General features: G+C 41.6%; 1 protein-coding gene across 1 annotated transcript; it reads right to left on the reverse strand.

The window, feature by feature from the left end:
• Positions 1 to 9,399: 9,399 nt before the first annotated feature.
• tut1 (terminal uridylyl transferase 1, U6 snRNA-specific) lies at positions 9,400 to 39,065 on the reverse strand. Its single transcript, XM_068013310.1, has 10 exons — positions 38,909 to 39,065; positions 31,580 to 31,770; positions 29,081 to 29,290; positions 26,615 to 26,729; positions 25,677 to 25,807; positions 23,606 to 23,844; positions 20,903 to 21,012; positions 18,796 to 18,918; positions 13,003 to 13,095; positions 9,400 to 12,428 (listed from the first exon to the last, which is right to left on the reverse strand). Exons 1-10 carry the CDS (start codon positions 38,982 to 38,984, stop codon positions 11,347 to 11,349), a joined length of 2,370 nt encoding a protein of 789 aa, XP_067869411.1. The 5' UTR covers positions 38,985 to 39,065; the 3' UTR covers positions 9,400 to 11,346.
• Between the last annotated feature and the right edge of the window lie 33,024 nt (positions 39,066 to 72,089).

Here is a 72,089-nt window from a genome sequence, read left to right on the forward strand (position 1 = left end):
CAAAGTGACTATTACTTTGTCCCAATATTGTGTGTTAGCCATGGTTTAGTGGGTAGCACTCCTGCCTCTGAGTCACCTAGTTCCAGATTCAATTCCCATTCCAGGGCTTGAGCACAAAAATCAAGAATAACACTCCAGTGCAATACTAAGAGAGTACTGCACTGTCGGGGGTCCTACCTTTTGCATGAGGTGTTAAACTGAGGTCACATCTGCCTGTTTGGGTGGTTGTAAAAGATCCCATGGCATTATTTGATGAAGAGCAGGGGAGTTATCCGTGGTGTCCTGGCCAATATTTATCCCTCAATCAACATCACAAAAACAGATTATCTGGTCATTGTCACATTGCTGTAGGTGGATGTTTGCTGTGTGCAAATTGTCTGTTTCCTACATTACATCAGCGACAACACTTCAGAAGTACTGCATTGGCTGTAAAGTGCTTTGAGTCGTCTGGTGATTGTGAAAAGCACTATATAAATGTAAGTCTTTCTTTCTTTTCATTCAGTTTGTGCAGTATTTATTGGATGTTAAAGCTCGACCTGACTCCAAAGCAAAGTGGAGGAAGTGCCCCATCCGAGCAACATAGGAATCTGTGGAATTCCTCCTGGGAATCTCACTCAGATTCACTCTGGTTTTAGGTTAGACCCTGACTCCAGATTAAGGCTGCATTTTTGCTATTGCTGCAGAGTTGGTGCCAAAAGAAACCAATTTACACTGACATACGATTGTAAATAAACCCTTACCTGCCACCATTGTATGTAATTGTCTTTTGAATAACCCTGATGTTTTTGACTTTACTGCTTGGGATCAGTTTCGTTACTGTTTTCTGTAATTTAAGTTTTTATTATTTGTTCAAAATCTGGCTGAATGTATTGCCCATTCCTAGAGATAGAAGTCATTCAAGTGTATTCTTTGTGGCATGGTAGCCAAAACTGAACAGTGTTTTCTAACAAACAGCATGACCTCTGCAAAATAAGGGTAAATTTTCAGAGACTCCACGGTCAACACAAAGACACGCTAGGAAGAAGTATCAAGCAGAAAATCTGATGATCAGTGCTTCAAATATGCAACCCTTTCAATTGTCCAGTTGCTGAAACTAATGACCTGAAATCAGACATGCTATAAATTGGATATGCTTACCTGCATTCAATTTGCACTCACATCGAGTCAGACTCTGCACCTGGAATGGAGTCTCCAAATCTTTAATCTCAATATGTAAAAGCTTTTTCACATCATCCATTCATTGAAAAGAGTATTTTCACTATGGCCTCTTTCTAAGTTGGTCTATACTAACACAATTCCATTCATTGCATAAATATTTAGAATACTTTTTCAACCCATTGAGATTCACAGTCACCACTTATGCTTACGCCATCCACTTTTATCGTGGACAGCCGCCTATATTAGGCTAAAGTCACTAACCATTTGCCATAACCATGGGCACCAATTACAAAGGTGCCCATTAAAACATATTAAACACACCAGCTATTTTGTGCAGTTCAGTGCTTGCGGTCGTCAAGCAGCTTCAGGCATCTGTCACACTGTTAACAACTAAGGGAGGCAATTGGAAAGCGGAGACTTTGGCATCTTCAATCAAATGGTTTTACCATTCACTACTTATAGTGGCAAATTGTCTTAGCACAAACGTAATGATGCTATTCAAATGAGAGCTTAGTCACAACATTATTTGACTAAACTATACATGTACAAGTTTAAATAAAAGTTTTAAAGCATTACTTTTGCCAGCATTTTCTTTTTCTCCCTGTATTCTCGATGATTTTACATCATTTCTAATACCCTGTTCTCAAATTAGTTTAAAATACCTTACTTCACTCTTTCCTTTGGTTCCATATTCCATTCTGGAGCTGGGAGCCACACAATCAAGTATTGGCCTATGATTGGCTGGAAAATGGCTCGCGATTCCACCTTTTCAGCCTGTTGAGGATCAGGATATTGTAGCTACTACATTTTAAGCTGGCAAAAAAAAATCAAAACCCAGCCTCTTTCTGTATGTATCTGACATAATACTAATAGCTCTAATCTCCAAATTAACTTAAAAAATTTCCTCTACATGTTTTAACAACATAGCTGCAACCACTTTCTCAATCATTTCATAATAAAAGAGATGGTATTAATTAGAAAATAAAGTTTTAACAGGCAGCTATGGAGCTTTATGTTTAATGTGTCAATAAAACTGATCTATATTGCCACCTATGGAACAAAATCAATGATGACATTGTTGCTCAGGAGTAATTCTTGTACTTTTGTATTTTGTGTACTGGTTTAAATGTTTTTTATTCATTCATGGGATGTGAGCATCACTGACAAGGCCAGCATTTATTGCCCATCCCTAAATGCCCTTCAGAAAGTGATAGTGATCCCCTTTCTTAAACCGCTACCGTCCATGTGACATAGGTATACTCACAGCACTGTTAGGAAGGGAGTTCCAGGATTGTGATCCACCGACAGTGAAGGAATAGCGATATAGGCTGGAATTTTATGCCTCCCACCCCTGGTTGCAGGCTGGGAGGTGGGGGGAGGGGGCTGTAACATCGTGTGGGAGGTGGGGGTGTGCCCATCACCTGCCTGCCCCCATTGCTATTTTACCAGCGGTAGGAGAGGAGGCAAACAGCCACCCACCCCAAGCCACTTAAAGGCCTCCTTCTGCCACCGCTGGTACTTTATCAGTGGCGGACAGGCAACCTGCCAGAAATACCTGGCAGCCTCTTGCAGGCTGGGGGTGGGGAGCCCTCCTGAGCAGGCACCCTGAGCCCCAGGAGGGCTCCTCCAGCAGGAATGGTTGCCCCTGCTAAAACTACCCTCCCTGCCCTGCTCTCTGACCCACCCCCCACCACCCTTGCTGGGGCCTGGTCAATTGGCCCCAATGAGCCCCGACCCCACTTACCTGTTTTAGGCTGGCATCTATCATGGCTCCTCTCGCTGGGTGCAGTCCCAGCGGTGGCCACTGCTCCCAGTAGCGCTGCTGGGATGGAAGAGCTGCCAGCCCGGAGAGCGAAGGAAGTCCCGACCGAGGACAATTAAGGGCCTGGGCTATGCAAAATACTGGTGTGGCTTCCTGGCTCGGCGGAGGCGAGCTTGCCCCCCACTTTTCAGCCAGTGGTCGGTGCCACTGCCTTAGCATTAAATTCCAGCCATAGCTCCGAGTCAGGATGGTATGTGGCTTGGAAGGCAACTTACAGGTGGTGGCTTTCCTGTGCACCTGCTTCCCTTATCCTCTGGTTAGTAGAGGACGGGGGTTTGGAAGGTGCTGTCAAAGGAGTCTTGGCAAGTTGCTGCAGTGCATCTTACAGATGGTCCACACTGCTGCCATTAAATGCCGGTGCTGGAGGGAGTGTATGTTGAAGATGGTGGAGGGGATGCCGATCAAGCAAGCTGCTTTGTCCTGGATTGTGTTGAGCTTCTTGAGTGTTGTCGGAGCTGCACTCATCCAGGCAAGTGGAGAGTATCCCATCACACTCCTAACTTGTGTCTTGCAGATGGTGGACAGGCTTTGAGGAGTCAGGTGAGTTGCTCACTGCAGAATTCCCAGTCTCTGACCTGCTCCTGTAGCTACAGTACTTATATGGCTATCTAGTTAAGTTTCTGGTTAATGGTAACCCCCAAGGTGTTGATGGCGAGGGAATTCAGTGATGGTAATGTGTTAAAGGTCAAAGGGAGATGGTTAGATTTCTCTCGTGTTGGAGATGGTCATTGTCTGGCATGAATGTTATTTGCCACTTTCCCAAGCCTGAATGTTGCCCAGGACTTGCTGACTGCAGAGATCTGTTCACTGATGTGGTTCTAAATTTTTATCACATCTAACACTAAATTGAAATGTTGAAAAATTGTTGCTTCAAATAATATAGCTTTCTACAGGCACATTGCAAATGCATGTTGTGACTTAAAAAACAAAGAGTAGCAGTTAATGGATGTTTTTCAAGCTGGAGGAAGGTTTGTAGTGGAGTTTCTACAAACAATGAACAAATGCAACTTAATTAAGGAAAGACAGCATGGATTTCTTAAAGGAAAATCATGTTTAACTAACTTGCTGGAGTTTTTTGAGGAGGTAACAGAAAGGGTTGATGAGGGCAATGCTGTTGATGTAGTGTACATGGATTTTCAAAAAGCATTTGATACAGAACACAACAGACTTGTGAGCAAACTTGTAGCTCAAGGAATAAAAGGGATGGCAGCAACATGGATATGAAATTGGCTGGGTGACAGGGAACAAAGAGTGGTGGTTAATGGATGTTTTCCGGGCTAGAGGAAGGTTTGGAGTGGAGTTCCTCAAAGATCAGTGCTTTTTCTGAAATATATTAATGGCCTAGACCTTGGTATACAAGGCACGATTTCAAAGTTTGCAGATGATATGAAACTTGGAAGCATTGTGAACTGTGAGGAGGATTGTGTAGAACTTCAAAAGGACATAGACAATTTGGTGGAATGGGCAGACAGGTGGCAGATGAAGTTCAATGCAGAGACATGTGAAGTGATTCATTTTGGTAGGAAGAACATGGAGAGACAATATAGAATAAAGGGTACAATTCTGAAGGGGGTGCAGGAGCAGAGGGACCTGGGTGTATATGTACCTAAGTCATTGAAGATGGCAGGACAGGTTGAGAGAGCCGTTAATAAAGCATACAGTACCCTGGCCGTTATTAATAGGGGCATAGAGTACAAGAGTAAAATACTGATTGATAGAGATTATTGGTAGGTGAGTGGTAGAGGTGTACTGAATTGAGCAGCCAATGAGTTTAGTAGTGCAGTTGGTAGGATATGGCATTTGAAGAAAGACACCCCTACCTTGACAACTTCTTCCTGCACTGCATCCGTGTTCTTGGAGCAACATTCCCAGCATTGACATCTTCCACTACTCATTTCCACTGTCTCCTGAGCACTTATCCAGAGGACCTCCTGCCCCCCAGGGATATGCCTATACTTCTGTTCACCTCTTGCTTCAAGACCTCCAGTGCAGTGTCTGAAAACCTTGTATGCTCTCTTGCATATTCAGTCATTTCTCAAAGAATCAAAGCAGATTCAGTTTTCAAATGACACCCACCACTTCTTGCAGCCACAGTGTACCTGCCCTTTAAGAGGTGCAGGCTGCCTTTAATTAGTGCTAGCCACTCACAATATCTGACTCCCTGCTGATGCATACAGCAATGAATGGCACAAGTAGCAATCATGTAAAGCAGCAGGTGCCTGCAGCGCAACAAATGGGTGTGGGTTAGCATTTCAATTCCATGACCTTCAACTTTAGCTAACTCTCTCTTATGAGGCACTTTATCAAATGCTTTCTGGAAGTCCATACAAATAACATTCATAGACATTCCCGTCCACTATTTCAATCAAGTTCATTCAGCATGGCTTACCTTTTACAAATTCATGCTGGCTCTCTAATCAGCTGACAATTTTCAAGGTGTCTTTAATTCAACCTATCTTTAATTATAGACTATAGTAATTTCCTAACAACAGATGTTAGACTAACTAGTCTATAATTCCAGGCATTTCCTCTCTGACCTTTCTTTAATAGCAGAGTGACTTGCACAATTTTCAAATCTAAAGGAACAGTTCCAGAATCAAGAAAACTGTGGAAGGTTATAGTTAGGGCATCTGCAATGTTCTCAACTACTTCCTTTTAAAACCCTGGGTTAGAAACCATCTGCTCCTGGGAATTTGTCACCCTTCAGTGCCATTATCTTCAATACTATTGTTTTGCTTATGTTAATTTTGGTTAGTCCCTGGCCCTATTCATTATTAGTTTCCTTGGGATTTCCAGCATTATGACCTCTTCCTCTACTGTAAATACTGACACAAAGTAATTATTCAGCATGACCTGGTTAGGAAATTGGCTGAGAGTCAGGAAACAGATAGTAGAGATAATGGGAAGGTACTCTAATTGGCCAGATGTGACTAGTGGTGTCCCGTAAGGTCTGTGTCGGGGCCTCAACTATTCACTGTATTTATGAACAAAATAGATGATGGGATAGAAAGCCACATATCCAAATTTGCCGATGACACAAAGATAGTCAGTATTAAAGCAGAGTAGCTGGAAGCATAAAATTATTGAGATATTGATAGATTAAGTGAATGGGCAAAACTGTGGCAAATGGATTTTAATGTAGGCAAATGTGAAGTCATCCACTTTAGACTGAAAAAGAACAGGGTACTTTCAAAATGGGGAAAAGCTACAAACAGTGGTGGTCCGAGGAGACTTGGGGTCCAAGTACATAGATCAGTAAATTGTCATGAACAGGGACAAAAAGTAATCCAAAAAAAAGCTAAGGGAATGATGGCCTTGATATCCAGAGGAGGAGAATAGAAGTAGGTGGGAGTCATGGTACAACTTTACAAAGCCCTGGTTGTGCCATAGCTAGAACACTGTGAGCAGTTCTAGGCACCACACCTTCAGGAGGATATATTGGCCTTGCAGGGGATGCAGAGAAGATTTACCAGAATGATACCTGGTTCTCAAGGGTTAAATTAGGACAGGTTACACAAACTAGGGTTGTATTCCCTGGAATTTAGAAGTTAAAGGGATGATTTGATCAGTTTTCAAGATATTATGGTGAACAGATAGGGTAGATAGAAAGTATTTCTGGTGATTGGGAGTCCAGGACTAGGGGCCATTGCCTAAGACTTTTCAGAAGTGAAATTAGGAAATACATTTACAATGAGACTAGAGAATACAATGAGTGGTAGAAGTTTGGAAATCTCTTCCCCAAAAGCAATTGATGCTAGATCAATTGTTAATTTTAATCTGAAATTTATAGATTGTTGTTATTCACAGGTATTAAGGGATATAGGGTAAAGAGGTTAGGTTACAGAACAGTCATGATCTCAATGAATGGCAGATAAGGCTCAAGGGGCTAAATGATCTATTTCTATTCCTATGTCTAAGTTACTTCACATAGGAAGGATAATGGTCAACACACATAAACCATAAACAGTGTCGAAATAGCTAACGATGAGGCTGAAAGACACTCCTGAACTGTTTTAGTAGATTTAATGCTGAACATGTCCAACCAATGCAAAGCAGCAATTAGAAAAGTCAATAGAACGTTAAACTACATAGTTGAAACAGTAGGGTATAAGCTAGAGAAGGCCATAACTAAATGGTACAGTGTTTTAGTCAGTCAGCAGCTTGGGTTTTGGTCACCAAGAAACAAGGGAGAGGATCAAGCACTGAAAACAGTGGTGAGAAAAGCCACAAGGCTGATCCCTAATACCAGAGATCTGAGTTATGAAGAAAGACTAGAAAACTTGGGCTTTACAGCCTACAAAGGAGGCATCTGAAAGGTAGTAAGAATACAGGGTATATAAGAGCATGGAAATGGTAAATTCAGAACATTAAACTCGATTATTGTGAGGTCACGGGAACACAGATTCAAACAAGTAATATACATTCAAGACTGATAACAGGAAGTCTTCCTTTCACTCAGACATGAAATATATTTCTAGATATACTGGAGGCAAATAGCCTGGACTAATTTAACAATTAGATGTGGTTATGGAGAGGAAAATGCAGGGTACTTCTGGATGGATGAACTAAGAAGGGCTGAATGATCTTCATCTCTAAATTGCAATCTCTCTTGTAAATACACAGTAATTGTTTCAGGGAATAGGACTGCTTTAATGCATGGCTCATATGGCATCTAAGATTCAGTCATGTTAATCTATAATTGCCATTTTTTTCCCAGAAGTATTGGATATTTTAATGCATTTTTCCAAAAAGGTTTAGGTTGCACTTGAGGTGTCTCAATGAATTCCTGTTTTATGGTTTTCAGCAACTATGGTTATTGAAGTAAAAAAAATCATCAGAAGGGTTGTGCATGAAACAAATTTAGCTATTTCTCCCTTGTCTCTCGGCAGTGAAATATTCTAATTAATATATCTAGTACCACTTCCTGGTATGATTTATTCCTGTCATGCCAAGTAGTTCAGTGCAGTGAATTACAATTCTGCTTCTCTTAACTGGCAACCAATCTCATCTTCACTCATCGCCTCTAAGTCTCCGCTTAAGTTGTTAAACACAACTTCACAGAAAGGACATATCAACTGCAGGCTTTCACTTCTGCTACTGTGATCCTCTAAGTCCATTGCCAAAGTTATATTTCAAATGTACATAAATCCACCCTCTTTGTACCTTGATGGTTTCAGTTACCAGTTCTCGAAGAGATAATAGCAATTTTGGCTCACATTCTCTTCCAACTCAAAACAACAGATGTTAATTCTTTGTTCCTATGGCCTCCCTCTGTTTCATAATCAGTACTTGTTTTATTCATTATCCAATGCTATACACTCTTCTATTGATTCCATCCCACATTTGCTAACTCCCTTCAAACCAGGCAGCCTTGTTAATTGGTTGAATCACATGTTGATTTCTCTACCATTTGATGAGGCATCGCAAACCTTATTTTTCAATTCTTCACAAAGTTCCTTCAATCGCGTATTCAAATTCTGCACCAGTTTTCATGCAGACTATAGTGCTGTGTTGTGTTCTTAAGTCTTCATTAAATGACAATCACAGGCTTTATATTCGGATTCAACACAAACACTATTTATTGTCTTAATTATCTACATTGTATGATCTCAGGTCCAGGTCTTTTCCTCACTGGTGTGTATGTGTGCTTTCTCCTCCTTATACATGTCTGATGATGTCATCAATTGCATCAGTGGTCTGGTCTCTTAAAGGTAAGGTTTTTTAAAGGTGAAGTCATCACTACACTACATGAACGATTATGCAAAGAGGTTGGCTCCACAAATGAAGGTATTCAAGAAGGCAAGTTCATTATTGATTTTGAAGTAGCTTGCTTGTGCACTGATACTGTAACATGATGTGCAAAACATGAGCCAAGAGCTATGATTGGCCACGAATCAAATTGCTTATCTCAGCAGACCATAGGGAAGCAATTTCAGAGAGGGTAGCTTATAGGGTAGGAGGATGTTTGCAGAGATAGGGAGGAGCAAGGCCAAAAGGGACTTCCATCATTCACTGGCCTTTTCAGTTTAGGGAAAATCATATGTATGAGCAGTAGCATCTTTTCAAGACAAACAAGCTGAAGGCAATTATTTCTCAATACTTAGCTGTATACTATGACAAGCAGCATTCTGTGATATCAGGATAAGAGCAATATTGTGAACAGCCAGGCAGAAGCTAAATGATTTAATCAGTGCAGCCTTGTTTCGCAACATTCAGTGGCTGGGTAGAGAGTATAAGTAAGTAAAATATCAGTGCCAGAAAATATCTAGCATGAGCTGCAAATAGTGGCTTGTCTCAGAATAAACTTCATTAAATACCATTAGCATTATGCAATTCAACATCACGATGGGAATAAAATACGAGTATTACAAACAATAAACTAAAAAAAAACTTTATTTTTAGAATTAACAGTTAAGCAATTTAAAACAAACTTTGTAGCACTCCAATACAAATTCAAACTACAAAAATACACTTTTGTATAAAATTTTCAAGAGCATTTGCCAGATTTCAAATGTCACATTTACAAGTGTCAAAAATATGAGAATGCGACATTGAGATGTTCATGTTGTTTTATTCTGACATGGTGCTGGAAATATACAACCTCCTTCTGATCTGCAGACGTAACTTATCAAACTGCAATGAGATTTTATGCCTTTAAAGGGAATGGTATCTTAAACATTTCTCCATTTTAACAGCAGAATTTTGCATTGCAAGGTAGATGGTATAACCATCTTTCATCACCAAACAGCTTGTCAAACTCAACAGGAGCAATACCACAGGATTTTTATGAGGAAGGATATGTAATTATAAAACCAATAATTTCATTTTTAAAACGTGCATACGATGGGGCCTAGAATGCTAAACAGAAAGTGATTACACATTCATCAGATTTACAATGTAGTTCTGCAGATGGGAAATTTCAAAATTAAGTCTCCTGCAGAATTCCAGGAAACACATGATTACAGATTTGCATTGAATTTGTGTTTCACGCACTACATTTCAAAAGGTGTTAATTAAGTTTGTTCCAAATGTTTTCCTAATCACTTGTGCAATTGCCAACTATGAAAAATGGTGATAATTGCAACTTTCAAGAACATTTAAAGTTAAAAAAAAATGGAGTAATGATCCTCAGTAAGATCCCTCTTCTCTCCTTCCAATATTCGCCACCTGTGTCCAACCCACCACCTACCCATCAGAAAGGGATCCCCCTCCCTGCTCTGACACTCACTCACAATAACTGCCATCGAACCCTTCAAACTAGATTACAGCCACAAAACCATCAAGTTTATGAAGCAGTTTATTGCCCATTCCATGCTGACAGCATTTTTAATAAGAATGACTACCTCCACACTCAATGTTTTTGATAAAGGATATTCACATTGAAGAATTAATGATAGTACTATTATTAATCCAAGTTTGTGAAATAGTTAGGAAGAGGGAAGGAAGGAAGGCCACACATCACTTCCTTATCCCTAAGAGTTTGGTATGCATCACAAGAGTAGTTTTTCCTGCATTGTTGTATTTATGCACCAATATAAAATGTTCATATAGTGAATATCAGCCAAATGCCTGCCGATGGGCAAAGCCCCACATCCAATTTTCTCATGGTAATGTTTGAAAACTTAACTTTGATATATATGCCTAGAATCTTTTTTTATTGATGCAAAAGGACAAGAGTCAGAAAAAAACCTTCTGTGCCAGATCAGTATAAAGATAAAAACCAACAGAAAGCAGATAACTACAGTGGAACAAAAATGGAAGGCTAGTCATGAAAAGAGCATTTACAGTGTCCAAAGACAGAACTTCACAAGGAGAAAAATCACTATCAATTAATCCCTGACTGCAGTGCCACAAGCACACGTCCATAAACTAGAGAAGATTCCGTTCGCATTTTGAAATTTAGTCTGATAAATAGCTTGAGAGCTCTGTTAAGCTCAAACTTGCCACCTCAATATAATAAGCAGGTCAATGTAGAAATATTTTTCTCTCTGATGTTTCTCTCCATTAGAGGAAACATGTCTACTCGGTTTATTCCCAGTTAACCCCAGCTCACATTAGCTCGCTATGCAAACAGAAGAAGCCACATATCATTCTTTGCTGCAGAAATTGGTGTAATAATGAGCTTCAACATCAGGATCACTCACTACATTTTTACATAATACTTATTTTGAACCCTGATTGAATAGTTATATTATTTATATGATGGATCTATTCCTGGTCAGATTTACTCAATGCTTTTCAAAGAAACACACAACTCAAAAGCTTTCAGTAATAATTTTAGAAACCAATTCACTGTTTTATGAAAAAAGTTTTTAAGGATGCAAACATATCAAATTAAACCACATCAATGCCACGTCCATAATGTGTCAGTCAAATTTCTCAAAGCATTTTTCAGTCATCTTAGGAACAAACGATTCTAGAAAATGAAAGAATTCCAAGAATAAAGCTGTGTGTTGAATGGGGGTGACTCTGATCATAGTCCTTGTGTCTTCATTACCTCCAACCAGAAAGGCACCGAGTGTAAACATTATTAACGGGCTGGATTTATCCTCATTCTCTTCCTGCTCCAATATTGCTTCAGTAACTTTTTCTTCAGTTTCTAAGGAACTGATGATTAAACTACTGCCTGCATCAGATTCACTTGCTCTATAATGCAGCTGACGTCTCATTTTTCTTCGTCCAACCCATACTCTGTTCCAAACAGTACAATGCCATGTCACTTCTCTCTGGTGCTGTAGGGCTTCAATCCTTGTTTTTTTGGTGCTTGATGTTTCGGGTATCTCTTCTACAGGATATGATCTCTTCAATCCAAAGTTGTCCTTCTCTTCCTCTTTGCTCCTAGTTCCATCAAAGCTACTGATATTTACAACATCAATTTGTACACTATTTCCCTCAGTACATGAACAACTACATTTAAGGACAGTCTCCATCACATATAGGACAGCATGACACACCTTATTAAACCAGATTTCTCTGAAATCTGGAGATCCATGCAGTCTTTTCCTTGTTTGCTCTGAAAGGCATGACAGTTTGAAGGGAATAGTTAACATATTCCCACCATGGCTCAATTCTTTGCCTGGACTATAATCCACTGCTGGAGAATGTGCAGGGGAACAATCAGTGCTACTTAGAGGTTGAAACAACCTGACTATGCCCCAGATCTTCCCTTTGTTTGATTTTCTCTGATACTGCAGGCTACGACAGTACTTGAAGGCTTCATCCAATTGTCGCTTAAACTTTTGTCCTGTCCTTTCATTAACATTTCCAGAAACATTGTGACTCAGCTCAAACGGATCCTGGATATTAATTGGCCCAAGTCTGAGATTTTTGTCAGATTCAGGACCAATAAAGTCAGTTACAAGATGAACTTTACCTTCACTCAGTGAAATGACAGTTCCAGCAAAGTCAAACTGTGAATAAAATTTATAGAACTCTGCGAGAAGTACACCTGCCATTAAAAAAAAATTGTTAGGCTTCCAGGGACAGATTTACAAATTTAGTGCAAAATTTTAACTGCTTTAAAAAAATGTTTTTATGTAGTTTTAGGTGCTAGTGAATAAAAACTTTCCATGTCATGCACCCACTATCAACGATGAGTACAAGTCAGGTGACGCAGTTAGTTGCAGAGTGAAGTTGCCTCTAATCTGCTCCATCTTCAGGTGATCATTCATCCACTTTTCATACCAATTATTCTTTGGTTATTGAGTCAGATTGCCAATTAGTTCAAAATTAGCAGTTTTGTCCTGGGGGCTGGATGAAGATTGCCTAAACACATTTCATGCATGGCCCAAACAGCCAGCAGACAGAGCACGATTTCATCCTATCAGTCTGGATTGTAGTAAAATCCGAGTCACAGAACTGAATGGGGAATATTTAATTCACTGCACCACCCAGGACGCCTAATTTTCAAGTTTTGAAAAACAAACATGTGACACTTTTCATTATGTATGCACATAATTATATAACTAATGTAACTACTGTATTAAACTAAAAATAAAAACCAGTAACAATTAAATACTTACATAATCTTTCAGAATTTGCACTGGGTTCAATTTTAGAATGATCACTTGGAAAAGTGCAGTTCCAGCCATCAATTATACACTGGTCATCCTCATCTTAATAAAAAGATCAAGTTAAATTTCACTTCACTAAAAGGTTGTACATGACAAATACAGGCATGAAAAATATAATGATTAAAATTAAAACTTGAATTACATAGAAGGTAAGACAAGTTTATAAGGAATAATATATATTTCTCCAAGTGGTTAGCACCGCAGCCTCCAACGACTCGGGTTTCATTCTGGGTACTGCCTGTGTGGAGTTTACAAGTTCTCCCTGTGACCGCATGGGTTTTCGCCGGGTGCTCCGGTTTCCTCCCACAGCCAAAGACTTGCAGGTTGTTAGGTAAATTGGCCATTATAAATTGCCCCTAGTATAGGTAGGGGAAGGTGAGGATGTGAGAGGGTAATGGGATTAATGTAGGATTAGTATAAATGGGTGGTTAATGGTCGGCACAGACTCAGTGGGCCGAAGGGCCTATTTCAGTGCTGTATCAAGAAATAAATAAATTCTCCTGACTCCGCTTGTAATGGACTCACATTTGGTTTGGGCAGCACAGTAGCGCAGTGGTTAGCACCGCAGCCACACAGCTCCAGCGACCCGGGTTCAATTCCAGGTACTGCCTGCGCGGAGTTTGCAAGTTCTCCCTGTGACCGTGTGGGTTTTCGCCGGGTGCTCCGGTTTCCTCCCACAGTCAAAGACTTGCAGGTTGATAGGTAAATTGGCCATTATAAATTGTCCCTAGTATAGGTGGAAGGTGGGGATGTGGTAGGAATATGGGATTAGTATAAATGGGTGGTTGATGGTCGGCACAGACTCGGTGGGCCGACGGGCCTGTTTCAGTGCTGTATCTCTAAAAGAAAATATATAGTTGCTCTGGTTTGGTTTATTTCAATAATGAACTTGGAAAATCACTTCCATTTTAACATCCACAAATGTCTGATGGAGAATCTATGTAATTCATCAAGGCAATCATAAGACAGGTTTTTTAATGAGTTACAAGCTGTTACATTATCCTGACAGGTCAAAATGCTCTACATACTTTATGGAGTAAGGAGTACTTTGAGGCTATGCATCCTCCTCTGCTGACAACATTGTCTTTTACCCACTCATCATCTCCCCTTTCAAACAATGCCCTAGCAATGCACTTCCTATGGATAAGAGGGCAATCTAAGGCTGTCAGTCCACTCTCAGCGAATGCCATTCTTAGCTTTACAGCCTGTCGTGAAGCAACAACACATTTAACTTAAAGCAAATCAACACGAAGGGTTAAGCAACTGCACTGCAAAAGCAGTTTTGTAAATAAAATCATTAAAAAAACTGACCAAGCTTCGTATTCCAGCAGGCCTTGAGGAACCAATGGGACTTTTAAAACAAGCTATGAGCTGAAAGCAAATTATTCATACAGAGACACAGACACAATGGACTGACTTCATGAATATGTTAACCAAGAAAGTATTTGGAGTAATCAGACCACACATTGGCATGTGCTTGTTTAAACTTAAGTGACTGTCCTAACCATTGGACTCCTGTGGCCAAGCTGTTAACAGGATTTAAAAAGTAATGAGCATGGTTCCACCACATCTGGGTCGGTTCCCACATCCTTTGGAAATGCTAATATCAAAATTGTTGCTGGAGTTAACTCATTCACAACCCGTGAAACTGTTGATAAGCCTAGAATTTTTCCCCATCAAAATACCTCTGTCTGATAATGGCTAATTATCAAATAGAATGAGGACATTTCCTTGTGTGATAATGGACTATTCACTGACCCAGGATGGGTAGGTGATCAAATCAAGCAAACAAGAAAGAAATAAAAGCAAAATACTGCAGATGCTGGAAATCTGAAATAAAAACAAGAAATGCTGGAACCACTCAGCAGGTCTAGCAGCATCTGTGGAGAGAGAAGCAGAGTTAATGTTTCGGGTCAGTGACCCTTCTTCGGAACTAACTCCGAAGAACTAGTTCCGAAGAAGGGTCACTGACCCGAAACGTTAACTCTGCTTCTCTTTCCACAGATGCTGCCAGACCTGCTGAGTGGTTCCAGCATTTCTTGTTTTTATAACAAGAAAGAAAGATGGCACAATCAAAGGGAGGGAAGTTGCATCAATCATTGTCACAGGTGTCATCTTTGTATTATAAGTGTGTGTTTAGGAACAAACTTTGATGCAAGGAAACTGCGGGTGGACTTGATTATCCACACAAATGGGAACATATTGCTCTGAGTGATCGCCTGGGTGAGGAGTGTTTGATATTAAGGAGAGTTAAAAAGGAACAGTGTATGTGGGTATTGTTTGAAATTAAACAGGAGTTAAAAGGGAATGGTGTTTGTGGGTACTGTTTGAAATTAAAGAGAGTTAAAAGGGGACATTAATTTAAAACAGTACCCAGATACAAAAAGAGTTAAATAGAACCGTGTCTGTGAGTACTGTTTGAAATTATATGGGACAATGTATTCATGTTTGTATATTATCCATGGTACAATAAACAGTTAGAAGAATATGCAGTTGTGAGCCTCGACAATTTTACCCCACCGAGACGGGTTCAGGTCGGACTCTGGAATTAGACTATAAGAGGGAGGTATGGGTTCACCTACCCTACAGCTTATGTCTAGAATGTCTTCTTCTTTGGCCTCCTTGTCTCGAGAGACAATGGGTAAGCGCCTGGAGGTGGCTATAAAGGCCAATTCTAGAGTGACAGACTCTTCCACAGGTGCTGCAGATAAAATTGGTTGTTGGGGCTGTTACACAGTTGGCTCTCTCCTTGCGCTTGTCTTTTTTCCTGCCAACTGCTAAGTCTCTTCGACTCGCCACGCTTTAGCCCCGCCTTTATGGTTGCCCGCCAGCTCTGGCAATCGCTGGCAACTGACTCCCACAACTTGTGATCAATGTCACAGGACTTCATGTCGCGTTTGCAGACATCTTTAAAGCGGAGCCATGGATGGCCAGTGGGTCTGGTACCTGTGACGAGCTCGTTTCCAAAATCTGTCCTTGGAGATCCTGCCATCTTCCATGCGGCTCACATGGCCAAGCCATCTCAGGCGCTGCTGGCTTAGTAGGGTGTATATGCTGGGGATGTTGGCTGCCTCGAGGACTTCTCTGTTGGAGATACGGTCTAACCACCTGATGCCAAGGATTCTCCAGAGGTAGCGAAGATGGAATAAATTGAGACGTCGCTCTTGGCTGATGTACATTGTCCAGGCCTCGCTGCTGTAGAGCAAGGTACTGAGGACACAGACTTGATACACTCTGACTTTTGTGTTCTGTGTCAGTGCGCCATTTTCCCACAATCTCTTGGCCAGTCTGGACAGTGCAGAGGAAGCCTTTCCCATGCGCTTGTTTAATTCTGCATCTAGAGACAGGTTACTGGTGATAGTTGAGCCTAGGTAGGTGAACTCTTGAACCACTTCCAGAGTGTGGTCGCCGATATTGATGGATGGAGCATTTCTGATGTCCTGTCCCATGATGTACGTTTTCTTGAGGCTGATGGTTAGGCCAAATTCATTGCAGGCAGCCGCAAACCTGTCGATGAGTCTCTGCAGACACTCTTCAGTGTGAGATGTTAATGCAGCATCATCAGCAAAGAGGAGATCCCTGATGAGGACTTTCCATACTTTGGTCTTCGCTTTTTGACGGGCAAGGTTGATCAACCTGCCACCTGATCTTGTGTGGAGGAAAATTCCTTCTTCTGAGGACTTGAATGCATGTGAGAGCAGCAGGGAGAAGAAGATCCCAAACAGTGTAGGTGCGAGAACACAGCCCTGTTTCATGCCATTCAGGATTGGAAAGGGGTCTGATGAGGTGCTGCTATGTTGAATTGTGCCTTTCATATTGTCATGGAATGAGGTGATGATACTTAGTAGCTTTGGTGGGCATCCAATCTTTTCTAGTAGTCTGAAGAGACTACTTCTGCTGACGAGGTCAAAGGCTTTGGTGAGATCAATGAAAGCAACGTAGAGGGGCATCTGTTGTTCACGGCATTTCTCCTGTAGCTGGTGAAGGGAGAACTGCATGTCAATGGTGGATCTCTCTGCTCGAAAGCCACACTGTGCCTCAGGATAGACATGCTCAGCCAGCTTCTGGAGCCTGTTTAAAGCGACACGAGCAAAGACTTTCCCCACTATGCTGAGCAGGGAGATTCCACGGTAGTTGTTGCAGTCACCGCGGTCACCCTTGTTCTTATAGAGGGTGATGATATTGGCATCGCGCATGTCCTGTGGTACTGCTCCCTCATCCCAGCACAGGCAAAGCTGTTCGTGCAGAGCTGAAAGTATAGCAGGCTTGGCACTCTTGATGATTTCAGGGGTAATGCCATCCTTCCCAGGGGCTTTTCCGCTGGCTAGAGAATCAATGGCATCACTGAGTTCTGATTTTGTTGGCTGTACGTCCAGCTCATCCATGACTGGCAGAGGCTGGGCTGCATTGAGGACGGCCTCAGTGACAACATTTTCCCTGGAGTACAGTTCCAGGTTGTGTTCCACCCAGCGGTCCATTTGCTTGCGTTGGTCAGTGGTTGTGTCCCCTGATTTAGATTTGAGGGGGGCAATCTTCTTGACGGTTGGCCCAAAAGCTCTCTTAATGCCATCATACATCCCTCTGATATTTCCTGTGTCAGAGGCCAGCTAAATACGACTGCATAGGTGTTGCCAGTCGTCATTTGCGCAGCGCCTGGCTATTCTTTGTGCAGCGCTTCTAGCAGCTTTAAGTGCTACGGATGTTAACTCGCTGTCTAGAACGTACAAGTCAGCTATCCAGTGGCGGGTTTCCATAAAAGTTTCCAGTCAGCATCTTTCCCCCATGCAGCACAACAGGGAACGGCATTTCTGGAAAGTGGAACATCAAGCTTGTGCCTTTCCACCCCATGTCACTAAACAAGTGCTACCTTACATTTTAAGGACCACAATGTGAATGAACAAAGTAAGAGTTCTGATGAAAGGTCATCAACCTGAAACGTGAACTGTTTCTCTCTCCCCAGATGCTGCCTGACCTGCTGAGAGCTTCCAGTTCAGATCTCCATCAACTCCAGTTTTTGCTTTTGTTGCCTTTTGTTTTTAGCATTTTTTCAGATGTTAAATTTTGTGCTCGAGGTTTGGAATGTTAGGAAATGCAAACTATTGCCTACTTTCTACACCTACCGATGGTAACAAGCACTGTCAAGGTTAGGGAAAGCTCCCCTACATGCCCCAACAAAATGTATTATCCCCAATCTCAGAAAACTCCCCATTGCTTCAGTGTGACACATCCACTTCCGTTATAACCACTCTAAATAAGATTGCCCAATTAGTATTGTTTAATGTGCAATTTTGTGCTGGATTGAAACTGCTCAACCTCATTTCATGCAGGACTTTTGCAGCCCATCCAGTCTAGGCTGAATTCAAATCCATCCCAGATTTGAAAAGACAGTGCTCAAACACAAATTTGTTGTTCTTGTAGTACTATACTTCTACCAGAAAATGGCACTGTTGTACTTTATAAAAATGACTGTAATTCACCAAAACTACCAAAGTGCAAGTTGAAAGTGCATTTGAAGAAGTGGTACTGTTTTCATGTAAGTATTGAACAAAACATGAAAAGCAAGAAATTAAATTCACTTTCCTCTAGAATCAACTGAACTAGCTTCCCATAGTTGGGAAATTTTTAAATTTGGTTAACCCCCATTGAAAAATCTTTTGGTGATCTGTTGCAAAGTTTACAATGTGTCTTAACTGTATTTTAGTAGAAGTTTTGAACAGAAGTTCTGCTTTTTTACATCCATACCTGCAAGCTCTTTTAAATGGTTCACAGTAGGGAGAACTGGAGGTGTCCTGTTCTGAAGGAAGAACACAACCAAGAGAGTCACTGCATAATTATTCATCAATGGCCCCCCTCCAAAAGGATTTCCTGAGATAAAAGTGAAAAATCATATATAGTCAACGAGGTGTAAATATTTTTGTCTAACTACGATTTCAAAAGTTAAATAGCAGCTGCAATGTTATTAGTTCAATAACAATTAAAAAAATCTGATTTTACAATAAAAATTGAACCTGCAATTTTCTAGTATTCAATTGCAGATTTTGTGAATGTTCCAATGCCACAAACACTGTTTCTTCAATTCCCTTTCATAGACTGTAGTCAATTTCACATTAGTAGATGCATCCTTGGTACATACTAACTAAAGCTAAACCTGAAGTTAGCAAGCTGGTCCTGCAGCTTTGAAGTAGTGCCTCTGTGCAGATGTGATTTCTGGTTTACGTCCCAGTAATGGTAGTTGCATCTGCCTGACATATGATGTTGATTGGACATTCTCAAGCAAGCCAGTGAGTGCAAACTTCATTAATATACGATGGAGCAGAATGGAATCAATAAAACCATGTAATGATAATAGAAAACCAGCAAAAATGTAACAAATGTTACAAAGAATTGTATCTAAATATAAACATGTGCACAATTTACAAGTATATAATATAATTTCCCAGCAGTGATATTCCTTACCTTGAAAGACATAAAGATTCACCCAAAAATGTGAACAATAGATAGTGCTGGGAATGCACCACAGGTCTGTTAGTGTTTAAGAGTCAGAAGAATATTGCACTTGGGGGGGTGCGTGGGTGCTCGTCACATGGGTTTGGGATTACAGCAGAGACTCGGCCTTCCCTTCTCCATAGACATGCAGACTTTCCAGCAGAAATTACTGAAGCAGGAGTGAGAACCTCAATGCATCACCATACAATTTTTTTTTTAACCTCAAGCTTAAAAAAAATTCACAGGCTCCTTAAACATTCAACTATTTGTTAAGGCATATTTTGAACACCTCTCTCAAATCTCCTGTGAACCTTCTCTACTCTATGAAAAACTCCAGCTTCTCTAGTCTCTCCACATAAATGAAGTCCCTCATCCCTGATACCTGTCTAGTAAAACACACCCTCTCCAAGGCCTTGACGTTCTGCCTAAAGTGCAGTGCCCAGAACAGAACACAATATTCTAGCTGAAGCCTAACCAGTGTTTTATGAAGATTTAACATAACTTCCTTGTTTTTTTTAAAACTCTATTCCTATATTTAAAAAGCCAAGGATCCCATATGCTTTTTAACAACCTTCTCAACTTGTCCTGTCACTTTCAAAGATTTGTGTATATACACCACCAGATCGCTCTGTCCCTGCACCCCTTTATAATTGTACCATTTAGTTCATATTGCTCCCAAAATGTATCACTTCACACTTCTCTGCGTTCAATTTCATCTGCCACGTGTCTGCCCATTTTACCATTCTGTTTATGTCCTCCTGAAGTCTGTTACAACCCTCTTCATTGTTTAGTAGGTTTCCAGGTTTCATGTCATCTGCAGATTTTGAAGTTATACCCTGTACAATGTCCTGGTCATTAATATATATCAAAGAGCAATGGCTCAAATACTAACCCCTGGGGAATACCATTGTAATACTTAGCACCAGTCTGAAAACAACTGTTCATCACTACTCTCTGCTTTCTGTTCCTTAGTCAATTTTGCATCAATGCTGCCTCTGCCTCTATAATTCCATGATCTTTAATTTTGCTAACAAGTTATTACATATTTACTAAAATATATATCTTTGGGACAAGTCATATTAGATTTGATTTTATTGATCAAAATTATTTTAAAATAAATTAATGTCAGACTAAAACACAAGGAGGCTTGAATGTTTCAATTTGGGGAAAAATTTGCCCCGTCACATTTTAATATTGTTGGATATATTGTGGGTAGTAAATTTAGATGGTCTTCCAATTAGGTTAAAACTTTTCATTCAATCTGAAATCTTCACCGTCAATTAACTCTGGGTAGATGATTATTCCATACGGATAGTCTTTAAGGCTGCACACAGTGAAGTACAGCTACGAGAACTTCTCTTACCAGCTAGTTGCTTTTGTTTTGCCCAGTAGCGAACAGCATAAACCAAAGGCCTCACTCTTTGATCCATTGAAGCAGATAATTGAAGAAACATTGTGTTACGTACAGCCAACCTATAAAAAAAAAATTCTATTATTCTTGCAGCAATTTCAAGAAAGGCATCAAATCATTTGTTTTAGCTTGTTGTACATCGAAAATTCAAAGGTAACTAATCATATAGATAGCTAAAATTGCCACAAATTGTACTGAAGATCATTGATTTAGAAAGGTCCAACACAGTGATAATATACTGAGTACGCTAGCAATATTGCATCAAGATACACACCATAAAGTACAAGTTAGATGCATGTTTGTGAAAGATTTAAAAAAAAGGACAGGAAGAGAGAAGTAGTCAGGGGCACTAATGCCAAATGTACAACCACACTGCTGCTCTTTAATTAGGAAAGTAATCCCAGACACTTCAGAGGATGCCAAGCCAAAGAAGATATTAAAAGTGACCAAAAGCTTGGTCAAAGATATGAGGCTGGATTTTCAAATGCCCATGGGAGCAAGGGCAGGTGCGCTTTGAAAATACTACTCCTGGATGGTGTGTCAGTCTTCTGAATGCTCCAGAACACGCTACAATTTTCAAAGCGAGGGCAGAGGAGCCGACAACCCGCTTGCCTCCAATTAACTGCCCATTAAGCTCATTGAAGAGCCTGTTACCGGCTGGAGATGGCCAGAAGGAAATTTTCAAAGTGGGGATCGGGAAGAGCGAATGATCTGTGGCACGTTAGTGCACACCTGTCGGAAGCATTGCGTGAAGCCATAACATGATATTGCTGCTGAATTAAAATGCTGAAAAACAAAGGTTATTCAAACTGAGGTGCTCAGGCAGTGACGCAAAGTTGTCAACGCTTCAGAAGAATGGGTGAAGTACCTCATGATTAACCGTATGGTTACTAGTGGGCAGCGTGAGGCTGCTGGCCCTCTGCTTTCCTGCTTGCTCCAATCTGCAAAACAATGGCAAGCCCAGTGATGGCTGCCATCTGCCTTTGAGCACTACATTCCAGAGCCAGTTTTCATCTCCAGGCAGCACCCGGCGCCACTAATTAGGTAGCGAGCTCACCTCCAGTCCAATTAGGGGCATTGCATATTAAAATAGTGAGTCAGTGCCACAGATGCAGCACAGGGCCACGAGCCGGGCATGCTCTGGGCACGGGTTCCCAACACTGGATTTAAAATCCAGTCCATGGCGTCTAAGGAAAGTCTTAAAGAACGAGAAGAAGGTAGAGATGCAGTGTGCTTTAGGGAGTGAAATTCAAAGCAGAAGTCTAAGTGGCTAAAGACACACCCACCAAGAGGGCAGAGTAAAAGGAACGTAGAGTACCAGGCTGGAAAAGATTACAAAGATAGGGAGGGGCAAGGCCATCATAGGATTTAAAACACAGGAAGAATTTTAAATTTCAGTTGTTTTTGACTGGGCAGCAAGTAGGTTGCGAGGATGGGTGACAGGTATCAGGACTTAGTACGGAATAGAAATGGGCAGCAGAGTTTTGGATAAACAGCATTACTGGTGAGAGGTGGGCCAAGAGAGCACCGGAGGCAATGAAGGGCTTCAGCTGCAAGTCAGTTAAGTAGGGACTGAAATTGGCCATGTTATGAAAATGCAAATAGTCTTTTTGATGATTAAACAGGATGCCAAAGTAGCTAACATTCTGATTCCGTCTGAGATAGCGGCGAGGGACAGGGAAGGGTGCAGATTTTGTTATGAAGGTCAAAGACGATGGAGGAAACTGCAGCTCATCCCAAGACTGGATTTTGGATCTGCAGTCTGACAACACAGGCAGTGAAGGAGTCAAGAGAGAGGTAAAACTGGATATTGTCAGCATACATCACAAAACTGAGCCCATGAACGCGGATGCTGCCACTGGCGGTCTTTAGACGATGAAAGGGAGGAAGCCAAAGATGGATCTTTGGGGGAGTCCAGAGATAACGGTGTAGGGATGGAAAGAGAAGCCATTGCTGGAGATGCTCTGTCTACAACAGGATAGGTAACAACAGAAACAAGCAAGGGCAGTCCCATTGTGAAAAACAAGAGGAGTAGCAATGGAGAATGGTATGATTAACACCATATGAAAGGCTGCAGAGGAATCAGGAGAGATAAAGCACCATGGTTAGAGTAACAGAAAACAGTAAACAGTAACTTGCAACTTTGGCAAGTGCTAATTCAGATGGTTACTGATTTGGGAGGCGATAACATATTCAAGGACTTCAGAGAGCAAAGGGAGGTTGGAGGTGGGGCAATAGTTTGCAAGGCAAGCAGAACAGGGGTTTTTGAGAATAGTAGCTGAGGAGAGGGAACCAATAACAACAGAAGCTGGACTGAAGGTGAGGAATAGAGGTCAGAAGTTTAGTGGTAATGTACTGCAGGAAGCAGGAGATGGTGCTCATAGTCAAAATAAGCTCAAACAGGGTATCAGGGAGATGGGAGAAAAACTAGAGAGAGACTTGGGTTCAGGATCACGGCACTGGGGAAGCAGCAAAGCCAGCTGAATGAATGGTCTCAATCTTGGGGATAAACAAGTCCATGAGAGTCTCGCACCTGTTGAAGGGTAGAGGTCAGAGAAAAGAGGTTCACAGAAACTGCTGGTAGCGGAAGTTATCTTTTCTCTCCAAGATAGTCCTAATATATACAATTTATAAATATAAATACTATTTTAGTACCTATTATTAATTGAGATGTCTCCTTGCAAGCCTGATTCCTTATGGATAAATTTCACCACAGGTAACCTGGCACTGGTGACAGCTTGAACTTTGTGAACACCTGGAACACACTTCTGTAACACAGTCGCCACAAGTTCAAGCACCTCAGCTGTTGTTGCAGTTTCTAGGTCTATGTCAGACAAAATCGAGTCCTCAGATTGAGTTTCAGACTGAGTATCCTGTTTAGTTCCATTAACCTCCTGTAATCATACAAAGTATGTTATTTGGATCCATTGTATTACTGTTCTTAACTTTCACCTTTTATCTCAACCCTTCAGCAGGCTTCTCAATTTTTAAAAACCTTTTTATGGCTGAGATTTAAGGTGCATTTACTACAACTTTAACAAAGCTACAAAGCAGACATTAAAGTTATGGTGGAAATCCAGAGTCAGTAAAGTGGAGCGAGACTCTGTCCTCTCAGAAATTACTTCACACCAATACTAAAGTTACTCTAAGATTTCCTAACAGAAGACATACGGGCTACAGATAACAGTGGTGTACCACAGGGATCAGTGCTGGGACCCTTGCTGTTTGTAGTGTACATTAATGATTTAGACGTGAATTTAGGAGGTATGATAAGTAAGTTCGCAGATGACACGAAAATTGGTGGTGTCGTAAATAGTGAGGAGGAAAGCCTTAGATTACAGGACAATATAGATGGGCTGGTAAGATGGGCTGAGCTGTGACAAATGGAATTTAATCCTGAGAAGTGTGAGGTGATGCATTTTGGGAGGACTAACAAGGCAAGGGAATATACAATTGATGGTAGGACCCTAGGAAGTACAGAAGGCCAGAGGGACCTTGGTGTACTTGTCCATAGATCACTGAAGGCAGCAGCACAGGTAGATAAGGTGGTTAGGAAGGCATATGGGATACTTGCCTTTATTAGCTGAGGAATAGAATATAACAGCAGGGAGGTTATGATAGAGCTGTATAAAATGCTGGTTAGGCCACAGCTGGAGTACTGTGTACAGTTCTGGGCACCACACTATAGGAAGGAAGTGATTGCACTGGAGAGGGTGCAGAGGAGATTCACCAGGATGTTGCCTGGGCTGAAGCATTTCAGCTATGAAGAGAGACTGAAAAGGCTAGGGTTCTTTTCCTTAGAGCAGAGAAGGCTGAGGGGGGGACATGATTGAGGTATACAAAATTATAAGGGGCATGGACAGGTTAGATAGGAAGACACTTTTTCCCTTAGCTGAGGGATCAATAACCAGGGGGCACAGATTTAAGGCAAGGGGCAGGAAGTTTACAGGGGATTTGAGGAAAATTTTTTTCACCCAGGGAGTGGTTGGAATCTGGAATACACTGCCTGAAGAGGTGGTAGAGGCAGGAACCCTCACAACATTTAAGAAGTATTTTGATGAGCACTTGAAACGCCATAGCATACAAAGCTACGGGCCAAGTGCTGGAAAATGGGACTAGAATAGTTAGGTGCTTGATGGCTGGCACAGACATGATGGGCTGAAGGGCCTGTTTCTGTGCTGTATAACTCTATGACTCTAACATTATACAGGCTACGCTAAGGAAATTTGTTGCTCAACAACAATGACAAAACCTATTAATAAAATGGATACATTTGTCTCTTTTCATCATTCAAAGGTTGTTATAGAACTTTTCTAGCAAAGCAAGATAGCTTTCTATGTCTGAAAAATAATAGTGCTTCATTTCAAACCATCTTCACTCATCCAGTTCTAATTCAGCAAAACAGTGCCAGAATGGGAGGTCAGGCATGGTCAATTCCAATGTCTTTACCCCAATGGAACAGCTAGAAACTGGCCATACCCCATCTAAAGCAAATTTATGGCAGATGCTTGAGCGTGTCTAGATTCTAAACATCTTTCAGTGCGTTCCTTTAATGCAAGCTTAAATTGAAATGTTTAATACGCTTTTGGGAATGCCCAGCTCTTTAAAACATGATTCAGTATGTAAATACAGACATATACACAAAGGCTGGAGAAATTATAATCTTCTGATATTTTTGAATATTGTGTGGATACTACGAGATTCCTAAAAGAAATGTAAAACATACTTCGGTTTCAGCTGTGCCTCTGGCATTAGCCTGAAAAGTCTTTGTGTTTTCAAGATCCAGAAACAAATCCATGTCACAGCCATGGATATCAAATGCATTCACCGATGATCCAAAGGGCAGGATTCTACAACCTTAAAACAAAAACACATTAAGCCACTCGCCACTACGGCCTTGTATTCCAACTGTCAGTAAAAAAATCCAAATATTTTCAAAAAATCTAAAGAGAAATCATTTCCCTTCTGAAATAAGTTCTATCAACATATAATTGAAATAATGTCATTGAGAAGAATTCCGTGCTGCAGGGGGTTAATTACCAGCCTTTCAACTCTGAAACCTGGGTTTGTATCCACCCCAGACTAATGGGGGCGAAAGTCTTCTCTGCCTGTTTGTTATAAGGGTCCAATGAGAAATTAACTTGCCAGTGAGCCCATGGTGTAATAACTACCCTTAATTAGGCACAATATTGGGACTCCTAGAGTGGGAAATTCTGTGCAGTATCAGGTGGTCATCTAAGATTGGTGCTGTACCACATTGTTAGCACAGAGTAGACAGAACCTTGGACTTCAGCACCCTATGCAGTGAGTGATGCTGATATCAGGTGCCCAATGTCAGAATAATATTTTCTCAGCACTGGTATCTAACATGATGAGCACAGAACTCAAAAATAGAAAATCTACTGAGCAGAATTTTACTACAATCCTTAGTTTAAGTGGAAGTTGGCCCAAACGCCTTAAAGGCTGATTTTGTCTACTGGAAAAATGATATTGTGCAATATCTTTTTTGCAACAAGGACATTAAGAGATTCTTTTTGTTGATCTTAAAATATACATTTTGAACAGCAGACCCCACTGTTAATGTTGATCAATTTCATATCTGTAGTGTAACACAATTGTTAAAAATCAAGCAATATATTACCTTAATAAATTAAGATCACTTACTTGGGAAGAATTCTAAGAAGACCTCCTGTATCAGCGACACAATCAGCTTCCTAAGCACTTTCTCACTATCTGTAAGTTCAAACAACTGCAACAACTGCTTCAGTTGTTCATCAACCTGTCACCCAAGAAAGTATTGCTATTTAATAAGAGAGGCAATCAAAAATTTTACATAACCAAATGCTATGATCCTTTGTGATGACTGAGCAGTAGGCTTTGCATTAGCAGTTGTAAGTAGGAATAGAATACCCGTTGGGGATAGTTTTCGCACAACCCTTGTCACGGCTCTGTAGGTAAATTCAAGTGGATCCAAACATGTAGTGTGGGCTGTTGCCAGACAGAGGTGAGCTCTTACTGATGTGAGGCAGCTATAATGTCAGCTAATGAGGGATTTAGATGAAGAGGGAACTACAATAAGGTGCTCAACTTCCTTTGCATCATTTCTCTCCAATGGTCATTTTTTTACAAAAACAATTTTAATTATAGGACATCCATGGATCTCAATATTAAACTATTAACGATACAGGCATGCTAACATAAGACAAGCAGACATACTGCATCTGCTCCATATCACTAAAGACTGTTCTCTGACAACTTTACTCCCAATTCACAAAGAAATTGCTAAGATACACTTAGCAAAACAGTTGCTTTTTCTTACGATAATGAATAAATTATTCATTATTTGCCTCATACTACTCCACAAAATCTCATTTGGAATTGCTATCTGATTTGCTTGTCTTTTCTCCAATACACTGATGAACATCAATAAGTAAGTTTCAGGTGAGAGGCATCAGCTAAATTATCTGTTCATAGGAAGATTCTGTCTTATTAAAGTACTTGTATTCGAGTAAGTTGTTTATTTAACTTTTAGAAAGTATACCATTCCCTTCAAATGACAATTATACAGAAAACTGTAAAGCAAAAACTATGACAGTCATATTCCCAAGACTCATCGCCAAATCCAGTGAGAAGGAATGGTGCTCTTTATGGACAATATTACAATGTCGAATTCTTCACATAATAGCTGCTGATGGCTTTGAGCACCAAAAAACAAAAGTTTGCTTGAATAACCAAGTGATGGTATTTAAAACAAAAAACTTTGGTTGTATAAGCTATGTCAGTCAGTTCAGATGTATGAAGTTTAGATATACAGATTCCAATTACAAAGAAACACCACTTGTAATTAAGTGAATCTAAGAGCAAGTTGTTCTCAGCTCAGATGATATCTCCCATCAGTTCTTTATGTAGTATTAAATTTCACTCCAAGTTAAATCCACCCTCTAAAAATATCATAAAGTGTATATTCTGACAGCAAAAACTTGTAATGATAATGTTGTTCCTTCACTGACTGTGCAAAAGTAGCACCAGAAACAAATTTTAATAGTTAAATTTGAATGTAAGCTCCAAAAAAAGGAAGGCTCACTCAAGTTTTATCATCTTTAGATTATAATCTGACAACATGTTGCTAATGTCATCCTTCATTACCCACAGCTTATTTTATGATCAATATTCCAAATTGGGCTAATTTCAGTGATCACAACACATTACACAGTTATGAACAAGGTTAACGTGGAATAATGTAGATTGTTTCAATCATATTTTGCAGATAGGGCATTTGTCCATTGTCTTAAACAGCAACAGGTTGGAAAAGTATTCATCGAAATGACATTTTTTTTACAAAACAAAGTCGCAAACAAAAAAATAGAAATTGCTGAACATTTCTTCTGCACCTAATGTCTCTTTTTATCTCTAGTGTCAGAATAAGGAAGGATAAAAGTTTCATAACAAGAGATGGAATTAGCCCACAAAGAATAGGGAGCACTTTCCAAGTCTCATCTGAAGCATCCGAACCTTCAAGTTTCCAGTGACTCTTCAATCCAATACTGCTATTAATCGTTAAAATGCTAGCCACAGCAGATGAAAATGGTTGGGATTAAATTTTATGGACCAAATATATATTGGCGTTTGATCAAAATTACACTGACCTAGAGAAAATAATCTGAACAGAACACACCTAAGCATAGCATTGCACCAACAACAGCACTGACAGGTTCACTAACGTGATCACCATCTATTTCCTCGGCAGAAATGCAGTTACAGCAGCTGATCAGAACACCTGAGGAAATTCCCAGTGGATTATGGCACTTCATTTTTTATTAGCTGCAAATTTACCTTTGAAACCCCTTTTCAAATGCATTTTCTTCCCCCCTTACAAAAACAACATTCAGGCCACCTGCTCCGATGTCTTCACTATTCGGAGATGAACAAGTGTGTCTTCAGTGACATGTCTTCCAATTTTCCTTCCTTCCCTGAGCCTAACAGCCTGAGAGCAGGAAAAGAACTATGGGGAAAAATATACTTTGAGGGGTAGACTAAAGCACTCTAACATTCAAGCTGCATCAATACATGCCAAAAATTTTAAACCATTATTTTAATTAACTGGTAGCATCCACAAGGTAACGTACTTACATCAACTGCGTGACACAGAGCCTGCGTCAGTTCTTCAAAATCAATCAACTGTTTTTTCCCAGGGTCCTGCTTCTTCTTTGGAATATATTTGAACTCCTTGTTCTCTCTGTGCTTCACACGTAGTTTTTGACCATTCATACAGTGCGGTCCAATCGTCAGCACTTTTTCCACTTCCTCAATACTTCCCATTTCTATAATTGCATATAGACCCTGCAGATGGTAATGCAATACATTATGCAACCACAAACAATACTAATAAATTATACAAAGATTTTATAAATAAAAATGAGAATTATAGTAACCTTAAGTGGAAGCTGTTAATAAGTTACATTCAAATTAGTGAATTAGTTCCACTGGTTCAATTTCTAACCAGTCAGAAATTTCTTAAAAAGCTAACTATCATCCTGTGGATCAGAACAAAGGTAAGATGCTCAATAAAGTTCCCTTTAGCGTCTGACTAGTTTGCAGCAGCAGGTAAAAGCACAAGCTAAGGATCAAACAAGTCTTTTTGCAGCTGCATGGCTTAACCACTCACTAAATGGGTTGCCAGCCCTGCCAGACTGCCCAGTTGTCTCCTGGAAAGGGTCATGAATCACTTGGGCTTTGCTGCTAGTAGCCTGGGAGAGCTTCATAATTTAAACTTCCTGTTACAGCAAAGCCACTCCTGCTGTATATCATCACTGCCACAGAGAGCTGTGGCCAGCTAGTAGCCCAAGAACAATAAACAATCCAGTGTGGGGGGGCTCTCAGAAGTTAGGAGGAGGAGAAAGGAATGGGCAAGCGGGGAGGTGCGGGGGGCGTGGGGGTCAGCAAAAAAGGGTATAGGAGATCAGGGAATGGGGTTAAGTGCAGAGAGAAGAATTGGGTATCAAGCAGGATGGGGACTTGAATGGGGAAGGTAAGAGAGCACAAGACTGAGGAAGGGGGTGTGCGTGGGGCCGGGCATTTTCCTGCACAGCCAGGAGCAGCAATGTGGTGACTGGGAGTGGCACCGAGAGAGGAGCAGCTAGTAAAGGGGTAGTGAAACCTGGGAACTTTACTGTGGGTAAACAGTGAAAGATCGTTTCCACTGGTGGGTGAATGGGGAACGAGGGGTGGAGACAAAGGATTCTCACAGGAAGAGCCAAGAGGAAAGGAAGAAAGAAGGTTCTTGTATGATAGGGTATGAGATCACAGGATTCTTCACCACTAGTAGCTTTGAGGTATAGACTAGAACATCTTTAAAATGGAATAGGGTAATTATTTAAAAATGAAGAACAGAAGACCAGTTAGAGGGAAACTGACTTACAGGAGAGGCTACCAGTACCAGCGCACAGGCACTAAGGACTAAAGGTCCTCCTCCTGTGTAGTAACTTCTAACATTTCATGAAAACTTTCCTTTATTGAGTCTGAACCCTAGGAGTGGTTTAGAAATGTTGGTGCTGAGCTAGTTTAGGACCTGCCCTGTCAGAATGCCCCAAAGTCAAAGCCCACTGCCCAATTGCGTGATCTGTCAGTTTTAATTTGTAAAGTCCAAGTACAGATTGTTTTTGAGGCTCCCAGTTCAGAGTTGTCACATTCACTCAGAACTGGAGTCCAAACCAGAATCCAAAGAGCTAGGGAGAAAGATCAAAAAAGGACATTGACTGAGGAGCTGGACCACACATTGCGCAGTGCAGAGGAATTCTATCTGTGGTTTTAGGGTGAATTTCAGTGGGTTATAAAATTATTATTAGTTGCATGTAGGAAATTGGGACATTACACCTAGTCTATACGTAACAGGTCGTAATATCAGTGAATTATTGTATTATTGTTGGTTGAGATGAGACAGTATTATTTTCGTTACAAATGTAATTTTGGTAGTTAATATTAGTTACTGGTGGAATCAAAGTTCCTCCAACCTCTAGTTACCCCTCTACGAATGCCTCCTCCACTTTCACTTTCCCCTTTTTACATGCTCAGGGGTAGCCCCTGATTCTTGGAACTTCTCTTAACAGCTGCTGCAGCAAATCCACAAGCAAAGATACTCAACAACATGAACCCAACCTTTATAAGGTAAATGCAATAACATTTGCAAATGTCACATGATCAGAGGCCCCGTGGCCAGAATGTCAAATGAATAAACCTCCAAAACTGCCTCCAACCAGAGCTGGTAACCCTGCTCACTACATTAATCAGCTGAAGCAAAGAACCTGAAGTTGAGTTTTGTTTATCTGACTTCTCTAAATCTGTGATGCTTACAGAGTAAACAATAGCCAAGCCATCCAATTCTTTTCACTTATTTGCATCTATGAACAAGGTATTGAGTATTTCAATGTAATCTAAAGATATGTTTACTATTAGAGGCCCACAAATTGTTATGTAATTAGAGCTCACTTAAGTGGCAGAAAACTGGCATTGGCACTTGGCAATTCACTTCAAAGATCCCACTGCACTATTTCATCTCCAAATTTTTAATCTGCTCCACAGTTATCAGATCTAATTTAGGATCATACTGAAATCGTCAGGCATGGGACTTACTTTGTCTTTGTCCATTATCACATTTGCGACTGTGCCAAAGTTCTGAAAGTAATCAGTGATCTCCAGATTAGATGTGCCTTTGTGGAAACCACTCACAAACATGCTCTTCTCCTGCTGGGATTTCCTGGTAGTTCTCACACTCAGGAGTTTTTGATGTTTCTTTCCTTTAAGGTGATCATTTAAGGTAGGGGCTAAAAACATAAAAGTGCATGAACTATAAAAACAGTACAACCACCTTGCTTGCCAGAGTATACTTCAAACAAAGTGAAACTAAATCTATTTTTGTGAATGGCTACATTTTGATTTAAAGACATTTTTTTCTAACAAAGCATCAGAGGTTCTGATATCCAGGCATTAGCAGTCACCTCAGAGCAGGCTTTTTCTTTCTAAAACAGGGGAATCTGTAGAATGTTACTGCAGAGAAACAGGCCATTTGGCCCATCAGTTATGTGTTCGTGCTTTCTTCCATACGAGTAATGGAAAGGGCCAAGGAACAATCAAAGGGGAAGATACTCAACTGAAAGGGAAATAGTTTTAATGAGCTGAAAGGGTTCTGGTCCAGGTGGACTGGAAATAAAGATTAGTAGGTAAAACAGTAAATCAGTTGTGTCGGAAACCACACCGGCCAAATTGAAACATATTAATTTCGTCATATGGAACACTATTTGAACTTTTTACTGGACATTGAACATAACTTGCTTAAAAAGACCACAGAGCTGCACATTTGCATTCTGAGAGACAGTTGCCTAGAGAGACAATGGGAGTGCTCCCTAATTGGGTTTTGTCAATAGTGATGATCAAAAGACATTGAGAGCCATTGTCTGTGTAAGAGCTAGCACTCCACCCAACCACCACCCCCAGCACCACCACCACCCCACCCGCCCACCCCTGCACTGAGTGTGACTGGAGTTTTTGAAATCAACAATCCTCGCAGACGCTGTGGTTTCAAACAAAGAGTTGATCACATGATTAACCTGCTGGCCAACCTGGAGACTTTTTGAATTGTGCGACACAGAAGGGGCAGACTGCAATTGAACTTCAAGAAGAAAGCACTGCTCTCTCCAGCAAAGTTCCAGGGACCCACAGAAGCAGCTTAAGCCTCAAGATAGAAGACTTCTTCAGCCTTCTGGTACCAGCGAAACAAGTTTGAAAGTGTGCACTGGGCCCCAATGAGAACTGCAAGACTGAACTTCAATCAAAGACTTTACAGCAAAACTAAAAACAGCAACTCAATTCCATCTACTACTCCAAACCCTCCCCCTTTAACTCTTTCTCCTCCTCTGTATCTATTTGTGTGTGTGTTTATCTCATATGTATGTTAGCGTGGTTGTGTCAAGTATTTTTAGTAATTTAAACTGAGTTAGAGTGTTTAGGCTAAAAACTTACACCTTTCTTGTTTAAGCCTCAGAAAGCCTGTCTGATTGGTTCATTTACAATTACAATTATAAAGCAGTGAGCAAGGACTCACCGAGGTGAAACTAAAAATACTGTGTTTTAAAAAGTTAAACCCTGCTACGGCCAAACCAGGAAAGGGGCAAGAGGGGAGCCTGATACCCCTTTCTCACCCGGTCATAACACAGCAATGGGAGGCCTTCAGTTCATATCTCTTCAATTTAGTTTGAATTCTTTAGTCTTCTGCCCATAGATTTTCACATAGCAACTACATTTATTACAAAAGTTGTTTCTGAAGTTTAAGCTGTTTCCTTAAATGAAATGATTAACTACAACACACTAAATTCTTTTACTGTAATAACTTTTTTTTTTGAAGTAACACAGCTTCTGTGAACAGGTCTTGCCATGCAATTTCTCAGAGTTGCCCTCAGGGAAATGGTAAGAATAAGATGTAATTAAGACAAACTGGTGTCCGTGAACCGGAAATAATGTGGAAGTGCAAGTTCGGAGGCAGAAGCAGGGTGCAGCCACCAAGTGCGCGGCGTAGAGTGGGCTGGCTGCCTCACCTGGGAGAGGAACACACACATGGAGAAGCACTGAGAACAGTATGAAAGCAAATATCTTTTTCCTTAAAACATTATTAATTTTAAATGCAGAACTTTATTATATATATTATTACTTCAATGAGGGCAGGGTGGGGGGGGGGGGGGTCTCCGTGATTACTAATCCATTTAAAAATGGGTCCTTCAACCAAACAATTTTGTTTTTTGTTTTAGAGATACAGCACTGAAACAGGCCCTTCGGCCCACCGAGTCTGTGCCGACCATCAACCACCCATTTATACTAATCCTACACTAATTCCATATTCCTACCACATCCCCACCTGTCCCTATATTTCCCTACCACCTACCTATACTAGGAGCAATTTATAATGGCCAATTTACCTATCAACCTGCAAGTCTTTTGGCATTTGGGAGGAAACCGGAGCACCCGGAGGAAACCCACGCAGACACAGGGAGAACTTGCAAACTCCACACAGGCAGTACCCAGAATTGAACCCGGGTCGCTGGAGCTGTGAGGCTGCGGTGCTAACCACTGCGCCGCCCATTTTGAGAACCACTGAATTAAGACCACAAACCACAATGGCGTTGATTAGTTTTTTTTTGTTTAAAAAAAGAGAAATACATCACAGAAATATTGCAGGGTTACGGACCAAATGCTGGAAAGTGGGATTAGGCTGGGTGACTCATTTTCTAGCTGGCGCAGACACGAAGGGCCAAATGGCCTCTCTCTGTGCTGTAAACTTTCTATGATTCTACGTTATACTCCAGGTTTCAAACAAGTACTGCAGAGACTAGTTGGCAGTCCCAACCTTTCTGGCACTTTTTCACTACCTGTTGCATTTTGCCAAGCAACAAAGCAGCTGTGCAGATTTAATGTTTGAACATTACATGTAAGCAGCCACTCTCTCCTAACATTAAAACTGCACATTTCAAAACTTCCCAAGTAATCCGATGGGGCCACTTGTAAGCTTTGCAAAGTAAAATCGACATCGCTCTGATCTGCAAGTGTGAAGCAGGAACACTGCCTCCTGGAGGGGGCCAGTATAGTTTCTATAATAAAAACTGAAAATTGTGAAATACTCAACAGCATCTGTGAAGAGAAACAGAGTTAACGTTTCAGGTCAGTGGCCTTTCGACAAAACTGGGAAAAGTCAGAGAGGTAATAGGTTTTAAGCAAGTGAGAGGGGGGAGGGGGGAAAAAGAACAGACGGAAAACAAGATGAAAGAGATAAATGGAAATGCCATCAGAGCGAAGAGCAGAATCTCTTCAAGTGGGCATTCCTGGTAGAGAAGGTGCAGTGAATTTAAACACTAATACAGAAACAAAGTACAGCGAATGCTTAAAATCTGAAATAAGACCAGAAAAGGCTGGAAATACTCATGTTTAACGTGGGTGTGAAAAGCTGAAACCGATTCACATTAATGCTAAACAAAAGTATAAATCAAGTGCCCATCCTGCTGTCCAAAGAGGCAGGGTTCCCTGGTGTAAGGCTCTCGACTTGGGAGTCCTTTCTTTGTCCATCGGGGATTTGGCATAGAGGGTATTTTACGTGGTGATCCTAATAATCCAGGCTACTGTAGTGTTATTATTATGTTAATGGACTGATAATTCGAGGGACAGTAGTGTTATTGTTAGTGGACTAATAATCCAGGGTGCAGTAGTGTTGGTGTTATGTTAGTGGACTAATAATACGGGCTGTAGTAGTGTTACTGTTATGACAGTGGACTAATAATCCAGGATACAGTAGTGTTATTGTTATGACAGTGGACTAATAATCCAGGATACAGTAGTGTTATTGTTATGTTAGTGGAATAATAACCCAGGGTACAGTATTGATACTGTTATATTAGTTGACTAACATTCCAGGGTGCAGCAGTGTTATTGCTTTGCTAGTAGACTAATAATCCAAGGGGGGGAGGGTAGTGCTATTGTTATGTTAGTGGACTAATAATCCGGGGTACAGTAGTGTGATTGTTATGTTACTGGACTAATGATCCAGGATGCAGTCATGTTAATGTTATGTCAATGGACTAATAATCCAGGTTGCTTTATTGTAATTGTTATGTTAGTGTTCTAATAATCTAGGGTGCTGCAGTGTTATTGATAAATTGCTGGACTAAAAATCCAGGGTACAGTAGTGTTATTGTTATGTTTGTGGACTAATAATCCAGGCTGCAGTAGCATTATTGTTAAATTACTGGACTAATAATCCGGGGTACTGTACTGGTATTGTTATGTTAGGGCCCTATAATAGAGTGCTGTAGTGTTATTGTTATGTTACTGGACTAATAATCCAGGGTGCAGTAGTGCTATTGTTGAGTTACTGGACTGATAATCCTGGGTGCAGTAGTGTTATTGTTATGTTAGTTGGACTAATAATCAGGGTGCAGTAGTGTTATTGTTGAGTTACTGGACTAATAATCCAGGGTGCAGTAGTGTTATTGTCATGTTAGTTGGACTAATAATCCAGGGTGCAGTAGTGTTATTGTCATGTTAGTTGGACTAATAATCCAGGGTGCAGTGGTGTTATTGTTGAGTTACTGGACTGATAATCCTGGGTGCAGCAGTGTTATTGTCATGTTAGTTGGACTAATAATCCAGGGTGCAGTAGTGCTATTGTTGAGTTACTGGACTGATAATCCTGGGTGCAGCAGTGTTATTGTCATGTTAGTTGGACTAATATTCCAGGGTGTCGTAGTGTTATGGTTATGTTTCTGGACTAATATTCCGGGCTACAGTAGTGTTATTGTTATGTTACTGGACTAATATTCCAGGGTGCAGTTGTGTTATTGTTATGTTAGTGGGCTTGTAATCAGGGTGCAGCAGTGTTATTGTCATATTAGTGGACTAATAATCCAGGGTGGAGTGGTGTTATTGTCATCTTCGTGGACTAATAATCCAGTGTGCAGTAGTGTTATTGTTATGTCAATGGACTAATACTCCAGCATGCGTTAGTGTAATTGTTATGTCAGTGGACTAATAATCCAGGGTGTCGTAGTGTTATGGTTATGTTTCTGGACTAATATTCCAGCGTGCAGAGGTGCTATTGTTATGTTACTGGACTTATATTCCAGGTGGCAGTAGTGTTATTGTTATGTTAGTGGGCTTGTAATCAGGGTGCAGCAGTGTTATTGCCATGTTAGTGGACTAATAATCCAGGGTGTAGTGGTGTCATTGATATGTTTGTGGACTGATAATCCGGGGGACAGGACAGTTATTGTGATGGCAATGGACTAATAATCCTGGGTGCTTAAGTGTAATTGTTATGTTAGTGGACAAATATTCCAGGGTGTTGTGGTGTTATTATAATATTACTGGACGAATAATCCAGGGTGCATTAGTGTTATTGCCATGTTAGTGGACTAATAATCCAGGGTGTAGTGGTGTCATTGATATGTTTGTGGACTGATAATCCGGGGGACAGGACAGTTATTGTGATGGCAATGGACTAATAATCCTGGGTGCTTAAGTGTAATTGTTATGTTCCAGGGTGTTGTGGTGTTATTATAATATTACTGGACGAATAATCCAGGGTGCATTAGTGTTATTGTTATGTTAGTGGACTAATAATCCAAGGTACTGTAACTTTTAAAGTTATGTTAGGGTCCTTTAATGCAGAGTGCTGTAGTGTTATTGTAATGTTACTGGACTAGAATCCAGGGTGCAGTAGTGTTATTGTTATGTCAATGGACTAATAATCCAGGGTATATTATTTTTATTGATATGTTAGTGGACTAATAATCCAGGGTGCAGTATTGTTATTGTTATGTCAGTGGACTAATAACATGGGCTGTAGCACGGGGATGTTGCTCACCTCCTGAAGGACGCCGAGGAGTTTTCCAGGCATCAATGGTGGGAACTGAGGAAATGGCTTATTACCTGCACCCCCTTCCCCCCCTTCCATTCCCCTCCCCCTTCTCAGCTCCACTCCATCAGCTCACCCCCCCATTCCACCTCCCACCCCCTTCCCAGCTCCACTCTCTCAGCTCACCACCGCTCCCCCTCACAACTCCTTTCCAGCTTCCCCCTCGCACCATCTTCCCCCCTGCACCCCCTTACAGCCCCCTTCCTAGCTCCCCCTCCCCTCCCCTCCACCCCTCCCCCTCGCACCCCCTCCTCCCACCGGCTTCATTCTACACCTGTGTAGGGGCCCGAACAACCCCACTGCCTTGTGGGCATCTCGGGAGAGACCAAGGCTAAGGGAGTAAACCCTAACAGAAAATCCGGAGCGGAACCCCGTAGGCGGTCATGTGTCACCTTTGGCATGTTTCCAGCAGTTCCTGCAGCCATACCGGTGCCAAACATCGTGCTCTGCACTCCTTTGGACCCCACCAGAAAGGCCGAGAGGGGGGTTTTGACGCTTGGGCAACTCTCAACCTCCATACATTCGCCCAGGCATGCGCCATGGAGAGGTCACTCCATAGTTGCCTCACAGCGACTGACACCACTGACCACCTCCAGGCGCTTACCCATTGTCTCTCGAGACAAGGAGGCCAAAGAAAGATCCTGCGCAATAGAATGTTAAGCTGATTCATGGCCTCCTGTAATTTCTGTGACCTGGAGAAGTCCATGTTTCACATCTATATAAGTGCGAGAGGCTACAGCCCCTTTTCCACTATTTAAGGAGCTGCTCCTCAATTTCCTGTTGCACTTCAGTCCCATGCTCCTGATCTTCGGCCACCCGGTGCAGAGGGGACTGGGCAGTTTGGAGGACCTCCTCATGGGACTGCTCCTGTGCCTAGCCAAGGTGGCCATCAAGAGGTCCAGGCAGCAGGCAGCTGAGGGAGTCATTCGGCCCGACTGCCTACTCCTCATCCGCAGCTACATCCGCCCCCCCGGTGTCCCTGGAGAGGGTGCACGCGGTGCCCGCTGGTACTCTTCATGTCTTCCGTGACCATTGGGCACCTGGGGGGACTAGAATACATCATGACCCCTGGAAATGCCACTTAAATCTGATTAGCTAAGTTTCCTTTAAAGTTTTTTTGGATGTTTTTCTGTTACAGTACTTAGTGGTGCCCCTTTCAGAGGAGGCACTTAGTTCCTCTTTATTGACAACCTTCTGGTGGATTCAAAAGGAGGTATAAATCAGGTGCCAGGATCCAAACTGATTGCAAGCCCGTCAGAGTGAAACCATCTCCTGAGCTCGGTTAGACAATGAGGAACCAGACTCAGGCTGCATTGACAGCGTGACCGCCCAGCATAACACACAGTGGATGAGGGCTGATGGTAACAACTGCCTCTAAGTTTGTCTCCCACTAAAAATGGTTTGATGAAGCGCCTGGACCCGGTAAATTAGGCCGTGGGGAGCGGTTATTCAGCTGCACCGCGGTCCTTGGTGAAAAAGTTTCTCCCCGAGGCCCTCTTTCCACTTACTGTTCGGGATACGGACATCGCACAGAGAACAGCGGTAACCACCGCGCACCAGCGGCTCGATGTCCGACTCGCTCATGCTCCAGCTTTTCTGTTTTTATTAATAAAATCCGGCAGCGCCGGCGGCTTCACGAACCGGAAACCCCACTAAACAGGCAGCGTGTCCCCACCTGCTCCCTCCCCCGAGCCCCCAAGCGCCCGGACCAATGTTCCGCCCAGCAGGTCACACTGCTTAGGGCTGGAGGAGCTGAGGCAGTTCCATCATCACTATCCATTGTTGAGGATCTTAGTTAAATCTTTACTGCCAAAAATGCATTAATAAATGCGCTGGTGTTATCTGTTTTTCATGGAAATTTGTTCGTGCAACCAAATCTCCCCAAAAAATCTTATTTGCAAAAAAAAACTTGACACTTATTGACAGACCAAATAATTTGTGTTGTCAAAGATAGAGACACTCTGAAACTTTGCAACTTATGTGCAATATACCAAGCCCCTTTACACCTTAAAACACAGGACACTGACTGATGCCACATTTTAAAATGTTCAAAGAAGGTACTGTATCTGAAAGGACGGTGATGAGTGATGGATTGTTACCAGATTCCTTGTCCCTATACGAGGTTTGTTAGAATTAGAATTAGAATATTACAGCGCAGTACAGGCCCTTCGGCCCTCGATGTTGTGCCGACCTGTGAAACCATCTGACCTACACTATTCCATTTTCATCCATATGTCTATCCAATGACCACTTAAATGCCCTTAAAGTTGGCGAGTCTACTACTGTTGCAGGCAGGGCGTTCCACGCCCCTACTACTCTCTGAGTAAAGAAACTACCTCTGACATCTGTCCTATATCTATCACCCCTCAACTTAAAGCTATGTCCCCTCGTGTTTGCCATCACCATCCGAGGAAAAAGACTCTCACTATCCACCCTATCCAACCCTCTGATTATCTTATATGTCTCTATTAAGTCACCTCTCCTCCTCCTTCTCTCCAACGAAAACAACCTCAAGTCCCTCAGCCTTTCCTCGTAAGACCTTCCCTCCATACCAGGCAACATCCTAGTAAATCTCCTCTGCACCCTTTCCATAGCTTCCACATCCTTCCTATAATGCGGTGACCAGAACTGCACGCAATACTCCAGGTGCGGTCTCACCAGAGTTTTGTACAGCTGCAGCATGACCTCGTGGCTCCGAAACTCGATCCCCCTACTAATAAAAGCTAACACACCATATGCCTTCTTAACAGCCCTATTTACCTGGGTAGCAACCTTCAGGGATTTATGCACCTGGACACCAAGATCTCTCTGTTCATCTGCACTACCAAGAATCTTCCCATTAGCCCAGTACTCTGCATTCCTGTTACTCCTTCCAAAGTGAATCACCTCGCACTTTTCCGCATTAAACTCCATTTGCCATCTCTCAGCCCAGCTCTGCAGCCTATCTATGTCCCTCTGTACCCTACAACATCCTTCGGCACTATCCACAACTCCACCGACCTTAGTGTCATCCGCAAATTTACTAACCCACCCTTCTACACCCTCTTCCAGGTCATTTATAAAAATGACAAACAGCAGTGGCCCCAAAACAGATCCTTGCGGTACACCACTAGTAACTAAACTCCAGGATGAACATTTGCCATCAACCACCACCCTCTGTCTTCTTTCAGCTAGCCAATTTCTGATCCAAAGCTCTAAATCACCTTCAACCCCATACTTCCGTATTTTCTGCAATAGCCTACCATGGGGAACCTTATCAAACGCCTTACTGAAATCCATATACACCACATCCACTGCTTTACCCTCATCCACCTGTTTGGTCACCTTCTCGAAAAACTCAATAAGGTTTGTGAGGCACGACCTACCCGTCACAAAACCGTGCTGACTATCGCTAATGAACTTATTCTTTTCAAGATGATTATAAATCCTGTCTCTTATAACCTTTTCCAACATTTTACCCACAACCGAAGTAAGGCTCACAGGTCTATAATTACCAGGGCTGTCTCTACTCCCCTTCTTGAACAAGGGGACAACATTTGCTATCCTCCAGTCTTCCGGCACTATTCCTGTCGACAATGACGACATAAAGATCAAGGACAAAGGCTCTGCAATCTCCTCCCTAGCTTCCCAGAGAATCCTAGGATAAATCCCATCTGGCCCAGGGGACTTATCTATTTTCACACTTTCCAAAATTGATAACACCTCCTCCTTGTGAACCTCAATCCCATCTAGCCTAGTAGCTTGAATCTCAGTATTCTCCTCGACAACATTTTCTTTCTCTACTGTAAATACTGACGCAAAATATTCATTTAACACTTCCCCTACCTCCTCTGATTCCACACACAACTTCCCACTACTATCCTTGATTGGCCCTAATCTAACTCGAGTCATTCTTTTATTCCTGATATACCTATAGAAAGCCTTAGGGTTTTCCCTGATCCTATCCGCCAATGACTTCTCGTGTCCTCTCCTTGCTCTTCTTCGCTCTCCCTTTAGATCCTTCCTGGCTAGCTTGTAACTCTCAAGCGCCCTAACTGAGCCTTCACGTCTCATCCTAACATAAGCCTTCTTCTTCCTCTTGACAAGCGCTTCAACTTCTTTAGTAAACCACGGCTCCCTCGCTCGACAACTTCCTCCCTGCCTCACAGGTACATACTTATCAAGGACACGCAGTAGCTGCTCCTTGAATAAGCTCCACATTTCGATTGTTCTCATCCCCTGCAGTTTCCTTCCCCATCCTACGCATCCTAAATCTTGCCTAATTGCATCATAATTTCCTTTCCCCCAGCTATAATTTTTGCCCTGCGGTATATACCTGTCCCTGCCCATCGCTAAGGTAAACCTAACCGAATTGTGGTCACTATCACCAAAGTGCTCACCTACATCTAAATCTAACACCTCGCCGGGTTCATTACCCAGTACCAAATCCAATGTGGCATCGCCCCTGGTTGGCCTGTCTACATACTGTGTCAGAAAACCCTCCTGCACACACTGGACAAAAACTGACCCATCTAAAGTACTCGAACTATAGTATTTCCAGTCGATATTTGGAAAGTTAAAGTCCCCCATAACCACTACCCTGTTACTCTCGCCCCTGTCGAGAATCATCTTCGCTATCCTTTCCTCTACATCTCTGGAACTATTTGGAGGTCTATAAAAGACTCCCAACAGGGTGACCTCACCTCTCCTGTTTCTAACCTCGGCCCATACTACCTCAGTAGACGAGTCCTCAAATGTCCTTTCTGTCGCTGTAATACTCTCCTTGATTAACAATGCCACACCCCCCCCCCCCCCTCTTTTACCATCTTCTCTGTTCTTACTGAAACATCTAAATCCCGGAACCTGCAACATCCATTCCTGCCCCTGCTCTACCCATGTCTCCGAAATGGCCACTAGATCGAGATCCCAGGTACCAACCCATGCTGCAAGCACACCCACCTTATTCCGGATGCTCCTGGCATTGAAGTAGACACACTTTAAACCAGGTTCTTGCTTGCCAGTGCCCTCTTGCGTCCTTGTAACCTTATCCCTGACCTCACTACTCTCAACATCCTGTACACTGGAACTACAATTTAGGCTCCCATTCCCCTGCTGAATTAGTTTAAACCCCCCCGAAGAGCACTAGCAAATCTCCCCCCCAGGATATTGGTACCCCTCTGGTTCAGGTGAAGACCATCCTGTTTGTAGAGGTCCCATCTACCCCAGAAAGAGCCCCAATTATCCAAGAAACCAAAACCCTCCCTCCTGCACCATGGGTTTGAACTTCCCCATGGCCTCTCTCCCTGTTTGTATTGGAGTTTGGATTCCTCTCCCCTCCCCCCACCCCCACCTCCACCTCCACCCCCACGGTCTTTATCCCTCCCGGCTTGGATTTCTCCCCATCATCTCTGACCCTGCCTGTATCTGGGTTTGAGTTCCCCCAATGGCCTCTGTCCCTGCTGGTCCCCAGGGTTTAAACTGCCCTTTGCTGTCCTTGTGTGTATTGGAGTTTGAATCGCCGCATGGCTGCCGTCTGAGCTTCCAGAAACAACCTTGTCAACAATGCACACCAGAAGATGCACACGCACCTGACCCCACACAGTATGGTTCTCCATCATCTGAGAGTGTTGTTAGGAGCAGGTTCCATGGTACAGATACCGTATTTGGCATCTCAGTTTTGTTATGTGTGTCCAAACTTAAATTCTTAGCGTTGCTGCAGCTGATTGGGTGCTGATCATAATTTCAGCTGGTTCTTCAAAATTGTAAAAAAAAAAGGGACAGCTGATGTTAGTCACTTAAATTTCCATAATTTACAGGTTTCACTGTATATAAATATGTTGTAATAAAAATTGTCACATGGTAAAATGTCTTCTTATACAGGGGTACAGTGGATAATGCCAAAGGACTACAGAAATTATTCATACAGCAACCTCAAACAAGAAGGGCATTTGCAACAGTTGCTGCCAAAATTTGTCCTGCGCCATCCTTTTTTTTCCAGAAGAGCGTGTATTGATACAAATGTTATGATTTATTTGTTCTAACTATTTTAATAAAATTAAATTACAAATAAAATTTGTAGTTGCAATGTGGGTGAAGACTGGAATTGTACTGGAGATGGAAGTAAGAAATCCGGAGGGTGTCCTGGTGATAGACAAGGTATGGAGTTTGAAGCTTAGCTGGTGTTGAATTGTACAGCAAAGTAACATGCCAAAAAGGAATAATGCGCCATGATAGCAGTCACAGAAGATGTTGCTGATGACTTTGATTAGATGGTCTTGGTGCACTAAACAAGGTGGAACTCCTGAAAGGATTGAAAAGAAATTGAAATGGGAGTTGTGGGAAAACTGAGTTACAACAACACATTGAAGGCCTTTGCAGAGGAAAGGGAGCTTAAAGATGCGATGACATTCATTGAGGACAGAGAGATCAAAGGTAGATTTTAGAGGAGAACGCGTTGACGGGGAGGGAAGTAGTGTCAGTAGTAGAGAAGCCATTGTAATGTTGACAATCACTGGAGAAGGAGAAATATTTGAGTCGTAGGCGTTTGGGATGACAGTAAGAGCTTGAGCGAGCAGGTGGTAAATCTCATGGTAGAAATGACTACAGTGAGATTAAGGGGTGATGGGGAGAAGTTGGAGAGTGATATTGAGTTAGTAGCTAGAGTGGGGGCGAAGTTGGGAAAGAAACAGGGAAAGGGGAGGCAATGGCATTTGGGGCAGCCCACATGGAAAACCCGAATCTTTAACATGAAGAAATGCCGAAGATCTGACACTTGGCACTGCAGATGAGGATGGAACCTGCAGGGGCAGAGGGATGGCAGAGGAGTTCGGTAATTGAGAAAAGGTTTCTGGGATTCTGCTTGCCTTTGAGGATGATCGTGGAGTAGAAGGAGAATTTTGCCTCAGAGAGAAAGATATGGTGTGACTTTACATGGTCAAGTCAGATCTGGCCACGAAACTGCAGTTTAATTTCTGTGGTAAGCTCATTGCTTGTAACAACATATGGGTAACGACAGACCCATTAGCTTTACCCCCATTCCATGTAAAATATTGGAATCATTGTTACGAATAAACTTGAGAATTTATTTACATTTATTTTTTATCAATTCATGGGATGTGGGTGTCACTGGCAAGGTCAGCATTTATTGCCCATTCTAATTGCCCCAAAGAAGAGCGTGGTGAGCTGCCATTGAATATAACTGAGTGGTTTGCAAGTCCATTGCAGAAGGTGGCACAGTGGTGCAGTGGTTAGCACTACAGCCTCACAGCTCCAGTAACCTGGGTTCAGTTCTGGGCACTGCCTGTGTGGAGTTTGCAAGTTCTCCCTGTGACCATGTGGGTTTCCGCCAGGTGCTCTAGTTTCCTCCCACAGCCAAAGACTTGCAGGTTGATAGGTAAATTGGCCATTATAAATTGTCCCTAGTGTAGGTAGGTGGTAGGAGAATTGTGGGGATGTGGTAGGGAATATGGGGTTAATGTGGGATTAGTATAAATGGCTGGTTGTTGGTTGGCACAGACTTGGTGGGCCAAAGGGCCTGTTTCTGTGCTGTATCTCTCTAAGGCATTTAACAGTCAACCATTTTGCTGTGGGTCTGAAGTCGCATATAGGTCAGACCAAATAAGGACAGAGATTTTGTCACAGTGAATAGAAGCTGGCACTAGCATGACAGGCTGAATGGCCTGCTTCTGAGTTGTAAGATTTGGCCACAAAAGGTTTTATTTTTGTACTAAGATCTTGGACTTCTATGTGTTTCAACAAAAAAGGATTTTGCTCAGTGAAAGACACCTGCAAAAATAATTGGAGTTCCTGCAATGTTTTGAAATGAAGTTCAGAACAAGAGTTAAACTTTATGGGTGTTTTGAAAGGAAATTAAACTTGTAAAAGCACAGGGGGTTGACCTTTTTTCAGAGCTGTTTATGGACCATGAGGACACACTGTGTCTGGACATGTGACCATGTTCAGGAAGGTTCTTTTTTGACTTCAGAGCCTTTAAAAAGGCCTGTGAATTTGACAAAGGGCAGGCATTTTAAATCTTTGCTTACCTGCCTGTAGCAAGAGAGAAAAGACCCAGAAACGTGCTACCTCTCTCTGTAAAGGAGACTCGCATCTCTTAAAAAGGAATCCTGCATTTGAAAGGTGGCAGGTTCCTGTTGTCTCTGTTCTCTGAAGAATTTCTGCATCCAGTGAGATTCTTGCTGCCTCCTGTGTTCTAAGAAATCCTAAGAAAGGAAGACATATGTGACACCTGCTGCAGTTAAATTACCATGAACACCTACCCATCACAGACTGTTCATCAACCTCACCTGGAGAGACTTCGAGTAGCATCCGACTATTCGACTCTGGTACACCTCACCATATCGAAACCATCCTACCAGAACATGAATCTCAATTTTTTTTTATTATTCCTCCTATTCCTAAGAAACAGTTGTAATCCAAAACACCCTTTGAAACCAGTTAACCATTTCATTTTGAATGTATGTGTGTGTGCATGAGGGTTAAGGGAATGGGTTTTTTTTTCATTTTTGATTTATCTCATTGGTAGGTAAGACCTATTATTTCTTTTCTAATAAATAGTTAATGTTAATAGTTGTTGTTTAAAGAAACCTAGTTTGGTGTGATTTATTCTGGGGGAAAATTACAGTATTTAATTTGGCTGTTCTTCAGTAGGTGGGAAATTTTATTTGATATGCTATGACCTGTGGAGTAGTGGGACTGAATTAACAAAGCATTGCTCCCACCTTAGTCGTAAGATATTAATTTGGGGCTCTTGTCAGGATTGTTTCCAACACTAGTTACGTTAATTGTGAGGGGGTAATAATTTGAAAGAAAGAAAGAAAATCAAAGAACCAGGTTTCTTGCATAATAAAGTAAAGGCTATACCGTCAGAATGGCATTAGCAGTTGCTGCAGCTTCTTTGGGAAAGGGGAATGTGGCCCTCAGTGACTTGGAAACTTTAAATAAGATTAAACTAAAAGATTTGGCAGCACAACTGGGGTTAGAATTAAAATCAGGTGCTAAATAAGCAGAGATAATTGACATTATAGCCCAACATCTAAAATTGGAAAAAGGAGAACAAGAAGATAGTAAGTCAGAGGGTGATGCAGTAGAATTGGCTCAAAATCAGTTAAAGTTGAGGCAACTGGAACACCAACAGGAAAAAAAACAGCAATAGAGATGAAAAAACTTGAGGCTGAAATAGCAATAGTCCCAACTTCACATTGAGCATACCCTCCATCGTGTTGTGTGGCACTTTTACCGTACTAAATGGGATAGATTTCAAATTGATCTAGCAATGCAAAACTGGGCATCCATGAGGCGCTGTGGGCCATCAGCAGCAACAGAATTGTACTCATCCACAATCTGTAACCTCATAGCCCAGCATATCCCCCAATCTACCATTACCATCAAGCCAGGGGACCAACCCTGGATCAATGAATAGTGCAGGAGGGCATGCCACAAGCAGCACCAGGCATATCTCAAAATGAGATGTCAACCTGGTGAAGCTACAACACAGGACTATTTGTGTACCAAACAGCGTAAGCAGCATGCGATAGGCAGAGCTAAGCAATCCCATAACCAACAGATCGGATCTAAGCTCTGCAATCCTGCCACATCCAGACGTGAATGGTGGTGGACAATTAAACAACTAACTGAAGGAGGTGGCTCCACAAATATCCCCATCCTCAACAATGGGGAAGCCCAGCTCATCAGGGCAAAAGATAAGGTTGAAGCATTTGAAACAATCTTCAGCCAGAAGTGCTGAGTTGATGATCCATCTCAGCCTCCTCCTAAAGTCCCCAGCATCACAGATGCCAGTCTTCAGCCAATTCAATTCACTCCGCGTGATATCAAGAAATGACTGTAGGCACTGGATACTGCAAAGGCTATTGGCCCTGACAACATTCTGTCAATAGTACTGAAGACCTGTGCTCCAGAAATTTCTGCGCCCCAAGGCAAGCTGTTCCAGTACAGCTACAACACTGGCATCCACCCAACAATGTGGAACATTGCCCAGGTATGCCCTGTACACAAAAAGCAGGACAAGTCCAATCAGGCCAATTACCGCCCCATCAGTCTATTCTCAATCATCAGTCAAGTGGTGGAAGGTGTCATCAACAGTGCTATCAAGTGGCACTTGCTTAGCAATAACCTGCTCAGTGATGCTCCACTAGTGCCACTCAGCTCCTGACCTCATTACAGCCTTGGTTCAAACTTGGACAAAAGAGCTGAACTCAAGAGGTGAGCAGTAATTGACTGCCCTTGGCATCAAGGCAGCATTTGACAAAAAAATGGCTTCAAGGAGCCCTAATAAAACAGGAGTCAATGGGAATCAGGGGAAAACCCTCCGCTGGTTGGAGCTGTACCTAGTGCAAAGGAAGATGGTTGTGGTTGTTGGAGGTCAATCATCTCAGCTCCAGGACATCACTACAGGAGTTCCTCAGGGTAGTATCCCAGCCCCAACCATCTTCAGCTGCTTCATCAATGACCTTCCTTCAATCATAAGGTCACAAGTGAGGATGATCACTGATGATTGCACAATATTCAGCACCATTCACAACTCCTCAGGTACTGAAGAAATGTGTAGAAATGCAGCAAGACCCAGATGACGTCCAGACTTGGGCTGATAAGTGGCAAATAACATTCATGCCACACAAGTGCCAGGCAATGACCATCTCCGACAAAAGAGAATCTAACCATCTCCCCTTGATATTCAATAGCATTACGATCGCTGAATCCCCCACTATCAACATCCTGGGAGTTACCATTGACCAGAAATTGAACTGAAGTAGCCATATAAATACCGTGGCTACAAGAATAGGTCAGAGGATAGGAATCCTGCCATGAGTAACTCACCTCCAGACCCCCCAAAGCCTGTACACCATCTACAAGGCACAAGTCAGGAGTATGATGGAATACTCTCTACTTGCCTGGATGGGTGCAGCTCCAACAACACTCAAGACACCATCCAGGACAAAGCTACCCACTTGATTAGCACCCCATCTACCAACATTCACTCCCTCCACCACCGACGCACAGTGGCAGCAGTGTGAACCATCTGCAAAATGCATTGCAGCAATGCACCAAGGCTTCTTAGACAGCACCTTCCAAACCCATGACCTCTACCACATAGAAGGACAAGGTTAGCAGATGCATGGGAACACCAACACCTGTAAGTTCCCCTCCAAGCCACACACCATCCTGACTTGGAACAATTTCGCTGTTCCTTCGCTGTCGCTGGATCAAAATCCTGGAATTCCCTTTCTAACAGCACTGTGGGTGTACCTACCCCTCAAGGACTGCAGCGATTCAAGAAGGCAGCTCACCACCACCTTCTCAAGGGCAATTAGGGATGGGCAATAAATGCTGTCCTAGCCAGTGATGCCCACATCCCATTAACGAATAAAAAAAAACTTGAATTGGAAAAAGAGAACAGGGAGAAACAGGGAGCATTTCAGAAAAAAAGAGAAGAAAGTGAGTTCAAATTAAGAGAGATTGAACTAAGACAGAGGGGTAGTCTTGACTCCAGGGAAAATTCTGGTCAGGAGGAATCTGAATCCAGCCCAGGACACAGCAAAAAGCTATTTAAATTCATACAAGCTCTCCCTAAATTTGAGGAAAGGGACGTAGAGACATTTTTCATTTCTTTTGAAAAAATAGCCAAACAAATGAAATGGCCAAAGGAAAGCTGGACACTGCTTATGCAAAGCAGGTTGATGGGCAGAGCTCATGAAGCTTATGTCATGCTTTCTGAAGAGGCTTCTGCAGATTATGAGATAGCAAAAAAGGCTATTCCTGCTGTGTATGAGTTAGTCCCTGAAGCTTACCAAAAGAAGTTTCGGAACCTACGGAGATTGGCTGGGCAGACTTATGTAGAATTTGAGAGGATAATGCAAATTAATTTTGATCATTGGATACGGGCAGTAAGATGGAAGCCACGTATGAGAACCTTAGAGAATTGATTCTCTTGGAAGAGTTTAAAAATTCAATCCCTCCAGAAATGAGAACTCATGCAGAGAACCAGAAGGTTTCAAAAGCCAGACAAGCAGTGGAAATCGCTGATGATTTTGAGCTTGTGAATAAGCAAAACCCTTTATCCATGACTCCCACAAACCGGAGAAGGATAGAAAGTGGGAGAGTGAAAGGAAGGCAGAAAGGAAGGTGCTGAGGGTAGAAGCAAGGTCCGCAAGCTGAAGTGTTATCATTGCTACAAGGTGGGACATTTTCATTCAGAATGCTAGAAGTTGCGAGGTAAACCCATGGGACTTGTTGGGGTACACAAAGCTAATGCAGAGTAAGGGGCTCTGACTCAGAGTACAGCAGACCAGGCTGTAGCTTTAACGGCAGCTCTAAAACCAGATACAAAAACCCAAGTAAGTGTAGGGGTTGAGAATAAGAAAGTTATATGAATTCTTGTCAAAAGGAAAAGTAACTCCATATCCCACAAGTGAGGCAGGCAAACCTATCATTATACTTAGGGTGACAGGAACAATCCAAACTCTTTTGCTGGGGAAAGGTATAATATTTCTACGAGAGAGCGCACTGAATGCTAACGTTTTTGTCAATGGTATTGACGGGGAGTATATACCCGTACCTTTGTATTGAGTGCACCTAGAGAATGACCTAATGTCCGGGATGGTAACTGTCGGAGTTGTCCATTGTTTGCCGGTAGAGGGACTTGACCGACTCCTACGGAATGATTTGGCTGGAGCAAGAGTATCAATTTCTCCTGTAGTCACAGAGAAACCAAGTGAAGTTAAAAAAATGGAACAATTACAGGAACAAGTTCCAGGAATATTTCTGCATGTGTAGTAACCTGAGCAATGGCTAAACAAGTTTCATCATCGGAGGTAAAATTAGCACCACAAACAGATGGCTGAGTATCTGAAACTTTCCTTGGGGATTTAGATAATCCAAATGAGATGTTTAACAAGTTTTCTTTAATCTCAGCACAAGAAGCTGATCCAGAATATACAGATTAGCACAGTCGGCTCTGACACAAGTGAGGCGAAAGGAGTTCCAGAAGGCTATTATGTTGAAGACGGGGTTCTGAGGAGGAAATGGAGACGGCCTCATAGACCTGTGGACGAAGACTGGATGGTTGTCTGACAAATAATGGTACCACCTAAATATTGCCAGGAATTATTAAGGTTAGCACATGACATTCCTTTGGCAGGACACATGGGGATCCAGAGGACCAAATCACCTATAAGTCAACATTATTACAGGCCAGGCCTTACAAAGGATGTGAGGCAGTTTTGTAGGACATGCCATATGTGCCAAATGGTGGGAAAACCGCAACCTACCATAAAACTGGAACCTCTAATTCCCATACCAGTTATTGAGGAATCATTTAGTAGGATATTCGTAGACTGTGTAGGACCCCTCCCAGAAACAAAAGCAGGACACCAGTATATACTCACTATCATGGATATGGCTACTCGATTTCCAGAAGCCATTCCTTTGAGGACAATTACTGCTAAAGTAGCAGTAGAGAAGTTAACCCAATTCTTTACGAGATCAGGATTACCACTTGAATTTCAATTGGATCAAGATTCTAATTTCATGTCTAAAATATTTCAAAAAGTCATGGGTAATTTGGGTATCAAACAGTTAAAATCTTCAGCATATCACCCACAGACACAGGGAGCTTTAGAGAGGTAGCATCAAACTCTCAAAACAATGATTAGAGCAGACTGTCACAAATATCCCCATGATTGGGATAAAGGGATAGACTTTCTTTTATTTGCCACTAGAGATTTATCGAATGAGTCTACAGGTTTTAGTTCTTTCATATTCGTTTACGGACATGAGATAAGGGGTCCTCTAACACTCATCAAAGACAGGTTCTTAGAACAAAGGAATGAATCTTCGATACTAGACCATGTATCTGTGTTCCACGAAAGGTTCATGAAAGCTTGCAATGTGGCTCAGGAACATTTTAAAGCATCCCAAGCCAATATGAAAATAATGGCCAGACAAGAACACAAAGACCAAAATTTTCAACCAGGGGATGACATATTAGTATTATTACCATTACAGGGGGAACCATTAAAAGCACGGTTCAGTGGTCCGTATAAACTGATCAAAAGAGTGGGTAAGGTAAGTTACTTGATTGACACCCCAATCGCAAGATAAGGAATTGGTTGTGTCATATCAATATGTTAAAGCAATGTTATCGCAGGGAGGAGGATGAGCCAGTACAGGTATGTCAGGTAATGGGGACTGTTGAGAAGGAAAAGGATAGCAAGGGTGAGGCAGAAGGTGGCCTAAACAATTCTCAGATTGAACCTCCTACTATTCGGTAAGCGAATACAAAATGTCTAGGAAAATTGGACAACATGCTTTTGTACTTAGATGCAGAACAACGAGAAGACCTAACAAGGCTACTCACAGTAGTTAAAAGTTTGTAGGGATAAGCCAGGATGTACAACCCAAGTCACACATGATGTGGATACAGGGGAATCTGTTCCTTTAAAACAGCATCCTTACCGCTTACGTCCAGACAAACAGGCCCAAGTAAAAGCAGAAATCCAAGACATGCTGGAAAACAATTTAATTGAACCTGGTCAAAGCAGCTGGAGTTCACCAATAGTCTTAGTGCCTAAAACTGGCGGGTCAACCTGACTTTACATATACTACAGAAATGTCAATGCAGTAACGAAGATAGACTGCTACCCAATTCCTCGCTTGGAAGACTGTATTGACAGAGTGGGCAGTGCCATGTCTCTTGCAGAGATAAATTTGTTCAAGGGATACTGGCAAATTCCTTTGACACCCCAAAATAAATAAGAATCAGCTTTTGTCACACTAGACGGTCTTTATCAGTGCCAAGTGATGCCATTCAGGCTGAAAAATGCCCCAGCGACTTCTAAGAGACTAGTGAACCCAGTAGGGGCCAGTGTTCCTAACTGTGCAGTTCACCTTTCTGAGGTACTGGTCTATAGGGACACTTGGAAGGAACACATGAAATAACTGGGAGACGATGTTTGGAAGGTTGCAATTGGCTGATTGGGAAAACCTTCATTGAAAAATTTAAAAACCAAAATGCCAGAATATTCACATGGAGTTTATTGTTACAGCCTTATCACTTGAAAATTGTACACATTTTGGGGAAAAAAACAATGTTATCACAGATGCTTTATCACAAATTTAACTTTACTGAGTTACATGAGTAGCCATGCTACAAAGAAAAATTGTGTTAACTACCAGTAGAGTGAATGAGGGTCATGAGTACAAAAAAATGTTTAGTGTTTTCAATTTCTGTTTTACATTGTAATGAAACGCATTTAATTTCACCAAGAGCGAAGGTGTCACAAAAGGTTTTATTTTTGTACTAAAATCTTATACTTCCATGAGTTTCAAAAAAAAACTGAAAAAGGATTTTGCAATGAAAGACACCTGCAAAAATAATTGGAAATCCTGCAATGTTTTGAAAGGAAGTTCAGAACAAGAGTTAAACTTTATGGGTGTTTTGAAAGGAGGTTAAACTTGTAAAAGGGCAGGAAGGCCAGCAGTTTCAAGCAAGCCCCAGGGTTTGACCTTTCTTCAGGGCTGTTTTTAAACCAGGTGGAGACACTGACTGTGTCTGGACATGTGTGTATGTTCAGGAAAGCTCTTTTTTTTCACTTGGGACACTTTAAAAAAACCTGTGAATTGGAAAAAGGGAAGGAATTTGAAATCTTTGCTTGAACTGCCCATAGCAAGAGAGAATAGACCCATAAAAGTGCTACCTCTGTCTGTAAAGGAGACTTGCATCTTTTGAAAAGGAATCCTGCATTTGAAAGGTGGCTGATTCCTGTTGCCTCTGGTCTCTGAAGAATTTCTGCATCCAGTGAGATTCCTGCTGCCTCCTGTGTTCTAAGAAATCCTAAAATCTGAAGAATTCTTCTACTGCTAGACTGCTGCTTCAAAATCCCAAGCAGACCTGTTGCTCAACCCTGATGGAAGACCTATGTGATGCCTGCTGCAGTTAAATTGCCATGAACACCTACCCATCACAGACTATTCATCAACCTTGCCTGGAGAGACTTCGAGTGGCATCCGACTATTGAACTTGGGACAACTCACCGTACCGAAAACATCCTACCAGAACTTGAATCTCAATTATTTTTTATTATTCCTTCTATTCCGAAGAAACAGTTGTAATCCAAAATCCCTTTTGAAACTGGTTAACCGTTTCTTTTTGAATGTATGTGTGTGTGCATGAGGGTTAAGGGAATAAAGGGTATTCTTTCATGTATAGATATATTTGGTTAGTAGTTAAGACTTCTTATTTCTTTTCTAATAAATAGTTAATGGTGTTGTTGTTTAAAGAAACCTGGTTTGGTGTGCTTTATTCTGGTGGGAAATAGAGTGTTTAATTTGGCTATTCCTCGATAGGTAGGAATCTTTATTTGATATGCTATGACCTGTGGAGTAGTGGGACTGAATTAACAGTGCATTACTCCTGCCTTGGTCGTAATAATTCTATGATTCTAAGTAACGAGTGCATTAACTGGAGGCTTAGTGCTAGAACCACGACTTTTTCTAATTTACATAAATGCCATGGAATCAGCAACTTGATACATTGTGGTCAAATTTGCAGATGGTATCAAACTAAGAGGGACAATGGAATTGGAAGAAGCAGCTCAGAAATTACTGACTGAGTTGAACTATATATTATACATATGGGCTAAGCAGAACAATGGCAGAAGAAAGTTGATACAGACAAATGCAAAGTCCTGAACTAAAAATGGATGACATGTATACTCCATGAATGGTCTGAAATAGCTATGGATCAAAGTTTAAGAGACTTAAGGGGTCTTAGTAGACTTGACATGAACAATGTCCACTCAATGCAGCGTGGCAATCAACAAGTTAATAGTACATTGAACTACACAGTCAAAACAATAGAATATGAGTCAGAGAAAGTAATGCTGAAATGGATATTGTTCGAGTCAGATGTTCCTTGAATATCAATTCCCAATTCTGATTGCCAAGAAACGGAAACATTCAAGCCCTGGAAGCAACACCATGATGTAAGCCCCAATGTCAAGGGTCTGAGTTATGAGAAAAGAATGGAGAAACTTGGGCTTTTCAGTTTACGAAGGAGATGGGCTGAGGTCATCTTAAAGACATACATAAGATCATGAGCGGTATAGAAATAAATTAAGCCAGAACAGTACTATAAATTGAAATTCAGGATGAGAATCAGCAGAGAGGGGTGGAGGCGCTGGTTTAAACTAGAAAGGTTCTTTAGAATGATGAAATATTTGGACAAATTGGATACAAGTAAGTTTTTCTGCCATGTACAGTGTTTAAGCACCAGGGATCATAATTACAACAAAAGTAAAAAAGGGAATGCAGGAACTAGACAGGTCCTTATTAGCAATGAGATTCAGAGTTATTCGAAATACATCAAAGGAATACTGTGGATAGTTGAGCTAGATGGAAAAAAGGCCTTCTCCTGCCTACTATGATGGAATAGGCAATGGCACCATTAATAACAAAAGATACGTAAAACATCCATTGGTTAAAATATATTGATGTGCACCACATGAAATTGGCAAGGAAGTAGACACGGGTTCTGAAGCCTTGTGAAAGATAATTTACTTCTCAGAAGTTTGCTGACGATAACTTACGAGAAATGGAGGTGCTTGTAAGTTCTGAACGGCGCCATGAGTCTTAGCACATGTGACTTCATAATGCACTCTGTTTACACCACCTATTAAACATTACTCAAGTAATTATGTAGAAGTAAAAAATATATATTTAATGATGCATTATATTCATTCTTGATTTGAGTCCAGTGCACCTGGAGGCAATATGAGGGCCAATCTGGAAATTGTTGTGCGATGCGTTTTTGTTTATGTTCTGAATATTTTCTTCAAAAGGATTTTTCAAAGGCAAAAATATTTCCATTAATTATAATGTGATGCAGTTCCACAAAATGTGAAACATATTTAACGGAAACACAATGTTATCACTTATGTTGTATTCTCTGACCTGATCTGGTTCGCCTGAGTGAAACATTTAGCATAAGATAAATGTTAAATGTTTTGCAGCACAGTGGCGCAGTGGTTAGCATCGCAGCCTCACAGCTCCAGTGACCTGGGTTCAATTCTGGGTACTGCCTGTGTGGAGTTTGAAAGTTCTCCCTGTGTCTGCGTGGGTTTTCTCCGGGTGCTCCGGTTTCCTCCCACAAGCCAAAAGACTTGCAGGTTGGTAGGTAAATTGGCCATTATAAATTGCCCCTAGTATAGGTAGGTGGTAGGGAAATATAGGGACAGGTGGGGATGTGGTAGGAATATGGGATTAGTGCAGCATTAGTATAAAATGGGTGGTTGATGGTCGGCACAGACTCGGTGGGCCGAAGGGCCTGTTTCAGTGCTGTATCTCTAAAAAAAAACAAGTCAGTCACTTTTTGGAATGATTTCGAATGCAAGTTTCTGGAGAGTTGAAAGAATAGTGAATGCTTGCGACTAATTAATAGAAAAAGTAGGTTAGAGCATAAAAACAGAAAATATTGGAAGTGAAACCAGGTTAGACAGTATCTGAAAGAAAGATTGATTTTGGGTATGCATTGTATATAAGCTTACAAATAAATGTGTTTTTGTTAATATCTGAAGTATATCTATCTACAGTCCTACATGATATGAGCCTGTGTTTACTTAAGAACAAAGAACAGTGCAGCACAGGAACAGGCAATTCGGCCCTCCAAGCCTGCACCGATCTTGATGCCTGTCTAAACTAAAACCTTCTGTACTTCTGGGGACCGTATCCCTCTATTCCCATCCTATTCATGTATTAGTCAAGATGCCTCTTAAACGCCGCTATCATACCTGCTTCCACCACCTCCCCCGGCAGCAAGTTCCAGGCACTCACTACCCTCTGTGTAAAGAACTTGCTTCGCACATCCCCTCTAAACTTTGCCCCTCGCACCGTAAACCTATGTCCCCTAGTAACTGACTCTTCCACCCTGGGAAAAAGCTTCTGACTATCCACTCTGTCCATGCCACTCATAACTTTGTAAACCTCTATCATGTCGCCCCTCCACCTCCGTCGTTCCAGTGAAAACAATCTGAGTTTATCCAACCTCTCCTCAAAGCTAATGCCCTCCAGACCAGGCAACATCCTGGTAAACCTCTTCTGTACCCTCTCCAAAGCCTCCACGTCCTTCTGGTAGTGTGGCAACCAGAATTGCACGCAATATTCTAAGTGAGGCCTAACTAAGGTTCTGTACAGCTGCAGCATGACTTGCCAATTTTTATACTCTTATGCCCTGACCGATGCAGGCAAGCATGCCATATGCCTTCTTGACTACCTTAGCCACATGTGTTGCCACTTTCAGTGACCTGTGGACCTGTACGCCCAGATCTCTCTGCCTGTCAATACTCCTAAGGATTCTGCCATTTACTGTATACCTCCCACCTGTATTAAACCTTCCAAAATGCATTACCTCACATTTGTTGGGATTAAACTCCATCTGCCATTTCTCCGCCCAAGTCTCCAACCGATCTATATCCTGCTGTATCCTCTGACAATCCTCGTCACTGTCCGCAACTCCACCAACCTTTGTGTCGTCCGCAAACTTACTAATCAGACCAGCTACATTTTCCTCCAAATCATTTATATATACTACAAACAGCAAAGGTCCCAGCACTGATCCCTGCGGAACACCACTAGTCACAGCCCTCCATTCAGAAAAGCACCCTTCCACTGCTACCCTCTGTCTTCTATGACCGAGCCAGTTCTGTATCCATCTTGCCAGCTCACCTCTGATCCCATGTGACTTCACCTTTTGCACCAGTCTGCCATGAGGGACCTTGTCAAAGGCTTTACTGAAATCCATATAGACAACTTCCACTGCCCTTCCTTTCCTCAAAAAACTCAATCAAGTTCGTGAGACACGACCTCCCCTTCACAAAACCGTGCTGCCTCTCGCTAATAAGTTCATTTGTTTCCAAATGGGAGTAAATCCTGTCCCGAAGAATCCTCTCTAATAATTTCCCTACCACTGACGTAAGGCTCACCAGCCTATAATTTCCTGGATTATCCTTGCTACCCTTCTTAAACAAAGGAACAACATTGGCTATTCTCCAGTCCTCTGGGACCTCACCTGTAGCCAATGAGGATACCAAGATTTCTGTCAAGGCCCCAGCAATTTCTTCCCTTGCCTCCCTCAGTATTCTGGGGTAGATCCCATCACGCCCTGGGGACTTATCTACCTTAATGCTTTGCAAGACGCCCAACACCTCCTCCTTTTTGATAATGAGATGACTGAGACTATCTACACTCCCTTCCCTAGGCTCATCATCCACCAAGTCCTTCTCCTTGGTGAATATTGATGCAAAGTACTCATTTAGTACCTCGCCCATTTCCTCTGGCTCCACACATAGATTCCCTTCTCTGTCCTTGAGTGGGCCAACCCTTTCCCTGGTTACCCTCTTGCTCTTAATATGTATATAAAAAGCCTTGGGATTCTCCTTAATCCTGTTTGCCAATGACCCCTTTTAGCCCTCCTGACTCCTTGCTTAAGTTCCTTCCTACTTTCTTTATATTCCTCAAGGGCTTTGTCCATTCCCAGCCTTCTAGCCCTTATGAATGCTTCCTTTTTCTTTTTGAATAGTCTCACAATATCCCTTGTTATCCAAGGTTCCCGAAACTTGCCAAACTTATCCTTCTTCCTCACAGGAACATGCCGGTCCTAGATTCTAATCAACTGACGTTTGAAAGACTCCCACATGTCAGATGTTGATTTACCCTCAAACAGCCACCCCCAATTTAAATTCTACTTCAGACCAATTAAGGGCTGAAATTCTTGGGGGCAGAAGGGCAAAGAGATCTCACATCACATACCGGTGGTCAGAAAAGGCATAGAGTGCTCCCATCACTTGCCAGAGCCCAGAAAGAATATGCAGTGTTGACATTACCTGATAGAAGTAGGAATTTTCGGTGGAACCAGGTTTTTCCAGGTTCCTGCCTTATTTACCTTATGTCCTAAATTGCATCCGGAGCAGCAACAGCAACTTTTCCATCCAACCTGTCATGCCATGGGTCATGTCTGGCATATTTCCGGGGCTACCCTGGAAATTCAGCCCATTGAGCCGACCAATAGGCCCAGCGAAACCTACACCAGCTGATAGCTGACTTTAGTTTACACTGGGCATCAGGAACAAGACAGCCCTGAGGAAGGTCACTGATTGTACAGAAATAGCCACAAATAGCTGTTCTTTGAAACAATAAATTTTCTTTTATAGAGATGGTCTTTGTTGTGTATAGTCGTAGCGTAGATCGAGTGTTGTTTAAAGAAGTCTCTGGCTCTTTGCAGGGCTAAAGAATAACTCGTTTATTATGTACATATAATTATTTACACTTTCCACAAGCCTGTCTAGCCAGCACACCTCGTGCTGCTTCTGGCTTCTTCCCTGTCTTTTCTTTTATGCGTTCATGGAATGTGGACATCGCTGGCTAGGACAGCATTTATTGCCCATCCCTAATTGCCCTTGAGAAGGTGTTTGTGAGGTGCCTTCTTGAACTTCTGCAGTCCATGAGGGGTAAGTACACTCACAGTGCTGTTAGGAAGGGAGTTCCTGGTTTTTGATCCAGCCACAGTGGAGGAATGGAGATATAGTTCCAAGTCAGGATGGTGAGTGGCTTGGAGGGGAACTTGCAGGTGGTGGTGTTCCCATGCATCTGCTGCCCTTGTCCTTCTAGTTGATAGAGGTGGTGGATTTGGAAGATGCTGTCTCAGGAGCCTTGGTGCGTTGCTGCAGTGCATCTTGTAGATGGTACACTCTGCTGCCACTATGTGTTTGTGGTGGAGGGAGTGAAAGTTTGTAGTGTTACGACCGAGGCAGGAGTAATGCACTGTCAATTCAGTCCCACTACTCCACAGGTTATAGAATATTATTAAAGTTTCCCACCTACCGGAAATTAGCCAAAGTAAACAGTTTATTAATCCCCAGAATAAAACACACCAAACCAGATATCTTTAAACAGCAACAAATTAACTATTTATTAATAAACTAAATCATAAACAATATTGAGATAAATCTATGTCTGAAAAGACTTTATAACTTCTTATTCCTCCTAACCCACATGCACACACACATACATTAAAAAAAAACAACCGTTAACCGGGTTTTTAAAATGATATTTTTAAATTAGAGCTGTTTCTTAGGAATAATAAAACAGCTGGGTTGTAAGTCCTGGCTGATTACTTTCCCAGAGCAGTGAGGTGCCCCAGAGTCGAATAGTCAGATGCCACTCAAAGTCTGCAGGCGAGTTTGATGAGCAGTCTGTTATGCATAGGCATTCAAGGGACTTTGGCTGCAGCAGGCGTCACGCAGATCTTTCAACAAGGAGTATAGCAACAGAGTTCAGAAGAAGGGTCACTGACCCGAAACGTTAACTCTGCTTCTCTTTCCACAGATGCTGCCAGACCTGCTGAGTGGTTCCAGCATTTCTTGTTTTTATTTCAGATTTCCAGCATCCGCAGTATTTTGCTTTTAGTATAGCAAAGATCTATTTGGATTTTGAATTAGCAGTCTAATAGTGAAAACTTTACTGAGAATTCCAAAACTTCCACAAACACAAAAGGTAATAGAACATCACTCCTGAGGCAGAGGCTTCTCAGAGACAGGAAGTAAAAAGGACTTTGCTACTTCCAGCAATGCAAAGATTCCTTTCCAGGGGTCTTTCCCTCTTTAGGCAAAACACAGCCTGTAGACCAATGTAAATTTGCTGCTGAGAGAAACAACTCCTTCCTCAGTGAGTGCAAGCTTCTCTGGTCTGCCAGATCGAACCAGTTCTAGCCAGTCTTTACACACAGTCAAACTGATACAATATGGCATGTGACCTCTCTCTCTTGCTGTTGCTTCGGAACAGGCTTGCAGCTCACACTCACTGTAACTAGTTCATGATCCCAGAGAGAAAAAACTTCTTTCAGTCTTAAAGGCACACAGAACCCACCCCCCCCCCCCCCCACCCCCCACCACGCCTTAGATTTTTTTTAGGAGAAAAAAAAACTTCCACAGTAGATGGGTTGCCAATCAAGCGGGCTGCTTTGTCCTGGATGGGGTTGATCTTCTTGAGTCTTGTTGGAGCTGTACTCATCCAGGCAAGTGCAGAGTATCCCATCACACTCCTGACTTGTGGCTTATAGATGGTAGATAGGCTTTGGGGAGTCAGGGGGTGAGTTACTCACCATAGAATTCCTAGCCTCTGACCTGCTCTTGTAGCCACAGTATTTATATGGCTACTCCAGTTCAATTTCTGGTCAATAGTAACCCTCAGAATGTTGATAGTTGGGGATGCAGCAATAATAATGCCATTGAATGTTAAGGGGAGATGGTTAGATTCTCTCTTGTTTGAGATTATCATTGCCCGTCACTTGTGTGGCATGAACGTTACTTGCCACTTATTAGCCCAAGCTGTATATTTCCAGATCTTGCTGCATTTCTACACAGACTGCTTCAGTATCTGAGGAGTTGTGAATGGTGCAGAACATTGTGCAATCATCAGCGAACGTCCCACTTCTGACCTTATGATGGAGGGACGGTCATTGATGAAGCAGCTGACGATGGTTGGGCCTAGGATACATGTGACTATTACATCATCATCACTACTGTGGGACAGGTTTACTCTCACTGTCTCAAACATTAACCCTTATACTGCAGAGTTCAGCAGGAAGCACCTCAGAGTGCCCTGTTAGAGCAGTTGTGTGCTGCTCCAACTTGCACCAACTTTTGTCCCTTTTAAATGACCATGTTTCCTGGGATTTGGGACAGTATCTGCATCATTCTATGCTGGCCCACAGGAATTCTAAGCAATTGCACTTCCACCAGTAAAGATGGGACCCCAGAATTTGTGACCTTACATAGAATTTACAGCACTGAAATAGGCCATTCAGTCCAACAGGTCTGTGCCAGTGTTCATCCTCTATATGAGCTTCCTCCCACTGTATTTACTTCATCTCATTATATCAACATAATCTTCTATTCCTTTCTCCCTCATGTACTTATTTAGCTATGCCTTACAGGGACACAGATTCACCATCGCAAAATAATACATTTTGTAATACATATTATAACACTGTTATCCTTGCAATGCATCTGATTTAGCATGTGTAATACCAAGACTAACACTTTGTTCCAGAGGCTAAACAAGGCAGTTATTTAATGCTGGTTGCTTCTCAGCAGCAGCCTGAAACTGACATGCATTTTACAATCTGTAAAGTTTCCTGACCAAACAACATTGAACACCAATTAGCCCAAGACTTTGTTCATTCAAACGTTTCATGTTGCAGCATTAAAAAAGAGAATGAAACAAAGTCTTACCTGTAACTGACTCAAGTATGAATTTCAACTTTGCAGAGCATTTGTAAAGTACCTTTAGCAAGTGATCAGGATAGTCAAAAGTCATATCCAAGAAACTACTTTGTTGTTATGAATAGGTATACGCATGAACCAATTTACATCACACTGCATACACGATGCCAGCTGTAACAGTCAAAGATATGAACCGGCAGGAGCTCGTTGGAGCTTGGGGCACCTTCCTGAAGAAGTATTGAACGTTTCCAGCCAGGGTTAAAGATCGCTTTCAGAATACCCTATATAATGCTTCACCAGTAGCCTGTGGACTTCCTGCATCCCTTATTTATAAACATTCGTTGTTGTGTCAGCTCCAATAAGATACTGGAATTCAAAAGCCATTAATCTAAAATCCTTCGTGTGTCCTTGTAAATACCCTGTGTAAACCAGTTACCTGCACTGATGAGCTTTGATAATGAACTACAGTTCATCCAAAACTCAACAGTGTATATCCTAATTCGCACTAAGTCCCATTCACTCAGTATCCCTGTGCTTGCCTCAATTTTAAAATTCTAGTCCTTGTTTTCAAATCTATCCATGGCCTTGCCTCTCTCTATCTCTGTAACATTCTCCAGCCCTACAATCCTCTGAGGTTTCCGCACTTCTCCAATTCTGGTTCTTGCGCACCCCGGATTTACATTGCCCCACCATTGGGGGTCGTGCCTTCAGCTGCCAAGGCCCTGAGATCTGGAATTCCCTCACTAAACCTCTCTGGCTCTCTACCTCTCCTCCATTAAGACACTCCTTAAAGAATACCTCTTTGATCAAGCTTTTGGCGATCTGCACTAATATCTTGTGGCTCGGTATCAAAACTGGAGCGTTTAATTTAAGAACAATTCAGTTGTTGGTACCAGCACAGTCCAAGCCTCCAGTGCTGCATTCTACTCTCCGCCATTTAACATCTACCACCATTGTTTGTCCATAAAACATGAGGTGTAAAATGGAATGAAAAAGAATTGTCTGAATTGAGAAATATGACTACACTATATAAATATTATTTAATATCCAATGCCATCCATTTTATGTTTACTAATTTCTTTTAGAATAGTATTCCCTTTGTGTTTTGTGCGGAGTTAGCTGGTCACAGCCAAGATGACAATAAAGATGCTATAATTGACCTTCATGTCCCCCTAGCCTGGAAGCGACAAAAATCCAACGATATTCCCAATTCTAATGGTTGTGCAGTGATCCTGCTGGAAGTGATTGAGTGTGGAGGTTGGATAAGCACAGAGCCAGGTTCAATTATGTTAGAGGTAATCTATTAATATTCAATATCTAAGCTTACACTTGAAGAATGCCACTTGTACTCAGAACTATAGCTAGTGCCTCTTGTGGTCCTGTAGCCAGAATATGTGCTTTCCTTCAAGGGACAGGGTAGAGGAAGAAAATTAGAAGAGAAAGAAGACAAATGCTGTAAATCTTTTTGGTTGTGCTCCAAACGTATATCCAACTTATAAGTAATTCCTTTGTTATTGTGGTTGACATTTGGTTAAAAAAACAAATTTGTTTAAGTCAGATTGTTAAGTATAAAACCAGGTATGGCAATGTAATTCATAATTTACAATGTGCATCTAAAACCTACTCAAACACATCATTATTGACTGCATTTCATTAGGCAGTCATTTGCAGTGTCTAAGCATGGCTTCCCAGGGCCATCATCATTTGTTGTAGAATGAACTGGCTTTATGGTTTGTGTGGGCTAAATTTGTTTTGTTCAATTGCTTCTCTGTCCCAAGGGAGGATGCTGACATTTGAGTCAGCCAGTCTCTGGGTATGTTTGAAAATTGAGTCACCTAATAACCAGGTATGAATCATACATCTCTAAGAAAAAAATAACATCCTCTGGGGTTCAGTGGTCACAATATTGTGGCTGGAAATAATTGCAGAGTCTTGTTCTTGCTGTAGATAATCTCTGAACCATTAAATACAATCACACATTTCAATTTCTGTTGAAAACCTCTATAGTTGAAAAAGGCACAATCACTACCAATACATTTTTTGCTGAATTCCAACGTAATTGCTTTTGTTGTGTAACCAAGGCACCAAGAAAGCACAAATTGTAGCAAGCAGTGGTCTTCCATTTACACTACGATATTTTCTTGCATTCTGGTACTTCTATTTATACATTTACTCCTCTCAAGATACATTATTATATTCATAAAATAACTAGAATATTTAGTCCACAGTATTTATTATTAATTTCATTAACATATTGTCTTATTGCAAACCAGTCATGTTTTATTAGAAATCTTTCAAATTCTTCTCCTCATTAATTATCCCATAGTTTTTCACTGCAAGAGTCTTACAGCTCAGCCTTTGGATGACTCTACAGTTCACCCACTGTAGTAAGGTTGGAATGAAATGAGATGGACAACATAAGTTTCAATCAGCTTGACGTCAATAATCCACAATCCCAGAGTAGTTCAACAAACTGCCTAATTGGACTGATGAAATTCATCCAGGCTTTGAGAGGCACATGCAAATGGCAGGCTACCATGGGAATTGAACCCATAACCATCTGGTCTGGAAACCAATGCTTACTGGTTATTCAAGAGATTTTCTTGGAACTGTTAAATATCCATGTGTCTGGCATCAGTTTGACCAAGACTGTGAAGCACATTACCGTATTTTTAAAATAAATCTTGATGTATGGTTGGAAAACTTCCTCATTTGTTGGCACACTTGGTAACATGAGGGAGGTTTGAATTGGAGAATTGTCAACTGTTTTGTCATCAGCAAGCAATACTAACAATGTAGCAAAGTTTAAATGCAAACTCTAAAGTAGACCATATTGGATAAATAATGGAAAATATTCAAGCACAATAGATTTCAACAAAAACATTGACACATGCACTTACAAGGAAAAAGATCGATAATCACTGAATATTGATGACAAGCCGAAATATATATTGATGCAAGAATATAATAACAACAGTACAATTTGATTTTAAATAACATGGTATGCATCGTAAATATAACAGCCCAGAACTTGCCAGAGCAACTTGCCAGGAGCATTTTATGGGAATGGGAATTTATTGGGTTTGGAAGTATGGAGGACAGAGCATTGGAGAAATCAATTAGAGGCAATTAAAACATGGGCAAGGATTTCAGCAATAGCAGTGACGAGGTAAAGGCAAAGGTGGGCAATATTGTTGAAGCAATGGCATTTGTAATGGGCATGGGATTCAAAACGCAGCTCCAAGTCAACTGAGCCACCAGGATTAGGCACATTCGGGTTTAGCCTGAGTAAGCAGCCAGGGAAGTGGGGGCAATTAAGGGCAAAAGGATAGGGTTTCGGTGATAGCCAAGCAAGGTAGATTTGGTCTTGCCAGTGTTAAGTGAAATTGGCAATATGTCTTTTGAGGCAGGCAAAGAAGTGATCATTGCTGACCTTGTCATCCACTTATTAAAGCCCCAAGTGTCAGATTGCTACTTTATATGATTATTAAGGATTACTGCAACCAGTGCTTTATTGACAGTCATTCAGTGCAATTGTTACAGCTCACACCATCTCACATTAAACAGAACAAAATTGAAGGCCCTAGAAACACAATTTAAATGTTTCCATTAACTGTAAACATTTCTAATCTAATGATCCAGTTGAACAAATCTTGTAGACCATTGACTCCATGCATCCTTAGTGCTGTAACAACAGGCAGCAACCGATAAAGTCCGTAAAGTATCTGCAGGATCTAAAGGGTGTGGTGGATAATACAAATAATATTATTTAAGTTCATATGTTTCCTTTCTTCTGACTTGAGTTCGTTAATAGTTGTAACCCTCTTACAAGGGGGCATTTTTGTTAGATTTTTTTGATGACACTAGGGAAACCCAGTATCTCTTTATAGTTTAATTAAGAAAAGGCATACATTGCTTGATATTTTTCTCAGTTCCATAAATAGAATTGGAGAATAAAATATGTATTTCTGTAAGGCATGAATTTAGTAGTTTTAGGTCACTTAGTATAACATTCATTGTGGAAAAAATCAGGAATTCTCCAACAAAATACAATCTTTGCAAATTAGCATTGATTTACATCGATTAGTGCCCAAGACTTGCACTCCTTCCCTGTGCTTCATAGCCAGATCAAACAAAACTGCTGCTACATGAAAAGTGGTATTTTTATAGACATAAAGCACTTTTGAAGGCAGGCACTAGTACGTTTGAAGTGAATTGCGAATATACAACATTTATATTTTTAGGCCAGTGATAGAATTTGATGACACCTGTAATAAAGCATCATTAATTCAATTGCAAAAGAACCAGAGGCCGTATGAGGAAAAAATTTTTTATGCAGTGAGTAATTAGGATTTTGAATGCACTGCCTGTGAGTGTGGTGGCTGATTCAATTGTGTCTTTCAAAAGGGAATTGGATAATTATCTGAAGAAAAAAAAATTGCAGGGCTACAGGGAAAAGGCGAGACAGTGGGACTAGCTGAGTTGCTCTTACAGAGATCCTGCAATGGGCTGAATGGCCGCCTTCTATTCTGTAACCATTCTATGATTCCATGATCCATTTTAAATCAGGAAAAGGGAAGTTTCCTTGATTGGATTACCATGACTGTTGCTCTCCATCCATTTTGCAATCAAAATACATGCAAATTAAGAATACTTTGACCCTTCGAAGGGTTACTGCAAGCTTCTCATCTTCTCTAGCCAATATTTTGACTTCTAAATTAAGGTGTTGTCATGCAGGCCCCCCACCTGCCAAGAATGAGGCATATTAATTTCACCACATGGACATTAAATTTCAAATAGTTGCTGCGGAGAAGGCCTGTTGCAAGAGGTTGCCAGGCCCCTGGCTGCAAAGACATTTTTGCATACAAACAGACAGTATTTGTAGACAAAGTACCATTCCCTGACACACACAATACACAAAGCCAGAAGTCGTTATACCAGTCGGTCACGTGACTACCCTGCTGGCTAACTTGGGGAGTTTAAAATTGTAGAGACAGTGTTTGAACTGGCAAATAGCAGAATGCTCCTGGACTGAAGCAGACCCCCCTCTCCTCCTGTCTGCTCCCATCTCTTTCTCACGGAACTCCAAAAACCGACTGAAGACAAGAGAGAAAAGTCTTCTACAGTGAACAAGGTTTAAGAAGAATACCAAAAGCAAGATCTACCTACAAAACGACTCTACAGTGAGCTTGAAGAAACATAACAACAACTCTTCAGATATTGCCTCAAACCTTTCCACTTTAATTTTTCTTCTGCTCTTTTCTGTCTCTATTTGCATGTGTGTATCGTGTATGTATGCTAGCATGGGCGAGTCGTGTATCCATAGGCATCAACTCCTTGGACAGCACCTTCCAAACCCGCTACCTCTGCCAACTAGAAGGACAAGGGCAGCAAATACATGGGAATACCACCACCTGCAAGTTCCCCTCCAAGTCACACACCATCCTGACTTGGAACTATATCGCTGTTCCTTCACTGTCACTGGGTCAAAATCCTGGAACTCCCTTCCTAACAGCACTGTGGGTATACCTACCTCAAATGGACTGCAGCGGTTCAAGAAGGCAGCTCACCACCACCTTCTCAAGGGCAATTAGGGAAGGGCAATAAATGCTGGCCTGGCCAGTGATGCCTACAACCCATGAATGAATAAAAAAACTGAATTAGAGTTTAAGTTTCATAAAAATTTCACCTTTCTTCTTTAAACCTAAGAAAGCCTGTTTGTCCTGGTTTCTTTGCCTTATAATTGGAAAGCGGTGAACAAGGATTCAACAAGGGGGTGCTAAAAACAGTGTGTAAAGAAATAAAACCCTGTTACAGTAAGACCAGGTGAAGGCTGAAAGGGAACCCTAGACCTCTTTCTCACCTGGTCGTACCAGTGTAATTTCTATTTGAGTGTAACATCATAGAATTATTTCAAACTAAGAGTAATAGTAAAGATTTTTTTTTAAATGGACAAATATTTCTAAAAATTCATGGTATTTTACCTGGATTTTCAAAAGGTATTCAACAAAGTTCTTATGTGAAACAAGTAGCAGAAGTTAAGATTAATGATACATGGTGTAGATGGAGTGAGCATTGGCTTAGCAACTTTCAATAGAGGGTATTGAGAAATGGAAATGCTTTTCCTCGGGAAAAAAATTGTGATATTTCTTAGGGATTATTCTAGAACCCCTGAATAAGGTTACTGCAGCAGTATTATTAAATTTGCTAATGACACAAAGCAAAAGAAAAGAGCAAAATTGTGATCACTAGTCTTCAGAGAAATTTGGACCAACTATATAGATGGACTAGGATATGGCAAATGATTTGAATGTGGGTAAATGTTGGGTAATGCATATTGGGAATCGATAACAGTAATCATTTGTATAGCATGAAAGGATCTCCATGGCAGAGGTTCAAAAGGGAGGAAAAAATCTGAGCATGATCACAAATGCATATTTGCAACACGTGTCATTGATTAGCCTGACCAATCTTGCCTCTCCCTCATTCAGAATATCATGCTCGACTATTGCTCTAAATGAACCCATCTGACGGCAATGACAAGAGATCAAATCTGGCACTTTCAGTCTGTACAGTTCAGTTACTCAGCTATTTGTTGCCTGCACTAGCTGAACTATTAAATGACTGTTTAAATTCCTGGTGTGACTCTCCTAGTTTTTGGAGTTTTTATTGATAAACGCTGCTCTTTTATCTTGTGAATCCTGCTACCAATGCATTACATGTTATATCAAAGATATTTTGGCTTATGCTAGTTCTACATAAATCTTCCTGCTGTTATGCATTAATGACATCATAAGCACAATCAAAAGAAGTCTTGCCCCAGAGCAGCATATAAGCCTCTTTGGACTGTTTTTTTAGACTGCCATATTCTGAAATATCAAAAAAAGTCAACATCTATTGTACTAACTTTATCCCATCTCCATTGACTAAAGCCCAGTCTAAATGTGATGTTTGACTCCAGTAGAGCAAGCAGCTATTCAGAATTGGCAACATGTCTACAAATTATATTCCACCCCTCCCCACCTCCCCCCAGTTGACCTAGTTGCTGAGTTTACTCATCTGGAGTTAAAGTAACCCTCCCATGTTAAATACTTTTCAGAATTTGAGAGAAGTGTATCAACCAAACGCAATGTAATGACTAACCTAACCTTTTACTTGTGTTGATAGGTCTCTATTAAAATTGGTAAAAGGCAATAAGTCACCTCATCGTTATTAAGGAAGATAATTTTTTTTAAAAGGCCACAAGATGGCATCAGCAGCATAAAGCTATATTACATTTTGCTAACTAATTATAGTGAAAATGTAGGTGTGGATATAAAATATTATGCTCTATCTACATTGTTGCTAAAATTAGTGACTGGAGGGGTATATAACGCTAGCTTTTTCATAGCTTTTGTAATTCTAAAGTTCATTAATAAAGCTTGATATATGAAAAAATTCGAGGGTGTTTTTGATAATGTTCAGGACATAGGAAAAGAGATGAGAATATGATGGATTCTGCAGTCATTTCGAACGGATGTTCAACAAGGAGACTAGTTGTTCACCGTCGAGGTTGGTGTCATCTCATATGTGATGTTAAATCAACTCTTGATTTGAAGATCCAATTACAAATATTACTATGGAGTCATTGTTGGAGGAGTGGGTGAAGGTAGTCACTTGACAGCGTGTTCGCTTGTCCTGTAGGGACCTAACTCTGTTCTCCTCAAACGTTGAGATTGCTTGATGGCAGAGACTTCTCCATTTGGATCTGTCCACGGTTGTTTTTTCCCACGTCGTGGGGTCCAACTTACGGATTCCTAGATTGTCTTTATAAGTGTCTTTGTACCACAGTTTGGGACGTCCTATGGCGTGGGTTCCCCTGCTCAGCTGGCTGTAGAATAGCGCCTGGTGTAAGCGGGAATCCTCGATGCACACCACGTGGCCGACCCAGCAAAGCTGAGCTCTGATGAGCAGATTCACAATACCAGGTATACGGCACCTTGCAAGTATTTCAGTGTTCGGGATTTTGTCCTGCCACTTGATGTCGCAGATGGATCTTAACCAGCGAAGGTGAAATGCATCTAGTTGCTTCATGTGACACCGATAGGTTGTCCATGCCTCACAACCCTAGAGAAGTGATGTGAGAACCATTGCCTGGTATACTTTGATCTTTGTTTTGAGTCAGATTCCACGCTGTCTCCAAAGCCTGTGGGAGAGCCTGCCGAATGCTGAGCTTGCTTTTCCCAGGCGATGGGCGATTTCATCATCCAATGTGGAGAGGATACTCCCAAGATGGCAGAACTTCTGAACTGAGTAGAGGGGTGCAATGTTTATTGTGACTATGGGGTCTTTGAGTTTGTGGCCAGGTGCAGGTTGGTACAAGATCTCTATCTTTTTGAGACCCATTGTAAGGCTGAAGCATCCTGAGGCTTGGGCAAAGCAGTCAACAAGCAGCTGGATGTCCTCCAGAGTATATGTCATGAGAGCACAGTCTTTGGCAAACAAGAGTTCACTTAGTAGCTGTTCTTTGATCGTAGTGTGAGCCTTGAGCCATTGCATATTGAAGAGCTTGCCATTTGTCCTGAACTGAGTGTGTACTCCTATGTCAAGATCTTTGCATGCATATAAGAGCATGGCCGAAAAGTAGATGGCAAATAGAACTGGAGCCTTGTTTGATGCCATTGGTAACAGAAAAGGCATCTCATAAGGCACCATTCTGCATCACACTGACCATCACGCCATCATGAAATGAGCAGTTGACCCCAATCATCTTTTCAGGGCAGCCATACTTGTACAGCACCTTCCACAGGTCTTCACGGTTTACTGTGTCGAAGGCCTTGGTCAAATCAATGAACACCATATAGAAGTCCGTGTTCTGTTTTCGGGACTTTTCTTAATTTTGACACATCACGTCTTGTATTTGCCAATGAATAGAAGCCTCATCCTTGGTCCCTCACATTACTTCATTACCTGCACATCAATCTATAGGAACCTACTTCAGGCACAGCAAATGCTGCACCATTATGTCAGATGTCCAATAAAGAGTGTCAACACATGTCCAATTCATATAAGAAGGGAAAAACCCTCAAATATCAAACATAACAGAATTATGATAAATCTTATGGGTACATTTAGACAGAAAACCATATAGCTATATTTGATATAACGTAAAAACAAAAAAAATGCTGGAAATACTCAGCAGGTCTGGCAGCATCTGTGGAGAGAGAAGTAGAGTTAACGTTTCGGGTCAGTGACCTTTCATCAGATTAGAAGGTTAGAAATATAATAGGTTTTAAGCAAATATAGCGGGGTGGGGCAAGAGATAACAAAAGGGAAGGTGCTGATAGGACAGAGGGTCACACACAATAACTGACAAGAATGTCATGGAGTAAAGGCAAAGGATGTGTTAGTGGTGTGCTAAAAGACAAAGCGTTAGTGCAGAGAGGGTGTTAATTGACAGAAAAATGAACAGCCCTGGCCAAAAGCACAAACAGCTATATTTATATTGACTCTTGGTTGTAAATTAAATCAATTCCTTCATTTACTTTTGCTGGGAAAACATTAATTTTTCTCTATGTTGTTTGGACCTCATATCTTTTGGATCGAGTTAACATTTTCAGCCATATATTGATGTGTTTTCTCCTTTCGAACAGCTCAATTAAATGTCAATCCTTGTGTAAAAGGGTCTGTAAAATGGCAAGGGAAAGCAGGGAGTATAGTGCCCGTTGTCTTCCATCGCCATGACATTTTACCAGCAATGGGAAAGGAGGAGGTTGTCCCTGCAGGTCAGAGGCCAATTGAGCCACTTAAGTGGCCAATTAAAGACCTCTTCCCACTACCCTGGCATTTTACCAATGGTGGGTCGGTCCTCCGCCGAGTGGGGAGACCGCCTAGTAAACCCTGATGGCCTCCCTGCAGGCTCGGTGAGTGGGTGGTGGGGTGGTCCTCCTAATCAGGCACTCAAGCCCCACAGAGGCAATGGACATCCCTGTGGTAATGTCTCGTTCATTCCAGCTTTCGGACCCATCATCAGGGCCCCTGCCACTCCGATAAAACTCTGACCTTTGTGGCCTATTCCAATGTAGTTCCTACTCAATCAACCAGTCAGTAGCAATAACATGTTAAATATTGTTGAAATTACAGTGGTTATCATTTGTAATGCAATACATTGCTGAGAAATTGGACAGTTACATAAGCTATGACGGCAGTGATGGGAAACTCATTATCGAATATCTTCTGCCTAATTATTCATATTCATGGTGATATTTTTAACTAGGTGATGTTTTCAAAGTACAAAACTGTGCCATGAAATAAAAAGGTCAGTGTTCAGAGGATTAAAGAATCAGTATTACAATCAAATTGATCAACTTTGCCTTTGTCTTCTGTCAGAACACAGCCTTTCCGTCTGGCATCAAAAGCA

Source organism: Heterodontus francisci, chromosome 33 (genome assembly GCF_036365525.1).
Source record: "Heterodontus francisci isolate sHetFra1 chromosome 33, sHetFra1.hap1, whole genome shotgun sequence".
In the NCBI taxonomy this organism is placed as follows: Eukaryota; Metazoa; Chordata; class Chondrichthyes; order Heterodontiformes; family Heterodontidae; genus Heterodontus; species Heterodontus francisci.

Bases quoted from the DNA above. Each gene is read 5' to 3' on its own strand.
- tut1 (XM_068013310.1), bottom strand. From the start codon at position 38,984: ATGAGCGAGTCGGACATCGAGCCGCTGGTGCGCGGTGGTTACCGCTGT. The intron at 26,730-29,080 runs GTAAGTACGTTA...CTTGGGTGACAG, and splicing joins CTCTGTGTCACGCAGTTGAT to GTTGATGAACAACTGAAGCA. The intron at 23,845-25,676 runs GTATGTTTTACA...GTATGATTACAG, and splicing joins GAGGCACAGCTGAAACCGAA to GAGGTTAATGGAACTAAACA.